This window comes from Mya arenaria, chromosome 15, assembly GCF_026914265.1.
Source record: "Mya arenaria isolate MELC-2E11 chromosome 15, ASM2691426v1".
NCBI lineage: Eukaryota > Metazoa > Mollusca > Bivalvia > Myida > Myidae > Mya > Mya arenaria.
This window is the reverse complement of record NC_069136.1, coordinates 38046896-38118984: the sequence shown is the minus strand read 5'-3', so window position 1 is coordinate 38118984 and position 72089 is coordinate 38046896. Positions and strand designations below refer to the sequence as shown.

Genomic DNA, 72089 nt, shown 5'->3' with positions numbered 1-72089 from the left:
TGTAATTTTATGTTTGTGGCGAAAATCTACATAAAAGACATAAGCATATTTCTCAACAAATGGTTTTCTTTAGTTCTCAACGACATGTTGATCCATTAGCACCTACTAGGATTACTTTTATTACATTTCTAACCAGCATTTAAATCAATGAAATATTCAGCCATCTATATTGCACTATCGGCAGTTAATCAGTTTTAACTATGTGCAAAGGGGGACATTTTTGCTAGTTCACATGTAGTTAACAAATGAAATGTATATTTGAACTGAGGTCGCTTATCCCTGAACTGAATTGCAAAACATTAAAGATGCACCCTTATTACCAATTAAGATTTACCACAACTAATAATATTGTTTGAAAGAAATGAGGATAAAACTCGGTATTTCTTTCTAATAAGACTATAGTAGACCAATGTTAAGCTTTAACCATTCACCAATCTTTTAATATTTTTGCGCTTTCTGTTATTCAATACACGGTTACAATCCTGTTATCAATCATTTATATTTTCCGTAAATGCATTATTTAGCAAGTAGTTAAAGCCTTATCAACCAATATTGATGTTTGTTATACATGTGTATGTATTGATTTGGAATAAGAGTGTCACTTTAAATCTTCACACTCTGATAAAACATTGCTGACAAGGATATTATGTGTGCTATTTTTATTATTAACTGCCCATATATGTCAATCCTTACATATGATGAATGATAATGACACATCGTTTATTAAAACAATCTAGACCAGGTTATCACTTTCCTCCAATTTAACTATTTTCATATCCGAACAATGATAAAGTTTGCATTGTGACGACGTTTAAAGAATATCTATCTAGAATACAATAATTACGGGGTTCACGGTTAGTATTTCAAAAGCTACACAAAAGAGTTTCAATAGAAACAATCGCTCGCTGTACAGAGCAATTCTTAAATAAGGCTGGATTGGCATTACATTACAAAAACTAGAAGCGCCGCAATGCGACGAAACCAGGTTTTTGTTATGGGCAATCAGAAATTATAGCCAATTAATTTGTTGTATGAGCAAGTTCAATCTGGAGCTTCATATAAGCTATATTCACACTAAGATTCATCACTATCCATCAATTCTTACTAAGTTGATGGGCAGAAAAACATTTTTTCTATTTTTAGGAACAGTGACCTTGACCCCACCTCCCAAGCTAGCTCTTTACATCAGCTACCTTCGCTCTAAGTTTCATCAATATCTATCAATGCTAACTAAAGTTATTGGACAGAAACCATTTTTCTATTTTTAGTAACAGTGACCTTGACCCCACCCCCTCAAAAGAAATTCCAAGCTTGCTCTTCACATAAGCTACTAGTACCTACACACAAAATTTCGTCAATATCTATCAATCCTAACTAAAGTTATTGGGCAGAAACCATTTTTAATTTTTTAGTAACAGTGACCAAGACCTTAGCCCCACCCCCCTCAAAAGCAATCCCAAGCGAGCTCTTTACATAAGCTACCCACACACCAAGTTTAATCAATATATATCAATACTATCAAAAGTTATTTAGCAAAAAACATTTTTCTATTTCAAGTAACAGTGACATTGACCGTAGCCCCTCCCCACTCAAAAACAATCCCAAGCTAGCTCTTCACATGCTACCTACACACCAAGTTTCATCAATATCTGTCAATCCTAACTAAAGTTATTGGGCGGAAACCATTTTTCTATTTTCAGCAAGGCCTAAAAAAAAATACATTTGGTTCGGGTTACCCGACCCTGTCTACAGAATAGGCGCCGACCCTACCGTTTTTAAAGTCAATTTGAAAAAAAAATGAAAAAGTAAAAAAAAAAAAAAAAAAATCTTTTTTTTTAATTGCTTTTCACTTTGTAGTTGAACACCTTAAATGCTAATACAGAAGATAACTTTAACACCATTATCCAATGATAAAAATTACATTCTTATATAAAGCCTAATAAATAAATAAAAAAGCCTACCTACCCTACCTGTTTTTGAAAAGGTTGACCCTAACCAAACAATTTTTTTAGGCCTAATTGTGACCTTGACCTTAGCCCCTCCCCACTCAAAAGCAATTCCAAGCTAGCTCTTCACATGAGCTACCTACACACCAAGTTTCATCAATATCTATCAATGCTAACTTACGTTATTGGGCAGAAACCATTTTTCTATTTTAAGTAATAGTGACCTTGACTTTAGCCCCTCCCCCCTCAAAAGCAATCCGAAGCTAGCTCTGTACATAAGCTACCTACACACCAAGTATTATCAATATATATCAATGCTAACTAAAGTTATTGGGCAGAAACCATTTTTCTATTTTAAGTAACAGTGACCTTGACCTTAGCCCTCCCCCCCCCCCTCAATAGCAATCCCAAGCTAGCTCTTCACATAAGCTACCTACAAACCAACTTTCGTCAATATCTATCAATCCTAACTAAAGTTATTGGGCAGAAACCATTTTTCTATTTTTAGTAACAGGCGACCTTGACCTTAGCCCCACCCCCTCAAAAGCAATCCCAAGCTAGATCTTCACATAAGCTACCTACACACCAAGTTTCATCAATATCTGTCAATGCTAACTAAAGTTATTGGGCAGAAACCATTTTTCTATTTTAAGTAACAGTGACCTTGACCATTTTTCTATTTTAAGTAATAGTGACCTTGACCTTAGCCCCTCCCCACTCAAAAGCAATCCCAAGCTAGCTCTTCACATAAGCAACTTACACACCAAGTTTCGTCAATATCTATCAATGCTAACTAAAGTTATTGGACAGAAACCATTTTTCTATTTTTAGTAACAGTGACTTTGACCTTAGCCCCACCCCCACAAAACTAATCCCAAGCTAGCTCTTCTCATAAGCTACCTACACACCAAGCTTCATCAATATCTATCAATGCTAAATAAAGTTAGTGAACAGAAACCAATGTTTGACGACCGCCCGCCCGCCCGCCAGCCCGCCCGCCCAACGACAACCTCATTCTAATAACCCGGTTTTCGTTGAAAACCTGGTTAACAATTATGTACGGGCTGCATTCACTAGCATTGCAAAACAAAGAGGTTTAACACTGAAGTCAATCATTGATACAGCATGTTTTACATTTATTAAGGATTGTTGGGATAAGAGTGAGGTTTGTGCACACAAACTGGTTTAAACACCCAGTAAATTTACATTTTACTGACCGTTCCAAGGCGGTACCTAACAATTATAATATAATATATATGTAGTATGTATGCATTGTGCTGTTTGTGGAATTTTGTGCTGTTCTTCTATGTTTCTTGTCTGTGATTTTGTGTTCTATGTCTTTGGCGTTTGCCCAGTGCCACTAAACTGGGTTTATGTTTAAACTTTTTGCTACTGAGCTTGTTTCTGTAGCTATTGAGTTCTGCCTCATCATTTGCACGGTTTCATAATGAACCGCTACAAAAAGTGATCATTCATATGCTGAAAAGTTGCTGCAATTATTTCAAAACAATTAGAATTTACAAGTGGAGAACAATACATTTTATGTGCTTTGTTGTCATTTCCATTGAATTGTGCCTTGCATGTTATGTAATCTAGAATAAAAGCCATATAGTGCTGTTTTGTTTTGTTTAGCATATACAGTAGAAACTCACTAAACCGGACAAGGTCCGGACTGGGCAAAATTTCCGGTTTAGTGAGGATTCCGGTTTAGTGAGGATTTGATGTACGGAGTACGTTTACTCAAAATATTAACTGAGTTAACCTTTAGACATGATTAAAGCACATGCAAAAGTGATAAACATAATTAAACATTTCTGCGTTTTTATAATCATCTTTTTTTCCAAGTCTTAGAATAAAACAACTCACGAAAATGACCTGTAGTACAATATTTTACACATTAACTACTCTAAACTTCTGTGTATTCCATCAAGGAGTTATACGGGAGACACAATTGAAGGGTTAAACGATGCTTATCGACAAAGAAATATGAAAACTTCTGGAAGAATATCATACCTCCCCACCCTTCTCTGTATATGGGGTGAGTTCATTCGCTTATATTAAATATGTTGGTGTGGACTTTAAAGTGGCACTCTTATTCAAAATCAATACATGCACATGTATAACAAACATCAATTTTGACTGATGACTCTTTAACTACTTACTAAAAATGCATAGATGGAAAATATTAATTACTGATAACAAGATTGTAACCGTATAAAAGCAGAAAACGCAAAAATATTAAATGTTTGGTGAACGCTAACAGATATTGTAGTCTACTTTAGTTTTATAATGTAGAAATACCGTGTTTTATGCTAATTTCTTTCAAATTCAACTCGGTATCCTTCATAAGAACCATTCTTTTCGACATTTATTAATCCTTTTTGGAATTTTAAAACAATATTATTAATTGAGGTAAATCTTATTTGTGAGTAAGAGTGCATCTTTAAATATTTGGTGTGAATTTTATAGATTGATTTGCCTTATCAGTATAGCTACGTGATCTCTGTGTAATCCCTCCAGTATCTTAACAGTAGCTTAGTTTAACCTTTCAAATTACCAGGAAAGAGATCATACAGTATAATACCATTGATTAAATACACGTACATACATTTATGATTTATGATTGACCACCAAACCAAAACAGCCCTTACCAAAACAGCACACACCCAATTCCAACAGCGATTCTCACGCCGTGGTTCCGTTCTATGTAGCTTCCAGTGATGGATCCTATTGGCGCGGAAATGGCGGCTGCGTTCATGATCCACGAGTTCTGGGTGTTTACTAGCCAAGTCTCTTGTGTCCGGTTTCGCAGGTAAGACATGATGTAAGGGCTGATATTGCCTTGCAAATCATGTTTAAAAAATTAGGACAAGGAATTAGACAAGCTCATCACAGCGATTTCTTGCTTTAAAGGCCTAGTTTAATCCTTCTATAAGTTACCCCACCCCTCTAACCGTGTATTGTACATAAACGCTGTGTATTGATCATAATCTAATTGCCTAATTGTCTTATCAGATCTCCGAACTGAATACCTTGCTCTGCAGTTTTGGAGGTTTTATTAAAGAAATGAACCCTAAATGGCCCTGAACCAATAAACAAATAAACAGGAAATTGGCCCTTACTGTGACATCAGTGCAATTAGCAGGAGATGCACAGCAGGGGATTGTCATGCCAAACATTCTTAAAACTAGGTCTTTAACTGTACAATAATCACTGCTGTCACGCATTTCACGTGACGATGGTCGATTTCACGTGACTTCCTTCAAACAATTTTTTGTTCTTTCATTTTATTAATATATATATATATTAATTCATTTTAACAACGTTAGTTAATGGAACTTGTTAAAATACTCTATAAAAACGTGTAAAATAAACAGTTAAGAAAACTTATTTTAATGAAATCCATGTATTGAAGGCAGACATCTTGGCTGCCCTTTTAGGGAAATAGCTGTATGGAATATTGGGGTGAACGAAGGGTGGGATCGTTGATAAGCATCGGGTGACTTGTGTTGATTGTCCGAACCCATCGGTCAAACATAACATTGTATGGAATGATATTGCCTGGAAATTACCTTTGGGTAGGGAAAGCGGGAGCGGTACGAATTCAAGGGTACATGTATTTGTTATTGATTACAAACTGATTTGTTCTTGTCAAAACATACATAGTTACATCGGGGCCTACGGCAGCACAATTTGACGAAAGTGCTCGATATTCCTTGTCTTATTCAGATCAGGTCTGTTATTGCCTGCAGATACAATTTTAAGTTTTTTTAACTGCTGTTAATGATAGACATGCTCTTTATGTTGATTTGTCTGGTTAATTGGCGTAACAAATTTGAAAGAAGCGCTGGGATATAGGGAAAAGGGGATATGGAAAGGGTTAACAATACACGAGTTCTTGTTGCACATGCGTAAACTTGGTAGAAAAGACTTACCGAATGCATAAAAACTTCCTAGACAAAGGTGTATAAGGAAGCCTCCGAAAATAACAATATTCCGTCGAGCCGTGTACGTCATACTTTCAAACATTTTAATTTAGCTCACGTTCGCCTTTATTTATTTCCCCACTTTTTATTTCATATAATGTTTATTTCTCAAAGTTTATTTTTACGTTATGGACAAATAATTGTGTGCGCTTTAATAACAAACGCATACGATTTCGCATGAACATTCAATGGTCAGGGGCGTAGCTTGACCTCTATTCATGTGGATTCATAATTGTGTTACGAGGTTTTGGGGTATGCCCCCCTCGGAAAAAAATGAAAACCATTGTGCAATTTGGTGCATTCTGGGCGTTCTGATGTGCTTTATTTAGTACTGAAAAATGAGCAGTTTTAGGATCATGTAGTACAGTACGCATACTGCAACTTTGGCTGTTTTTTTATGTTTGTTTGTTTTTTTGTCAGAATCATGTGGACTAAGCCACGTGCTCGCGTATATGCAGCTTCGCATACTGCAACTTTGGCTGTTTTTTTATGTTTGTTTGTTTTTTTGTCAGAATCATGTGGACTAAGCCACGTACTCGCGTATATGCAGCTTCGCATACTGCAACTTTGGCTGTTTTTTGTTTGTTCTTTTTTTGGCAGATTTATGTGGAATCAGCCGCGTACTCGCATATAGGCAGCTACGCATACTGCAACTTTGGCTGTTTTTTGTTTGTTCTTTTTTTGGCAGATTTATGTGGAATCAGCTGCGTACTCGCGTATAGGCAGCTACGCGCCTGCACTTGTTAAAGGTTTTGCAACCTTGCAGTTATCATCAACTATCTAATCAATACGTGTAGCGTATCAATGCAACAGGAAGTGGACAGTGTTTGTCAACACAAACTGCACGTACGAATAGTTTGTTTTTTTTCAATAGGAATGTAATAATTTAATGGATTTTTACTTAACTTTAATACTTTAGATTTTATTACAAGTTCAGAATTTATTTACAGAATATCCAGAAGGTCATAGACCCTGTGAAAAAAATAAATACACTATAATTTTAAAAATTCAGTTATCAAACAAAGTATGTAATTTTTGTTGTATGTATATGCTGCCTTTAACTACTGACACTAGTCTAGCAAGATAGCCTTGTTGTTAAATTTGACTGATATGCAACTATATATACTATATGCAACTACATGTATATATAGAGTATATGCAACTATATATACTATATGCAACTACATGTATATATAGAGTATATGCAACTATATATACTATATGCAACTACATGTATATATAGAGTATATGCAACTATATATACTATATGCAACTACACGTATATATAGAGTATATGTAACTATATATACTATATGCAACTACACGTATATATAGAGTATATGTAACTATATATACTATATGCAACTACACGTACATATAGAGTATATGTAACTATATATACTATATGCAACTACACGTATATATAGAGTATATGCAACTATATATACTATATGCAAGTACACGTAAATATAGACTATATGCAACTACACGTATATATAGAGTATATGCAACTATATATACTATATGCAACTACACGTATATATAGAGTATATGCAACTATATATACTATATGCAACTACATGTATATATAGAGTATATGCAACTATATATATTATATGCAACTACACGTATATATAGAGTATATGCAACTATATATACTATATGCAACTACACGTATATATAGAGTATATGCAACTATATATACTATATGCAACTACACGTATATATAGAGTATATGCAACTATATATATACTATATGCAACTACGTGTATATATAGAGTATATAAAACTATATATATATACTATATGCAACTACATGTATATTTAGAGTATATGCAACTATATATACTATATGCAACTTCACGTATATATAGAGTATATGCAACTATATATACTATATGCAACTACACGTATATATAGAGTATATGCAACTATATATTAAATATGCAACTACATGTATATATAGAGTATATGCAACTATATATACTATATGCAACTACATGTATATATAGAGTATATGCAACTATATATATACTATATGCAATTACATGTATATATAGAGTATGCAACTATATATACTATATGCAACTACACGTACATATAGAGTATATGCAACTATATATACTATATGCAACTACATGTATATATAGAGTATATGCAACTATATATACTATATGCAACTACATGTATATATAGAGTATATGCAACTATATATACTATATGCAACTACATGTATATATAGAGTATATGCAACTATATATACTATATGCAACTACACGTATATATAGAGTATAAGCAACTATATATACTATATGCAACTACACGTATATATATAGTATATGCAACTATATATATTATATGCAACTACACGTATATATAGAGTATATGCAACTATATATATTATATGCAACTACACGTATATATAGAGTATATGCAACTATATATAGTATATGCAACTACACGTATATATAGAGTATATGCAACTATATATACTATATGCAACTACATGTATATATAGAGTATATGCAACTATATATACTATATGCAACTACACGTATATATAGAGTAAATGCAACTATATATACTATATGCAACTACGTGTATATATAGAGTAAATGCAACTATATATATACTATATGCAACTACATGTATATTTAGAGTATATGCAACCATATATACTATATGCAACTACACGTATATATAGAGTATAAGCAACTATATATACTATATGCAACTACACGTATATATATAGTATATGCAACTATATATATTATATGCAACTACACGTATATATAGAGTATATGCAACTATATATATTATATGCAACTACACGTATATATAGAGTATATGCAACTATATATACTATATGCAACTACACGTATATATAGAGTATATGCAACTATATATACTATATGCAACTACATGTATATATAGAGTATATGCAACTATATATACTATATGCAACTACACGTATATATAGAGTAAATGCAACTATATATACTATATGCAACTACGTGTATATATAGAGTAAATGCAACTATATATATACTATATGCAACTACATGTATATTTAAAGTATATGCAACCATATATACTATATGCAACTACACGTATACATAGAGTATATGCAACTATATATACTATATGCAACTACACGTATACATAGAGTATATGCAACTCTATATATACTATATGCAACTACGTGTATATATAGAGTATATGTAACTATATATACTATATGCAACTACATGTATATATAGAGTATATGCAACTATATATATACTATATGCAACTACATGTATATATAGAGTATATGCAACTATATATACTATATGCAACTACACGTATATATAGAGTTTATGCAACTATATATACTATATGCAACTACATGTATATATAGAGTATATGCAAATATATATACTATATGCAACTACATGTATATATAGAGTATATAAAATATATATACTATATGCAACTACATGTATATATAGAGTATATAAAACTATATATACTATATGCAACTACATGTAAATATAGAGTATATAAAACTATATATACTATATGCAACTACATGAATATATAGAGTATATAAAACTATATATATACTATATGCAACTACATGTATATATAGAGTATATGCAACTAAATATACTATATGCAACTACACGTATATATAGAGTATATGCAACTAAATATACTATATGCAACTACACGTATATATAGAGTATATGCAACTATATATACCATATGCAAAAACTACACGTATATATAGAGTATATGCAACTAAATATACTATATGCAACTACACGTATATATAGAGTATATGCATCTATATATACCATATGCAACTACACGTATATATAGAGTATATGCAACTATATATACCATATGCAACTACACGTATATATAGAGTATATGAAACTATATATACTATATGCAACTACACGTATCTATAGAGTATATGAAACTATATATACTACATGCAACTACATGTATGTATAGAGTTTATACAACTATATACACCATATGTAACTACATGTATGTATAGAGTATATGCAACTATATACACCATATGCAACTACATGCATGTATAGAGTATATGCAACTATATATACTATATGCAACTACATGTATATATAGAGTATATGCAACTATATACACCATATGCAACTACACGTATATATAGAGTATATGCAACTATATATATACTATATACAACTACATGTATATATAGAGTATATGCAACTATATATATACTATATACAACTACATGTATGTAAAGAGTATATGCAACTATATACACCATATGCAACTACATGCTTGTATAGAGTATATGCAACTATATATACTATATGCAACTACATGTATATATAGAGTATATGCAACTATATACACCATATGCAAATACATGTATGTATAGAGTATATGCAACTATATACACCATATGCAACTACATGTATGTAAAGAGTATATGCAACTATATACACCATATGCAACTACATGCTTGTATAGAGTATATGCAACTATATATACTATATGCAACTACATGTATGTATAGAGTATATGCAACTATATACACCATATGCAACTACATGTATGTATAGAGTATATGCAACTATATACACCATATGCAAATACATGTATGTATAGAGTATATGCAACTATATACACCATATGCAACTACATGTATGTAAAGAGTATATGCAACTATATATACTATATGCAACTACATGTATATATAGAGTATATGCAACTATATACACCATATGCAACTACATGTATATATAGAGTATATGCAACTATATATACTATATGCAACTACATGTATGTATAGAGTATATGCAACTATATACACCATATGCAACTACATGTATGTATAGAGTATATGCAACTATATACACCATATGCAACTACATGTATCTATAGAGTAAATGCAACTATATATACTATATGCAACTACATGTATGTATAGAGTATATGCAACTATATACACCATATGCAACTACATGTATGTATAGAGTATATGCAACTATATATACTACATGCAACTACATGTATGTATAGAGTATATGCAACTATATATACTACATGCAACTACATGCATCTATAGAGTAAATGCAACTATATATACTATATGCAACTACATGTATGTATAGAGTAAATGCAACTATATATACTATATGCAACTACATGCATGTATAGAGTATATGCAACTATATACACTATATGCAACTACATGTATGTATAGAGTAAATGCAACTATATATACTATATGCAACTACATGTATATATAGAGTATATGCAACTATATACACCATATGCAACTACATGTATGTATAGAGTATATGCAACTATATACACCATATGCAACTACATGTATATATTGAGTATATGCAACTATATACCCCATATGCAACTACATGTATATATAGAGTATATGCAACTATATACACCATATGCAACTACATGTATATATAGAGTATATGCAACTATATACACCATATGCAACTACACGTATATATAGAGTATATGCAACTATATACCCCATATGCAACTACACGTATATATAGAGTATATGCAACTATATACACCATATGCAACTACACGTATATATAGAGTATATGCAACTATATACCCCATATGCAACTACACGTATATATAGAGTATATGCAACTATATACCCCATATGCAACTACACGTATATATAGAGTATATGCAACTATATACACCATATGCAACTACATGTATATATAGAGTATATGCAACTATATACCCCATATGCAACTACACGTATATATAGAGTATATGCAACTATATACACCATATGCAACTACACGTATATATAGAGTATATGCAACTATATATACTATATGCAAGTACATGTATATATAGAGTATATGCAACTATATACACCATATGCAACTACATGTATATATAGAGTATATGCAACTATATACACCATATGCAACTACACGTATATATAGAGTATATGCAACTATATATACTATATGCAAGTACATGTATATATAGAGTATATGCAACTATATATACTATATGCAACTACACGTATATATAGAGTATATGCAACTATATATACTATATGCAACTACATGTATATATAGAGTATATGCAACTATATATACTATATGCAACTACATGTATATATAGAGTATATGCAACTATATATACTATATGCAAGTACATGTATATATAGAGTATATGCAACTATATATACTATATGCAAGTACATGTATATATAGAGTATATGCAACTATATATACTATATGCAACTACACGTATATATAGAGTATATGCAACTATATACACCATATGCAACTACACGTATATATAGAGTATATGCAACTATATACCCCATATGCAACTACACGTATATATAGAGTATATGCAACTATATACACCATATGCAACTACACGTATATATAGAGTATATGCAACTATATACCCCATATGCAACTACACGTATATATAGAGTATATGCAACTATATACACCATATGCAACTACACGTTTGTATAGAGTATATGCAACTATATACACCATATGCAACTACATGTATGTATAGAGTATATGCAACTATATACCCCATATGCAACTACACGTATACATAGAGTATATGCAACTATATACACCATATGCAACTACACGTTTGTATAGAGTATATGCAACTATATACACCATATGCAACTACACGTATATATAGAGTATATGCAACTATATACCCCATATGCAACTACACGTATATATAGAGTAACTGCAACTATATACCCCATATGCAACTACATGTATATATAGAGTATATGCAACTATATACACCATATGCAACTACATGTATATATAGAGTATATGCAACTATATACACCATATGCAACTACATGTATGTATAGTGTATATGCAACTATATACACCATATGCAAATACATGTATATATAGAGTATATGCAACTATAAATACTATATGCAACAATATATATACATGTGTTGTTGCATATATATATGCAACTTTTTTTGGGGCGCATTTGTCAAAATCGCTCGACGTAACATTAACGAACAGGACATTTGAAAAATCCTCGATTGTCACTGGCCGTCACAAAAAATTCAACGCTATTATATTTTATAACATTATTTTTCTTGTTCAGTAGTCATTAATACCAAGTTTTTTGGTTTGTTTAATATTCCAACAGTTATCTCCCGTAGATGAATTTAACGTACAATAACATAATTATCTTGTCTTCCGATTAAAGGTCAATAACAAGACCACAATGTCTTATCAACTCACATTTAACAACTCGTGGTCCTGTTTTATCGGCTAAGTTTAACAATGAATAGAGCACACACATTGTTATTCTTACTATACGGATTCTTCTTGCAATGTGGCGCCCGAAAGAATGTATTGTTTATCATCGTGGATGACCTCCGCCCTGACCTCGGCTGCTTCCGGGGCGCCGATTTCCCGACCCATGACGATCCGCCGCCACACACGCCCCACATGGACGCTCTGGCCGGAAGTTCCCTTCTCGTGCGCCGCGCGTATGTGCAGCAGGCCGTATGTAGTCCCAGCAGGACATCCTTCCTAACAGGTTACATACTACTTATTGTTTATAGGTTTTCGTCTTTACTTTATAGAGTTTAAACTCGATCGGGGGAAATAACCAATAAAAACATTAACTTTTGCAAAATCTGTACGCCTAAAATAGGATTCAATCACCAGTCATTGAAATAAGAACTCCGTAACATACAATCAAAACTCGCTATGTCGATTTCTTGGGGACCTCGGGGAAAACTTCGAGATAACGAATATTTAATATAACATACAAATTACCAATCTCTAACTCATCCCAAACTATTCGAAAAAAGTTCGACATAACCACAACATCGAGATAACAGAGTTCGACATAACGGGTTTCGACTGTTACATAAACATATAGCAAAAAAGTGTTTTATCGGCTTCTTAATTTAATTTCTTTTTGTTCTTTTTTGTTCTGATGTTCAAAGTCAACAGATCAAGGTATTGTCAAAGCTTTGATTGTGTTCTAGGCTTCGTCAGCGGCGGTGTTCGAAACAAACTTTAACCTAAGCCATAGCTCAACGTATGTTCAAGATATTCATATCAAATATGGGTGGGATGTTATGAGAGACCCAATGTACATGTAGTATAGTATGTAGTCCCTTTAATCATCGTCAAGTTAGGCCCCTTGTTAGACTGAGAAATAACATCAACAGACGAACGGTGGAGTTCGCTCCGCAGCGTTCTTGTCGTAAATTCAGTGTGTTGTTATAAACATAAAGAAAAATTGTTACTGCTAGTGTATCACAATTAGAGAAACAAAGGATAAAACAAATCATACATACTTTAACACTAATCCAATGTCGTCCGTTTAGCGAAGTGATGAGCTCACTCGCTTTTAACTATGGCGTCCCGGGTTCGTTTTCCGGACTTGGCGTACGTATAGATATGTGTGGTTCGTGGTTACTAAGCCAGACAAGTGGGCTTTCTACAGGCACCCCCCCCCCCCCCCCCACAACACAAAAATTCTCACGCAAAATATCGGATAAGAGTCTTTTATATTAGCATAAATTAATATTACTTTCTCTACAATCATTGAACTTTTCGAAACTTTTCTCCAATGACACTTGCATTTATCCAGGCCGGCGACCGGACACCACGCGCGTGTACGACCTGGAGACGCATTTCCGGTCTGCGGGCGGAAACTTCACCACTCTGCCACAGTACTTTCGGAATCATGGCCGCAGGTCTATCGGCATCGGCAAGATCTTTCATCAGGTAGTCATAATATCGATGATCGATTATAATAAAACAATCTACCGATCTATAATCGATATCTGATGTGTCAAAGTCATCTTGATTTGTGATTGTTGAAAGTTATCCGCACAGTTTTTATAAAACTAATTGTGTGTTGCATTTGTGTTATTGGTTCTTTAAACACAAAAAAAAAAACATACAGTCGAAATTCGTTTTGTCGAACTCTGTTATTTCGATGTTCCGGTTATGTCGAACTATTTCAAATAATTTGGATTGAATGAGAGATTTGTGGTATTTTGTTTTTTAACGTGTGCGCGTTATCTCGAGGGTTTTTTCTTAGGTCACAACGAATTCGACATTGCAAGTTTTGACTGTATGTTCATATTCCTATGATTTGAAATATTCCATTGTATTTCATTTTTGAAAGGCATTTTTCGGAAATAAGCCCTTCAAGATAATATCTGACGTGAAAAGAGATTTGTATACATTATTTCTTACTTTTCATTGTTTCCACAGGGCATTAAAGACCCCCTGTCCTGGTCTGAGCCCGACATCTACCCCGGCTCTTCCAACTGGGACCGGCAGAATGCCTCCTGGCAGTTCGTGCCCGATAATCTTCTCCATGCCAATCCCCTTATCGACTACAAGATAGCCCAGAGCGCCACCAAGAAACTTGGCGAGTTCGCAACGGGCGGGAAATATGCGCACACCCCATTCTTCCTCGCCGTGGGGTTTATTCGCCCCCACTTGCCGTTTGTCTCGCCGGCATCCTTCGGTGACCTGTATCCCTTAAACACTTTGAAACTTCCCAGCAATAATAAAGCACCCGTGGGTATGCCAGAAGTCGCCTGGTTTAAGAGTAATGAGATTCGAACACAGTATGAAGATATTCATAGGTCAAGTTTTACTGGCGAAATCAACAATACGATACCAAACAATATTGCACTAGACTTAAGACGGGCTTACTACTCGGCGGTGAGTTGGGTAGACTCCCAGGTAGGTGTAGTTCTAGACGAGCTGAACAGACTGGGCCTCGCAGATAGCACAGTGATTTCACTAGTTGGCGACCACGGCTGGCAGCTGGGAGAACACGGCATCTGGGGGAAATCTACCAATTTCGAGCTGGCTACCCATGCTCCGATGATGCTGAAGATTCCCGGTTTAACTGACTCCGGCCTTAGCACCAGGCGTATTGTGGAGTTTGTGGACCTATTTCCAACGTTGGTAGAGGCTGTAGGCTTGCCCAAAGTTTCCATTTGCCCCGAAAATTCAGCCCATGTGAGCACATGTACGGAAGGGGAGAGTTTCATGCCCCTCGTTCACAACACGTCAGCAGACTGGAAGCATGTCGCGTTTTCTCAGTACCAGCGGCACCAACACCGAACGAACATTATGGGCTACTCGCTCCGCACGGAGCGCTACCGCTACACTGAGTGGCCCGAGTTTTCCTACCAGACTTTCAAACCCGACTGGACCAAGCTGCATGGTGTAGAACTGTACGATCACACCGTAGACCCTGACGAGAATCACAACAGGGCTGACGACACCGCGTATGCCACGCTGCGGGCAAACCTTAGTTGGCGGTTACATGCCGGCTGGAGGCACGCCAGTCCGTCCCTACATCAGGCCGGCCCGGCGTTAGTTGGGTGAAGTAACAAGACATACTTTTGTGTCCATCTTGACTTAAATGTCATTGTGACTAGGGCTTCATTATCACACAAATTATTAAATCAGTTTACCCCATAAGCTCCTTTTCTACACCACACAGCACGGCATGATTCAAAATTTAACATTTTAGTCTTTCTCAAAGTATATTCCCTTCTATTTCAATTTTTAATGGAAATATTCTATAGCAAAAATTGCACAACAGTTTTCAATATTGATCTTATCATCATCCTTAGACATGCCTCAGTGACTCCATTCAGCCTACTGGTCAGCTAAATATACAGACCAATCAAACCACTTTATTTCTAATCTTAATTTTTAATTGAATCTAAGTTGCTCATTAAATAGGGCGCTGGTTAATTTTCTTACAGAAACCATACAATACGTCTATAAATAATATGTTTTATTATTTGTTAATATGTTTTGTCTGTTTGCATTATATATACGATTAAAAAATGTTCTCATTTTAGACAATGCTTTAGTATTTCTGGAATTTCGAGGTATTGTATTTTAAAAGTCTATACTTTTGAGATGTTAATAAGTTGAAATTGAATTGGTATCTATACAATAAATGTATAAATCATACTGAAATGTTGCTATGGAAGGGATTGTCAACTACGTCACTAAATTCTGCCATGTGTACCACACATTATCTTGAGGGGTCGTACAAACATGTGTCATTGTTAGGAAGCTTAATGTAAAATATTAAATTACAAATTATATATCTCCTTATTACCAGTATCTAAATTCCATATACTAATAAATTATTATAATTGTGACTTTGTTGTTTGGTATCCGAGGGAAATGATAATTAACCAGTGTTTCCCTCATGATTTATTTAAGGGATGTCGGGTGTTTTTAGTATTTCATTCACCGATGGTTCAATTATACGTATTCTTCAGATCTTTTGGGTTCAAATAGTGGCTGTTTGTTTGTTTTGTTTATTTGAGTTTATCAAGGTCTGTCCGCGCCCATGGCTGCATTATGGCTTGAACCCGCCGTGACGCCATCACGACTTAAATTGTGTTTAAATGCCATAAGTGACATGAGATAGAAGTGACAGCAGTCAAATCCAGACATTCGAAGACTTGAAACAAAGTGAGATACAAGAGATCAGGGTGCGATACCTTAGCTCTTTGCGAAGAGACCTCATGGTTCTTTAACGTGCTCGGTGTAAAGCACCGATACACGGGATACACATTTCCTGGGTTGAACCAGTACTGAGTACACCACTTTTCCAAGCACTACCCTTTAAATGCCGAGCGCCCGGCAAGGGATCTACTTGTACCAACTTTTAACGTCTTTCGGTATGACGCGGCCCGGGTTCGAACCCACGAGCCCCGCTCCGTAGGCGGACGCCTTAACACTGGGCCTTTGAGACGGTATGTTCAAATAGTCAGTGCTCCAGCTAGGCCAAGATAGCAGGAAAGGGCACCTCACTTCTCTTTTCCGGTAGACTGCTATCATTTCACTACTGATCCCTGATGTGCCCTTTTGTTTGACAGAGACAACTTTTCAGAAATAAGTATAAAAAATAACAAATTATACATCATTTGGACACTAAAGTAGAGATAACAACTAAGGTGTTCATAACAAACTATAAGTATTGAGAACGGTTACAACACGTACATAATAAGAATTGAACATTGGCCCTTCCAAGTGCCCCATTAAGGATCATTGAATGTGCATCAGACGTGCCCTTTCTGACCTAGCAGCCTGTTTTGTTTACGTATCGTAAACCTCTCGTGTTGGATATCTCTGGTTTATCAGCAAATCATTGATTAAAGTAAATCAAACAAGTTCGTCGCTTAAGTAGACAAAGGAAGATATATGTATGAGTTACAATAAGTAAATTACAATCTAAGAGTGTTGATAATAAATCAGTTTTAAAAACAGTGTAGATATAGATATTAAATTCAAATCTGTTCAGCTGCCTTGATAGTCATTACAATAATGAAACCAATGTCTTGTTATACCGATCAGGCGCGTCTTAGCAGTAGCCGCAGGTGCCGCTGCCGCGTCCCCAATATTTGAAAAGAAGCGGCTCCGCGCTAAAACCTTTGGGGTGTTTAAAAAGTGCTATACCATGATATGCAATTCATATTGAACTTTATTCATTACAATTACACTCTTATTTAAAATCAATACATACATATCTGAAACAAATATAAATTTTGTGTAAAACACCCCCAACTACCTACTAAGTATTGCATTTATGAAAAATATCAATTACTATAAACAATATTATAACCGTGTATTTAAAGCTTAAAATGCAAACATATTAAATGATTGGTGAATGCTAAAAGATTAACTGCGATCTACTATGGTCTGATAAGGTAGCAATATTGTGTTTTCTGCTCATTTCTTTTAAATTAAACTCGGTATCCTTCATAAGAATCAATGTTTTCGACATTTGTTCATCCTCTTTGGTATATTAAAACTATTGTATTAAATGTGTTAAATCTTATTTGGGAGTAATTGTGCATCTTTAAATGTTTATTATGTGCTATCCGTATTGAGCTTTTTTAAAACAGTACATATTTAATAATTTAATGCATAAATGATGACGTTTTTTATTAATGTGATTAAATGAGGTGTCCTTTAATGAGATTGAAATCGCTTTAAACCTCTTTTAAAATAATGCTGCAAATTGAGTGTTAGAGAGGCGGCTTTTAAAAACAAATCGCGGCACGATGGAATACCAAATCCACACCCACCAAATCCGCGGCCCCAACGTTCCGTGCCTTCCGACTAACCTGAAATAATCAAGTTGAAATGCTGTAGATTTGTTATTCAATATATTTTCTATTATACTTCACCGAAACAACTTTGTATTCTTGAACATGCCAATCTTCCTTGTAGTTCCTTACTGAACTTTTTTCTCATCATGTTCTTTTCCTCGGCTTAGCAATATTAGCCACATTGTTTTATTGGCAAGATAGTCTGAAAGATGGATCAATATATCGATACATTAGCGCGGCAGTAAAGGCGGGCCCAGGATTTGTCTGTAGAGGTGGCAAAATTTGGGACGAGCGCCAAATACCCGAGAATGGAAACGAAAATAAAGAATAGACTCCTTCCCTATTATGGAAGAAAGGAAGTCCCTTACTAATAGAAATTTCACTAAATAAATTCGGCTAAATTTGTTTTACAATTGCGATATCGAGAGTTTTCTTAGTGCATATCTAATTCCATATTTGATAAATGTTTATTTGATAAAAACAGATCAGGTCGGTTCTCAACCATTCAGTAATCTTCATCATGACATGGGATTTCTGAAACCAGTTTGAACCTTGTTTTCCGATATAGATAAATCGTTGATGATAAAACACAATTGCATGACGCACACTGCGATAAGCCATATCATCGCCTGGCCGTCTGAAACATTCCCCTAGTTTGAAGTGAATATGGAATGTGTTACTTTTGTCCATATATAAATTAGTTAAGCTTTAATTTAATCTTGATTTTATATACATTTTTGCATAATCAATATATTTATGAATATGTGTTTATAGGAGACGAACACATTAAACTGAATATTAATAACGCTCGGGTCTGTTTTTTGGATAGATGTGGTGTGATCTTATTTCGGAAAATAATATTGTTGTTTTTTTAAAAAAAACCTAGTTTGTCGACGTTTTTCTAGTACGTGTGGAACCGATTCAGCACGTGCGCGTGACGTACGTTCCTACCAGTTGACTACTTTTAAAGCGGACGCGGAAAACATCTAGATATCTGACGGAAGCATCAAAGCTACATGACTGAAGCCTAGCGCAGCGGTTTAAAATGGTGAGCGTTCGTTTTAATTAAGCTTGTACTTAAGTTCTTAATGCGATTAGGGACTTACACAGCACAGTAGTTTGATTGAAAGGAATTCCTGCTTTAGTGTCATATGACGTGTAAAAAATAGTGACTTTTAACCGAAAACATTTTTATCAGATTTATCAAATGGGTCATTTCTTTTTACGGTCTTGCATAGAAAACTATGAATTACTGCAGTAACAATGTCAGAAAATCTCAGAATGCCTTAGTAAACTTACTTAAATCTCAACAAGCGATATGGTTCACTGACCAATACAACTACAATCATTCGAAGGGATTGTACTCCCGGTCAGAGAGACAGACGGACAAAGCGACAACTATCTTCTTTTAAATCGAAGAGCATAACAACCGAACGTTCGGTAGGGAATATTGGTCTTATCATTGAACAAATCACCGTGAACAGACTGTTTTCGCGTAATGTGGCTCATGTTTAGAAAATAATTCACGATTCGTTTGTTTAAAACGCCCTGATACTGTTTTTAGAAAATTGGAATCGATAAATTCAATGAAGTTATATAAGAAGCGCCTTCTATCTATGACGACATCGAGCCGTCGCGATGCGTTTAGTCAATCGTGCTGGATATGGCGCTTGAAATAAACAAGAAAGATTAGATTATGTCAAAATTGGTACGTATTGCTTTTATTCTAAATGTGTGATTACAAGAACAATGTTTTAAATAGCAAATTAAAGTTAATGTAATCTTCTAAGCCTTTTAAAAGAAAAACGATACAAATACAAACTTTGGATTCAATAATTAATTTGTATCGTTGACAATGTGAATATATAAGATAAATAGTTTCCATTAAATGCACTCGTTCGTGTACAAAGGGTTAGACATCGAATAAAATGATATCGTGTGAAACTTAAACGAAACGTTTGTATCAATAAATACACATTTTCACAAGTTCTAAAAGAGCTCTATTGTTAACATATATTGAACAGTGTAATATAGAATGCACTGTATTGTCGAAAGGCGTTCGTAACACTATTGAAAATTGAAATATTTAATGTTAAAATTACCAAAATCCGTTTAAATGATTGTCTGACAAATGCTTTTCTGTGTTTATAAATAAAAGAAGGTAAATTCAATACGCTTTATATAAAGGTTTGAAACAATGACAGCAATACAAAATGATTAATTGCGTAGGTCACTAGGTCAAATCTAGGAGAAAAAATAATCCCTTATATAAATTCAATAGTTTTAATCATTTGTTATGAAACTTGGTCAGAATATTTGTCTGCATTTGTCTTGAATAATTACGAATATGGGTCACATCCGGTCATAAATTATGTCCCTAGATTTTATCTTAACAAAACACCGTCATAAATCAGTAGTTTTTATCGAATCGTTATACAACTTTTTAAACATCTGTACTGCTCTGGACGTTTAATAGAGAGACTTGTTATCTGCAGCATTTCTAACAAGCTGTACTTATTTTTTTATGAATATGCGAGCACATCATCAAATATTTCACGATTAAAAGTTGACAACAATGCCGATAACAATGTTGTTACGTTTAACAAAGAGCTGAACAATCGGCCCAAATTATTTGTTGCTCAACCTTATAAACATCAAGTATCGCAAATTTACCGTTTGATTCCGGTTGCTTATATATATTTATCAATGAAATAAAATTGATACTTCACTGTTACTAACAGCAGAAATATCAATTTATTATTCTGTTTTGAAATTTCTTACTTCTAAATCAAACACAGGGCTGTTACACGTCATTTGACATTACGTGCGCATAAAGTATGTCGCGTATTATTTTAAAATAAAATTAAATTTCTTTTAATAACAGCAACAGGCTTGGTTTAACAGAAAGAAAAAAATGTTTGTTTCATGTAAGATCGCCATATTCTACCCCGTGAACTCCAAAAGTGAATATTTAACTTGTGACAACACCACTTAAAAATATAGCTTTTGACTCTCATTCGGTGAAATATACTTCGTTCGCACACTGAAACAAACAATAATGTTTTGTATATTTTATTCTTGTTAGTGGTTAACGACACTTTAAAATTAATGATCTGATTTAAGTCTCAGGTCAATTGATATGTTTTCAAAGGAAATCTAGATAGCCATGCATGATAAAGTGATAATGATTTAGCTTATCAAGCGAATGTATTGCTTATGTTTATGACATATATAGACCCTAAGAACATGCTGCGTAATACATGTTATTTGAAACTATGAATCTGTCTAATTAAACAAAAGAGTAATCGCTTTTTTAAATATTGCTCTTTAACAGACACACAGCGCATAATGAAAAGACAAACTGCAGAAAATAAAACGACATCTGAAAGTAAAAGTTCTTCAAATAATGACAAAACAAAACCTAAACATTATACTTCCGAAGCCGAGATTTTAAAAGACAATGAAAATAGCACAGAAAACGAAAATCTATCATCCAGTTTTTTCTTTGATAGAAGAAAAGAAAGAAATGTAAGTATACCTTATACTGCAAACGATTCAGTACCAACATCGAATGAATCAGTGAGCCAAAATGAGAACGGAAGACATTTTAAAAGAATGCCAGAAAAACAACCTTTTCGTGGCGCCAACAAAGTAAGAGATTCAAAAACTAGCAAATATCCAGCAAACGCGAAAGATAATTATCGATCGAGAAATCCACCGGATTCTTCCGATTTTCGGACTGAACAAATATATAAGAATTCGCAAAACCTGGACATAGGGGAAAAAAGAAAGACACGAGTAAAGCCTCCTAAAGAAGCGGATACAGTTCGGAAAACCCCAGATACACCAAAGAAGTCTGCAAAAATACGCTCTGAAAAAGCGCCTTTGGACACGTGTAGGGAAAGACAACACCAACCACCGTCTGATAAAACTAAACTTGTTTATGTCCATGGATGCAGACCAAAGACCTTTTACAATCAAAACCCTAAAAAGCAATGGGAGGACAAGGCAGCCCAAAACGTCGACAATGGAAATGGAGTCACATCAGTGATTCAACAGCTGCCCATACAGTCAGACATAGAAGAGAAAAGAAAACCCCACGCATGTGCACCAAAAGCACACACAATTCAAAGCAACACACGCCCCATAACGGTGCAATCAGACACGTATAGTAAAATACATCTCTTACAACCGTCAGATAAAACCGATTCTCGTTATGTCAATGAATGCAGACCAAAGACCACTTACAATCAAAATAGTAAAGGTCATTGGACGGACAAAGCTGCCAAACACATACCCAAAACGGTGCAATCAGACACGTATAGTAAAAGACATCTCTTACAACCGTCAGATAAAACCGATTCTCGTTATGTCAATGAATGCAGACCAAAGACCACTTATAACTTTGGTAAGCATGGTAAACAATCAGAAAAAGACCCTTTTAACCATCAAGATAAGGAAAGAGACAGCAATCCAAAAACAGCAAGGAGTATGAATTCTAAAGATTTAAGTATGCAAACGCTAAAGCGACTTCTTAAAGAACATCCACCACAGGTTAGCTTTAAATTAACCTCTTCCGAAGATAATCTCGTCGATGCAATTCAAAAAACTGCAGAGCAAACAGAATATCTTGAAGTGTTCTTAGAAGTAATTGCACATGCTTTCACAAGTCAGTCCAGCACACTAACAATGTTGTTTGAGGTACTTATGAAGGAACATTTCTTTACAACTCTACTGGACTACCTTCTAGATACACTTTCACACTTTCAAGATGAATCGGATTCAGTAAAACATGCGGTAAAACTTACAAGAGCTGCAATCAACACTTTCACGATCATCTGGGAGCAAACCGCCAGAAGCCTACTCTCATATCGCCAATTTTCCCGAGTGTTCACAGTAACTAAACAGATAATAGAAACACCTCAGCTATCGATGGAAATCCCAAAAAGGGTAAAAGATGATTGTGCAGAATATTCAGAACTAAAAAGGCAATTCGAAAGAGCTAACAAATGTAAGAACACAGCGCAATCGAATCGGCCAGCCGACGATTTCAGAATGATACCCGTTTTGCCAACGAACGATGAAATCAAGGGTTACGTTCTACCCTTTTTACGTAAGAATGTGACAGAAGGGGACTATATGGACTTAGACCATTACCTCGATGTTCAGTTTCGGCTTTTGCGCGAGGATTATGTTGGACCACTTCGGGAAGGTATTATTCAATATACTACGCAACTCCAAGATAAATCGTACGCTGAAAAAGGCAAACGGAATTCTGATTTGAAAATGTACGAACGCATACGAGTCCTCTCGCCTCACATTTCAGAACAAGGATTGTGTTACAACATGAACCTAGCGATGACAGATCGTTTACAAAATGTAAACTGGAAATTAGGAAAGCGATTAAAGTTTGGTTCTCTTGTTTGCTTGTCAGAAGATGATTTTGACACAATGTATTTAGCAACCATTATTGACAGCGACAAAATCGATGAAGGGCAGTTTGTTGTTCGGTTTGAAGATGACATCAAAACTGTCGACTTAATTCATAGGAACTTTAAAATGGCTGAAACGCCCGCCTACTTTGAATCGTACAAGCACGTCCTAGCTGGAATACAGACATTTCGAGATGGAGACCTTCCATTTGAAAGACATATTGTGTTTTGCGAGCAAAAAGTCAAACCACCGATTTACGTAAGTGATGAAACTACTTATGACTTTGGACCAATTGTAAGTAAAGAAACTAAAACTGATTCTCGTTCGAGGAATCGGAAAACAACAATTGAAAAGCCTGAACTGAGGGTGCCAATTTTGGACAAACAAAAATGGCCGTCTAGGCTATGTTTCGGTTTAGACGAGTCACAGATGAGAGCGCTTCAGAATGCGCTCACACGAGAATTTGCACTTATTCAAGGTCCTCCAGGAACAGGTAAAACATATATTGGCCTCAAAATAGCGAAGATACTTCTGCATAATAAGGCAAAGTGGGCTAGCTCCAATACAAATGCATCAACCACTTGCAGCCCAATGGTCATTGTATGTTACACAAATCACGCACTTGATCAATTTCTTGAGGGAATAAAACTGTTTTACAGGCACAACATCTTGCGAGTAGGAGGTCGTTCGTCTAGTGAACTGCTGAAAGAAGACACATTGAAAACACGAAAGAGAAATAAATGGTCAAATAATTCGCTTGTTGGCAAAATGCAAGACCTTCAAACTGACGCTAAATCTGCCATTAAAGATATTCAGTCAACAATACTTGAATTGACATTGTCAATTGATGTTTATTTGCGGAACATTATTCATGAAAATTCCCTACGCTCTGCAATAGCAGAGCCTCATTTCAGACAACTAAAGCAGTTCGATAACGGACGTTATCCGGCTATAGTTAGTTGGCTTGGCATAGAGACTTTGGAAACTCGATGTCGACAAACGGCAGCTGGTGCCGCACCTAAAGATGACGAAGTGACAGTCGATCTTGTGGATATTTCAAATGAAGGTATACAACGAAATCCGGCGTTGATGTTGAATGATATTCTCACAGACGATCCAATCACAATGCAGAAACGTGATGAGGTAATGCAGAAATTACAAAAAGAAAATGTTGCATACAGGGTAAGTAACAAGAAGGAGCAAGAGTTACATCAAGAATATACCACTTTGAGTAAAAAAATCGAAAGATTACAGAATGATCTTAAAGACAAAAAACGCATGCGGTTTCAAAATGAAGTTGAGGAAATTATTATGGATCTAAAGGACACACTCAAGCGGCTGCGACAGAAGGAGAAGATAATTGGACGAGAAATTAAGGTTGAAAAACGATTTCTATCAGAATTGAGGAAAGTTGTTCACAACCATATCCAGTCAGATGAAAAGATGAGACAAGATGAAGCTGCTTTCATACACGATATAAGTAAACTGAATTTAAACGACAAATGGAGTCTATATCGATTTTGGATACAATGTGCGATCGATCAAAATCTTGAACGCATTGATGGAAAGCGTGATGAATTCAATGCTGCCGCAGAGAGGCTTCGTGAAGCCACAATGTTGGTCGACATGGAGATAATGCGCAGTTCATCGGTTGTTGGTATGACAACAACGTGTGCAGCAAGGTATCTACCAGCATTGCGTGACATCAAACCAAAAATAGTCATTGTAGAAGAGGCAGCAGAGGTTCTGGAAGCACACATCATCACAACCTTAAGCAAAGGATGTGAACATTTAATACTCATTGGCGATCACAAACAACTGCGTCCAAACCCTACAGTGTACAAGTTGGCTGTAAAATACAATCTCGACGTATCTCTTTTCGAACGAATGATAAAAAATGGAGTTCAGTACGATTGCCTAGAACTGCAGCATAGAATGAGGCCAGACATTGCTGACATAGTTCGTCACATATACCCACAACTCCGCGATCATGCAAATGTGCAACGATACGAAGATGTGAAAGGTGTGGCAAAGAACATGCAATTCATCAACCACGGTCACCTTGAAGCGTTTGGAGATGAACTCAAATCTTACTCGAACGCCTTTGAGGCAGAATTTGCAACAAAATTGTGCAAACATTTTCTGCTTCAGGGGTACAGTCCGTTTCAGCTTACAGTTCTAACGACGTATAATGGCCAGCTTTTAGCTTTGCAAAAGCTTATGCCAAAAGACGTGTTTGAAGGGGTCAGGCTAACAGTAGTTGATAACTACCAAGGCGAGGAAAACGATATTATTATTCTTTCGCTTGTGAGAAGTAGTTCTGAAAACCGGATTGGATTTTTGAAAACGGAGAACCGAATATGTGTAGCACTTTCTCGAGCAAAAATTGGACTTTTTGTCATCGGAAATTTTGATTTACTTTCAAAATGTTCAAGGTTATGGCACAATATTTACACGGAAGTACAAAACAAAGGCGCTCTTGCCGATGGCATTCTGTTAAAGAGGGAAAACCACCCAGAAGAGCATGCAGTCCTGGCGAAAGACTCGAAATACTTTCTACAAGCCCCATTAGGGTGTTGCAATCGTGATTGTAATACAAGACTGGACTGTGGTCATCAATGTGCACAGAAGTGTCATGTTATTGATCCCAATCACGAACAATATAGATGCATGAAGATGTGCACTTTAGCATGTGAACAAAACCATCCGTGTAAGGCAAGATGCTATGAGAAATGCCCCAACTGCATGGTTCGAATTGAAAAGGTCATACCATTGTGCAATCATACACAAAAGGTACCATGTAGCCTTGACCCAGCGAAATTCTCGTGTGGTTACAAACCTTGCCCGGCAAAACTACGGTGTGGTCATCTCTGTCCAAATAAGTGTGGGGAAATTCACGAAGCAAAGTGTGTGGTAATAGTTAGAAAGTCATTTGAGTGTGGTCATTCGACAGAAGTGAAATGTTGCGATTATTCAACAGCTAAATGTCCATTTCCATGCCAGGCATTGCTCAAATGTGAGCATCGATGTAGTGGTACATGCGGCTCATGTCTGAGAGGAAGATTCCACAATCAGTGTAGTGTTGACTGCAAACGAATCCTCGTGTGTGGACACCAGTGCAAATCAGCTTGTGATGATTGTCCTCCATGCTCACGAAGGTGTGAAAACCGTTGTCCGCATAGCTATTGTGACAATCTTTGCGGCTTTCCATGTAAGCCTTGCATAGAACCATGTCTTTGGAAATGTAAACATTACAAATGCACGAACCTTTGCAGCGAACCATGCAACAGACCTCCGTGCAATGAACCTTGTCAGAAGCTACTGAAATGCAAACACCCGTGTATAGGTTTGTGTGGAGAGCCGTGTCCAAAACAGTGTAGAATATGCGACGAGCAGGAAGTAACTGAAATTCTGTTCGGAAGCGAAGATGAGCCCGATTCCCGATTCGTGTGCTTGAATGATTGCGGCCATATTATTGAACACAAAGCACTTGACAAGTATATGATGATGACAAATGATTCTAATATCATCAACTTTAAGGGATGCCCAAAATGCAAAACGCCCATTCGGAAGTGTGTCAGGTACGGAAGCGACATAAATGAATGCATCCGAAACATAGAATTGGTGAAACAACAGTATATAGGTGATAAAAAAAGAAAGAAAACATTGTCAACAGAACTGTTTCACAATTTAATGAAAGAGTATAAGACAAAGGATACGGCGGTGTACAAGAATGGAAAGCCATGCTTTCCTCCAACAACTAGGGGACGTGCCATGGAAACCTTAAACGATTGTTTGCTAGAACTTGAAATCGGTAGAAATATTGAGGCATGTGTACAACAACTGGAAACGTTAACAGAGCAATATAAACTCGCGGCATCAGTATTCAAGCAAGCTCAAAAATTTAAAAAGTTGAAATTGTCTGCAAATCAGGATGTAGAGATGAAGAAAGGTGTTAAAGTTTTGACTGACTTTCTGAATGAGACGCTCGAAAAGGTCATGATACCTAGATTGTTTCTCAGTGAACAGGAAAAAGAAGATTTTGAAAGAGAGCTTTATCGCTGTTCTTGGTATTGCAAAATACTTACAGTAGAACAGAAGCTAACAGCTAAACAAAGGGTTGAAGGAGAAAAGTACATCTTTGAGATGAAAGGTATCCTTAATAGCGAACAAATTCGCAGTGATTCGATGAGAGAAAAAATGGAGGAGACCAGTAAGCTTCTGAACGACGTGCTGAAGGTCGATGGTTTGGACATTACTGAAGAAGAAAGAATATCCATAGTGTCTGCCGTGGGTCTGTCCAAAGGTCATTGGTTCAAGTGTCCAAACGGTAGGGAATTCTAAATGAGTTTAGATAAACTGTAAATATGTAACCACTTACTGTCTAACAATTGGACTGCCGATAAGTATTTTCGTAATGATTTATCAACTTTGAAATACTATATAGCAAAATTATTGTCTTTGGGGTTTTCGATAATCGAATTTTGAACAATCGTCGCCTACAAAAGTAGTTAAATGGCCGAACGTTAAGAAATGCAATACACATATACACTATTGTGGTAATAATGCACATTATTACACGATGCCCTATATAATTGTTATTCACTATTTTCGACTGTTTTAAAAATAGTAATAAACATTACAACGTCAGAGGTACGTCATGGGTTTTACCCAGATTCTAAAAATAAATTGCATATCGTTTAAACTCGTGAATTTCTTGTATTGGTTTTGTAACTTTATTTGGTTCACGGAGAATACTAAAGAAATTTAAGCGCTCAATTGTCTATACGATCAAGATCATTACCAGACGTAAACAAATCATTATCATATTTGTTTGTTGTGAAATTTCAGTAAATTCGCTTTACAAAGGTATTTGGTTTTTTTCGCGTTTGAACAAATATATGATCAGGTTATAAAACAGTTGTTGCATGGGCATTTGTGTAATAGTCAAAACTGTTGTCCCGAGGTAGAGGGGATGGCATTCTGAGCTATCGGCCTCGGGACAACAGTTCAGAAGTCATCCCCTCCACCTCGGGACAACATTTTTGACTGTTACACAAATGCCCATGCAGCAGTTATATAATGTTGTTTTTAAACCAATAACATGTAGAACATAACTTTATGTTATCTTTAATTAAAGGCCACGTGTACTGTATTGGTGAGTGCGGTGGGGCGAATCAGAAGTCAAAATGTCCCGAATGCGGAGTTGAAATAGGCGGCGAGAGGAATCAACTGACGACCGGCAACACCATTGCACCCGAAATGGATGGAGCGCGTTTTGCTGCGTATTCTGACGAAGCTAACAACCTTGCCAATTTCAACTTTAATGACCTTTACTAAACGAAGTACGCGAGAGCAGAACATGCGTTTATAAGGTACATGAATAACCATATACTGTGCAAGTAAATAGTTCGTTCAATAATCAATGCATTGGATTAAACTTATATGTTAATGAATTCCTGCCTGAAAGAACCATTAGTTCATATATTATTTAATCTTATTACAAATCATGGCAAAACAGTCCGAATTGTAATTACCTTTTCAGATTGGTGAGAATTTAGGGTTCATGTTCCAGTCATCGTAGCTGTTCACAGTTGTTGACCAGACTGTCTCACAGTTTCAAATACGGATGTTGAGATTCAATGAACTCCACTAGACTTTTCCATATCCTCGTGTTTGTTGATGGAACAGTGTGGACAAGTGTTCTGTATTTTAAACCATTTGGCTGGATGAATATTCGTAGTCGTTTCATTTTGTATATATAATCGTTCGCTAAGATGATTTATCTTACTGTATGTTCAAAGCTATAATATTAAACAGAATTATTGTGGCTTTCTATGTGACCTTTGTGTCCCAAGTATTAAATTTTGTTAAACTTGAGCCTCTTAATGTCTGCTTGTGGTTTGACAATGTGCTTGTGCTTGTCCTTGTTGTTCCCAATGATTTATTATTATTATTATATTGTTTGTAAATTTGTTGATGAAACTTGAAGGTTGAACCTCTGCTAGTTATAAAAGATAATTAGTTTTATAATGGGTGTACTTCCAAATATAATCGAACAATATGGTCATATTTAATAATATTGAATGCTTATGAAAAGTAAATTGGTTTTGATTGTATGTTGAATAAAATTTTAGTTGTCACATAGTGGTTCTTTAATGTTTCAGTTTGTTATGATTACTTGCAATTTTGTCGAACGCGATATATCTGTTTTGTACATCTTGTTAAGAGTTGCACCATTTTTTAAAACAATTTGGTAGGTATGGATTTTAATAGTGTCATGTAAATGCGTGATGTTTGCCATTTTATCTTTTTGTCCGTTATATATTTTTTTTAATTTTAACAATTGTTTAGGTTTTGCTGTTGTTGTTGTTTTTTTGTGTGTTTTTGCATACGAATACGTTTGAATTTGTATTTATCTGAATGCTTACATAAGTGTTGTTAGCATGTGTTTATTTAGAATATTAGACTGTTGATGATTGCCTTGTCTTATATGGGGGTTGGGGACCTACCTATCATCTTTAGCTGCCATATTTTTTCATTATTGTGCGATGGGAGACTATAATAAATGTATAGAGGATAATTGTATACTTTAGAGTAAAATCATAACGTATTTCACCAAGTGAGCATGCAAAATCACGACTTGTGTTATATTCACTTTTTCACGGTGTTTTATATATAGAGATCTTATTCTGAAACATACATATGTTCATTTTTGTTATATGCCTCAATTTGTAATAAATAAATTGAATTACATTAGAGGAATGCACCAAAATGTATGTCCACGTAACGTCGTTTCGGAAATGACGTCCTTCATATTGTGTTACAGCCCTGTTTGATTTTGATAGCAAAACGAGCTTAAACTTCAAAAAGAGTATTAAATATATCAATTTGATATTTTCATTGTTTGAAACTGTGAAAATTGTTTATATTTCACTGATATATCTCTGTAAACAACCTGGATATTATGACGGTTTATGGCTTTATGAACGTCTATATGTTATTTCCATTATGTAATGTAAAAAATAGCCCTAACGCACCAGTATTGTTCGCCACCCCTATATGTAATAGTTAGATGACATGAACTACAATCTTTATGATTGGGAATGGGCGGATTGAGCGTAGCGAACGAGCCCTTCTTCATCATTAAAATTTAATTCAGGTCATCTTACTGATTAAGAATACAACCTCATTGGCTGATGCATTGTCAACGCAAAATCTGACGTAGGGATTGTGGGCCGAATGAGTGACAGTAGGCTGACCTTTAACACCCACGAAAGTTGAAATTCCTAATGATTAACCCTTGCAGTACTGAATGATTGCTTCTCTGCATTGCATTGGCTGGAAATGTAGGTTGTATTCTAACATTTGTTTGTAAAACATGTGACAATAATAACTAGATAAATGATATTTTTACTTGCATACTAGATTGATGATAATGATTTATGATCGTGTCTATCTGATTATTGTTGTTGTTAATGTATTAACCATTTCTATTTACATATATGTACCTTTGGCTTTGAAATTGATTTTTTAAAATCCTACAATCATACGCTACTTTTTCTCTTTCTTATGTTTGGAATAATCAAACTACTTTTAAGAATTCCTTGATTTGACAATTGATTTGACATACATGTGTATCATAACCACTGTGTACGTCTGTAGTTAAAATGAATAAACTAATGATGAATATTCTATCAATCGTTTGTCAACATTGTATCAAGACATGGTACTTTGGCCGAAGCCTAATTTAAATGTGAGAGTGGTCATGTAGTAACGTGTCAGCTTCTCACCCCACACCATCCGGTCGTCAGTTCGAGGCCAATACTGGTTTTCATTCAGATAGAAGACAGTTTTACTATGCGCTTGTTAGAAACACTAGGTCGGAGGAGCAACAGAGGAAGGAGGAGACGAAAGCCTTAAATGCTGAAAGACAAATTTTACATCAATATTAAAGCGACACTCGTATTTAAAATTAATACATACACATGTATTACAAGCATAATTGTTGAGCCTTTACTACTTACTAAATAATGCAATTATGGAAAGTTTTAATTATTGATAACAAGATTGTAAGCTGAAAACTAACAAATATTTAAGACTGGTGGGTCCTAAAAGGTTTACAGTAATCAACTGTCGCCTTAAAGGTAGAAAACCCGATTTTTCTGCAAGTTTCTTTCAAATTTAACACGGTATCCTTCATTAGAATTATTGTTTTCTATATGTTTTCATCCTTTTCGATAAAACTTATTTATGAGTACGAGTGCATCTTTGAAATATCACAAGCCATACATAATGGAGTAGCGACAACAGAACGGCCATTGCAGATTCAAATTACCTTACATAAAACAGCACAGACTCAACGTTACGTGCATTGAATACGTGTGTGCGAACAGAAATTGTTTAGGAATACTTTAGTTCTGATTACTTTGTATTGTAATTGAAATCATATTACAAAGAATATTCATATGAAAAACTACAGAAACAATCTCAGTAGTCGATAGTTTAAACTTAAACATAAACATAAACCCCGTTTAATGGCACAGGGTAAACGCCAAAGACATAGAACACAAAAACAAGCAATCAAAACTAGAAAGATAGAACAACAGCACAAAACTCCACAAACAACACAGTGCATACATACTACATGTATATAACAAATGCTTCGTCACACTTGGCCACATATGTTTCAACTACGTCCTCATAATTCTGGTAGGAGGCAGTCAGAACTTGATCAACGTAGAAGAAACAAAGTAGACATCTATAAGGACGTGGTAAGGTCTTTTTGGTCGTGAAGGACGTGAGCGGCCTTTGAACATGTTCAATAAAACGTAGTGACGACGTGGTCGAATCAGGACGTAGTAAGAACTTAATGAGAACGTATTAACGACGTAATGTTTGTAGTAAAAGCGTAAATAAAACCTAAAAGGAACTTTATTGACGTAGTACGAGCGTGGTACTGGTCGGAAAATATTGAATAGCGTTCTCATCGCGTTGTCTCTAGGTGGCATTGCGTTCTTGCTACGTCAATGGAGTTCTCACCACAACCTCTCCACGCTTTACTACGACTATGGTACGTTCGTGCCACGTTGAAGAAGACCTCATTCGGTTGTTTATACATTCTTTCGGTGCTTAACACGCCTAAGACACGTTTATATCAGGTTCTTACCACGTCCTGTAAGGTTCTGAACAGTGATCATGTATAAATACGGGATTCAACTCGCCTATAACTTCATTTTATACCAACACTAGATATGAATGAAAAATAGGCCAGTTATAGATAGAACACGATAATTCAATCTCGATCACATTTACAAATAAATTCAAGTCATAAGAACGTAGTGAGGACGTAATAAGAACTTGGTAAGCGCGTGGTGCAATCTTAATAGTCGTAGTAAAAACGTACAAAGAACGCATTGGACGTGGTGCGCGCATATTAAGAACGCATTGGACGTGGTGCGCGCATATTAAGAACGCATTGGACGTGGTGCGCGCATATTAAGAACGCATTGGACGTGGTGCGCGCATATTAAGAACGCATTGGACGTGGTGCGCGCATATTAAGAATGCATTGGACGTGGTGTGTGCGTGAATATGCGTGCAGTAAGAATGCATTTGGAACGTGTGAGCACAGTGAATGCCCGGCAGGGACTTAGTAAGGACGTAGTATGAACCTGATAATTTACCCGCTTTCTCGCTGCGTTCGTCGAATTTGACAGAAGGTAGTGCGGTCTTCATGGTCTTCGTCTAGTGTGATGGGGGTATTACTTTTAAAAGTACAGTTACAAGCCCAGAGGCAAACATTTAACAAAGATACTGTTTAAATGCACAAGCATTATGTCCAGACAGACTAAGGACAAAAGTCCAAATGAGAGACACACGACAAACTAGCAAAACACATGAAATATTGTGGGACATTTTCTTTATAAATCACTACAGTCAAACCTGGTTGAACGGTCACCTGCTTTAAATAGCCACCTGCCTTAACGGGCCACTCCATATTCCCCCCGTACATTTTTACTATATAATGTACGTGCATTAAGCGGTCAACTGTCTAGCGCGGCCACTAATTTTTGTCCCCATGAAGCCATATAATCACTAATTAGCGGCCACTAATCCCTTATCACTGACACTTCCGCTTATAAGCTTTTTCCAATACACAGCTTTAATTGCATATAGAAGTTTACGGAAAAGAACGACTGCCTCGGGTATCTCCGTCATCCAATGAAAATGAATATTGCATCACACGATTGCCATGCTTGTTTACTCATCGAGAAATCAGGTTTATAACACGTCGGCGAAAGTTTTGATCAGAATTGACACAATTAATACGATAATTAAATAATTAAGAAGTTAATTATTAAATACCGACAAAAACACCGGTTATTATGAATTCACAGTGTGCATTGTTATTCGACGGCGTGAAACGAGCTACGATTTTTATTCACTTCAATATTATTTTTCTAAGTGCACGGATTTATATTTCTACGAACGGATATTTACAATGCATTGTTCTTGATATTTTTTTAACTTTGATTATGGCTGAAAAAAAAGACTAATCGAAAGTGTTTGACTCTAAAAGAACGTGTCGAGTGTATTAAGTTATTAGAAAACGGCTGTAGTGCAAGAAGTGTTGCCAAGGATTTTAACTGTGGACGGACTCAAATTAATTTCTTACTTAAGCGTAAGCGTGAAATTGTGGAGGAATATAACAGCAATGGAAATCCAAACACAAAAGGACAGAGTAAAATTACAGGAAATGTGTATGCACATGTAGTTTTGTAAATGTGTAGACTGATCTGTGGTGTGTTTTGTTTATGCTATGCATTAACATTTTTTTAATATACGGACTACTTTAAAAAGTGAACTAAAATGTGTATGTACATGTAGTTGTGTAAATGTGTAGACTGATATGTGGTGTGTTTTGTTTATGCCTTGTATCAACATTTATCTAAAGTATTTTATTTATAAAATTGAAATAAAGTGTTTTATCTATACACATGTATTTGTATTCAACCTTTTTCAATAATATTGATACAGATGTTATTGATTGTGGTGTGAGGTGGTGGTTAAGATACATACTCCATCTCTGAATAAAGCTAAAGTGGCGGAAATGTCAAACCTGGATTAAGTGGCCACCTGTCTTAAGCAGCCACGTTGATCATTTCCCAAGGGTGGCCACTTAAGACAGGTTTGACTGTTATTAACAATGTGTTCACACCTATTTAGGCAATTATATCATATTAACCATGAGATATACTCTATAAAAGGTAAATAATAACGCAGCAAGTATGATGATGTTTATTTTGCAAGGATTTCATTACATAAATTGAAATTTATCTTCATTTACCATTTTTTAACAAAACTATTTGATCAAACCCATGTTTATTTACATTTCTTTACACATCAAACAGGAGTGGGAGCGTAATTTCGGTTTATTGCAAACATTAAGTGAGAGAAATGATTCAGTGCAAACATGGAAACGTGCCGATTCTGGTACCAACTTTTGCCTTGCTTTAGATATTGAATAATTTATGCCGATCAGCATCTTAGTTTGGTATCATAACTTTAAAGATAGAAAAGTTATTGAACAGATTGCAGATTACAGGTTACGAGACAATGTTTACAAATAAATGTGTTGTTTTTGTCCACGTATTTTTAGAATTTTTTTAGCGAATGTGGCATTTCATTGTATCAATATTTCATGATTACTGCGCATGCGTCGGCTTGTTTACATCGTTCGAAATTTGCTCCTCATAAATTTCGGTTTAAAAACATTGCAAACTTATCTGATGTGACGATTTTCCATGTCAATCAGTACATTTTGGAAATATAACATTAGTTTCATTCAAAACTTTGCATAATTTGCTATTTTAAGACCAAAAGATAACTTTTTTCTGTCAACTGTGGCTTTGGCCTTGACCTTTGTTTTGTATTCCCGCACTTCCGGCGGTGAAAAATCGTCATCTTTACAGGTATCTTGTTACAATTTGTGCTGTTATCAGCAGCTATGTCTGTATGTCATACTCCAAACATCTTTCAAAATGCAAAATCCATACACACCTTGTCTCGTGGAGCTTCATACTGCTTACCATCCAAAAACTCACTCTCTTGTCGAACAATTTTTGTTGGTTTGAGATCGAGATTTAAATTCCATAAGCCACTTCCAATTCATATAAATAATAACAGAACACTTTCCCACTTGGCAATACTGCTTCTCTCTATATCCTGTGTCGTTGAGTTGAACCCAGGTCCAGACTTCCCATGTGGATCCTGTGGAAACGAGGTCTTGGACTCAGATCATGCTGTTGAATGTGACAAGTGCAACACTTGGTTCCACATTACATGTCAAAATCTAGATACAAACTGGTACAGCCAACTAGTTGAGAATGATCTGTCCTTTGTATGGACATGTACCCTCTGTGAATGCCTAAACCTTTCAAATTCCTCTAGTATGTCCGTATCGACAAATAATAGCTTCAGCTCTCTTGTTGACGAAAACTTTCCCACACAAAATTCCTTACCCACATATCCACAACAAAATAATAAATCCATACCAAAACAACCCATATTTGTATCAAAACTTAAAATACTCGGAATTGTCAGTCAGTTGTTAACAAAAAACTCGACCTTCAGAATCTTATAATGAAAATCCAGACATAGTTGCAGGCACCGAGTCCTGGCTAAAAAAGGACCATTATACAAGTGAGTTTTTTCCTCCGTCCTTAGGTTATACTGCCTTGAGAAACGATAGATTGAAAGGTAAAGGCGGGGGTGTGTTTCTTATTGTTAAAAACAACTTGGTGGTCTCTGAGCAATCAAAATTACAAACAAATTGCGAAATTGTGTGGGTTAAACATGAAATAAAGGATTGTAAACCCATGTATATTTCATCCTACTATAGGCCACATGAGTCTGACCTTCAGAGCCTTCTTGAACTTGAAAAGTCACTGGACCTGGAGATTTTAACTTTCCAAAGCTTACCTGGGATTCAGAACATATGCCACACTTAAAACCAGGTTTCAGTACCACAACTGTCTATGGAAAATTCCTTGACATCATAAATGATCAAAACATGACACAGATGGTCAGTGAAAACACTAGAAATGATAACATCCTGGATCTTTTTCTAACAACCAACCTTACATTTGTAGACAAAGTAAATATCATACCTGGAATTAGTGACCATGACATCATTTCAACCATTGTTAATGCCCGTCCAAACATACTCAAACAAAAGCCAAGAATTGTACCCCTTTATCGAAAAGCAAACTGGGATGACTTCAAACAATTCATGAACACTACCAAGTCTGACATCCTACAAGGTTCAGTCAGTCTATCAGTTGAGGAGACCTGGCTTAGATTCACAGATGCTATCAAAAAAGGTATTACTCAATTTATACCTGTCAAGAAAATTGGTTGTAAAAGAGCACTGCCTTGGATTACAAAAAAATTTAAGAGACTTATTCATAAAAGAGATAAACTATATACAAAATTGAAAAAGAATCGCACTGATTCAAAGATTAGTGACAAATTCAAATCATTAAAGGCAACCATCAAAAGTAAAATAAAAACGTCTCATTTAACCTACATTGAAAACATCCTTGATATTGCTAATAATGAGCAATCGGTTGAAAAACCAAGCAAGTTCTGCAACAAAAAGTTATACTCATTACTAAAAATCTCTAAACAAGACTCTCAGAGTGTGTCATCGCTCAAAGATCCCGTTACAGATAGCCTGTAATCTGATAACACGGAAAAAGCAAACATTCTGAATAACCAATTTCAATCGGTATTTTCAAAAACACCCCCTCTATCTTTAAAACAAGCTTGTTTGCAGAAATTGAGATCCCTTGTACCACAAAATTATTGCAGTTACCCCCAGATGAGTGATATAACCATTCACAGAAATGGCATACTGAAACTTCTTGCCAATTTAAAACCCAACAAAGCTGCAGGGCCAGACCGTATAAGCCCTCTTGTCCTTAAAGAGTTAAAAAACGAGATTGCTGATATTATAACAGTCCTCTTTCAAAAGTCACTAACAACAAACTCTATCCCTGTTGCCTGGACGAAGGCTTTTGTATGCCCACTATTTAAAAAGGGTGATTCCAGCAACCCAGCAAACTATCGACCTATCTCACTTACATGTATTGGGGATGAACCTAGGTTCTAAAAATGTACAGAATAAACCAGCAAGAATTTTCGTAAATGAGCCGATTTAACTCCAAAAGTGGCTGTCTGCATTCGGAAAACAATAGCAATACTGTTATTGTCCAAAACAAAGCATCGGGTGGGGTTTATATGCAAGAGAACGGTATTAAATAGTTGTTTTGAAGCAAAAAATACATTGAGTGAGTCGGGAAGCCTAGTAAGAACGTGCATTGTTTTCACGAGATATTTTAATACAGACATTATTTTTATCTAAAACAAGCGTCTTCGTAAACGATCAATTGCTCTACATTCGGTGCACAGGGTCGTTTCTAAAAATTATCGTTGAAACATATACAAAACAGTGGTAATACTCACCGAATCGAGGACGTTTATCACTCAAAACAATGAACCGGTAAGCATGGACGCACCTGATATTACTGCCCTTGATGCAGCTTAAAGAGACCCGCCTTCGTTTTGATACTTGAATTTGCTTTGGTGATTAGTTTCCATAAACACGTTGACAAACCTCTTTCCGAAACAATGTTTGACAAAGTTTCATCAGGCGGCCGAAGTGTTTGAAGAAACTAAACTCTCAATCTAACTCTGGTAAACACAGAATGCGGGGCTCCGTAAGCGGCGTAGACTGTACTTAATTTCAATTAAAATGGTAAAGAAATAGTTAAGATTATTCTTTGTTTTAAGTCTTCAATCGAAGTAAAATGTTGCCTTCCGAAGAAGAATTTATGACGTAATTTATCACGTGGTATAAACACACTGAATAAGTTGGCCCCCATTTGATCAACACATGCTATCTTACGACGTTTTATTTCTTTTTCAAATTGATATTTCTGAAGAGTGTTAATATCCGTCTCGAAAATAAGAGCTTTTAATAAAGGTTTGGGCAAATATCGTTTGATTTTGTAAGTTAAAGTTTTAATTTGTTACATTTACTCAATATTTAACTGAAATTCTTCATTTTACTATATTTGGTCGTACGCCCGATGATAAAGTGGACCAAATAACCCCATCTTATCAATGATCGTATCTTACTATCCCTTTTTCAAATAAACATAACTGTATTGTGATAAGATATATTTTTGAAACAAACCTTTAGAATTGAAATGATAGACTGTTTTTTTCTTCTTAAAAATAAAATCTTTATTCGATTTCTCCCTCTTAGTCAATTAATTGAATTTCCTAAGAAAGTTCATATGATGACCCCATTCAGTGCATATAAAATCAAAGTCAACTCTGAATACATTCATTGAATTTCCTTAAATCGCGCTAAAAGTAAAATGTAATTGTTTTATGCCATGTAATCTGCTACATATTTAAACAAAATATTTGAAAATATAGATACCACGGCACGTATTTAGGTCTGAACAACAGAGAAATGTTAACACAACCATCGTATAGAATATTATTAATTACACTCCTTTTCATTTTGTTTTTGTTCTTGTCATTTCAAAGAAGTAACAACAACAACATCAAAGAACAACACCACCAACAACAGCAACAGCATCCTCTTGTATGCCAGTAAGGTCAATGTGGTGAACTCTGACGTTTCTGTGCCATTTAAATGTCATCGTCAGTATCAATGTTCTTGCCATTAAACCACAGTGTGCAGACGAACGCTGAAACAAAGGCATTGATGATTGAGCCACAAGGTGCAGACGAACATAAATTGAATTCTAAACGTCATTGTGCAGCAACACGCTGAAACAATACCAGGAATCATAAAATCACGGTGTGCAGACACACGCTGAAACAAAGTCATTGATCATTAAACCACATCGGCAGACGAACAATGAATCAAAATGAGTGATCATTAAACACTTGTGTGCAAACCAAAGCTGAAAGAAAGTCAGTTAGTGATAATTAAATACAGTGTATAGACGAACACTGAACAAAAATAAGCGACCATGTAAAACTTGTGTGCAGACGAAAGCTGAAGGAAAGTCAGTGTTCATTAAACACAGTGTGCAGACGCACGCTGAACCAAAACCAGGGTAATTAAACACCAGTGTGCACACGAACGCTGAAATAAAATCAGTGATAATTAAACACAGTGTGTAGACTAATACTGAAACAAAGTCATTACTCATTGGACCTCATTGTACAGACGAACGTTAAAGCAAAAGTCATTGTTCATTGGACTTCAGTGTACGGACAAGTAATTGTTCTTTGAACGACAATTAACAGACACACGCTTAAACAAAAGTAATCGTCCATTGGACAGCGTGCAGACGAAAGCAGACACAAATTCATTGTTAATTGGACCACAGTGTAAAGGCGAGCACTGAAACAAAGCTGACTGTTCATTGAACCACAATGTACAAGCGAACGTTGACACAAAATTAGTTGTTTATTGAACCACTGTGTACAGGAAAAGTCCGAAACAAAAGTCAGTGTTCATTGAACCACAATGTACAGGCGAACGTTGACACAAAATTAGTTGTTTATTGAACCACTGTGTACAGGAGAAGTCTGAAACAAAAATAAACGTCATTGTTCATTGAATCACAGTGTATTGGAGAGGTCTGAACCAAATGTCATTGTTCATTGAACCACAGTGTACTGGAGAAGCCTGAAACAAAAGTCATTGTTCATTGAGCCACAGTGTTTAGGAGAAGTCTTAAACAATAGTCAGTGTTCATTGAGCCACAGTGTATAGGAGAAGTATAAAACAAAAGTCAGTGTTCATTGAACCACAGTGTATAAGAGAAGTCTAAAACAAACGTCAGTGTTCATTGAACCACAGTGTATAGGAGAAGTCTAAAACAAACGTCAGTGTTCATTGAACCACAGTGTATATGAGAAGTCTAAAACAAACGTCAGTGTTCATTGAACCACAGTGTATATGAGAAGTCTAAAACAAACGTCAGTGTTCATTGAACCACAGTGTATAGGAGAAGTCTAAAACAAAAGTCAGTGTTCATTGAACTACAGTGTATATGAGAAGTCTAAAACAAACGTCAGTGTTCATTGAACCACAGTGCATATGAGAAGTCTAAAACAAACGTCAGTGTTCATTGAACCACAGTGCATATGAGAAGTCTAAAACAAACGTCAGTGTTCATTGAACCACAGTGTATAGGAGAAGTCTAAAACAAACGTCAGTGTTCATTGAACCACAGTGTATAGGAGAAGTCTAAAACAAACGTCAGTGTTCATTGAACCACAGTGTATATGAGAAGTCTAAAACAAACGTCAGTGTTCATTGAGCCACAGTGTACATGAGAAGTTCAAAACAAAAGACAGGGTTCATTGAGCCACAGTGTATATGAGAAGTCTAAAACAAACGTCAGTGTTCATTAAACCACAGTGTATATGAGAAGTCTAAAACAAAAGTAATTGTTCATTGAGCAACAGTGTATATGAGAAGTCTAAAACAAACGTCAGTGTTCATTGAACCACAGTGTATATGAGAAGTCTAAAACAAACGTCAGTGTTCATTGAACCACAGTGTACATGAGAAGTTTAAAACAAACGTCAGTGTTCATTGAACCACAGTGTATATGAGAAGTCTAAAACAAAAGTAATTGTTCATTGAGCCACAGTGTATATGAGAAGTCTAAAACAAACGTCAGTGTTCATTGAACCACAATGTATTGGAGAAGTCTAAAACAAACGTCAGTGTTCATTGAACCACAGTGTATAGGAGAAGTCTAAAAAAAAAGTGAGTGTTCATTGAACCACAATGTATTGGAGAAGTCTGAAACAAACGTCGTTGTTCATTCAACCACATTGTACTTGAGAAGTCTAAAACAAAAGTCAGTGTTCATTTAACCACAGTGTACTTGAGAAGTCTAAAACAAACGTCAGTGTTCATTGAACCAATGTGTACACGCAATCGCTATAAAACAATTTACTAAAACAATATTCAGACAAACGCTGAAACAAAATAAAATGATATCGTCCATTTCACAAATGTGTACAGACAATCGCCAAAGCAATGTCATTGCTTATTTTTTATATCCGGAACATTAAAATCGTTTTTCTGAACGAAAACATGACAGATACGATTTATATTTTAGACATTTATAAATGGTCACAAAGGTGTAGCACTTAATTATTATTTACATTCAGCAAGAACTTTGTTTGATAATGGCTAGAAACTGTAGCTATACTTAAAACAGCCGCGCACGTTCTTTTCGTTCAATACTGAAACCTAACAAATAAAGTATACATTATTCGCCTTTCGAGGTATTCATACAACACAAAATCCCTGAGAAGTTGTTGTGCTAGTGTTTTAATCTCACATGGGTGGTCACTGGACTAAATGTTCTGTTCTGCTTTGTCAGTCCGCTTGCCTTAGTTGCGTCCCTTTGAATAGGTAGGCTATTACTTGGTTATCAATGCGCTTTTATTAAAATATGATAAAAACAAAATTAGAAAATATAAACTTCGTGTTAGGCTAATCACACGTATAATTTTAGTATGGTATCGATGGTGTGATCTCGCTAGAGTCAATTCAAACTAAGTATGTTTCTATGGATGGGTCAAATATTCCAGATTTATTAATGGCACAAAAACGACCTATGGATAATGGCTGCAGTCTATAGATAGGAACAGTAAATCGATGGATTCGGCGTTGTTCTCTGACGGCAAGTGGTGTTATTTCCTTAACAGAGGCTGAAGTTCATGGATACAGGTCTGGAAGTAGCCAAAAAATGTCACGATACCCTGTGTACAACTTTGAGTTAGCTGTGTCCTTAAACGTTTCGTGTTTTCGTGAGGATATATTCCTGCTCGACGCTCATCTCAAGCCCGACCGATGCATCTGTTAAACTGAGGTGTGTCCTTTTGGACACTGTTGAAGGTAGGTGTTGCCAGCGTTAACTTTGGCCATTAAGAATATTCATTAGTTTCAAATATGGACTAACATCGAGACACTCAGTCCAATGATGCTGGATTGGAAGCTTGGTTTTGGAATGTACATACACATTTTGAGGAGAGGTCAACCTTATCCTTATGCGATGTATTGTCCTACGCAAGTTGATAACATATAAATTACTTATGGTTCACTTTGTATCGTCCTATGCTTCGGAGAGGATGACACATTATACATTATACTCTTAGGATGGTCATTTCATCTTGTTTCGTCATGTAGTTGGTTGGTTTGGGATGTACGTTTATACGATGACTTTTACAAGCTGTTCGCCTTGCATTTACCTTGGCTTCGAAGAGTACGAGGAAGAATACATTTCAGTCGTATAATGGTTATGTCACCTTTGTTTCGTTATATAGATGGTTTGTTTGGGATGAACGCTGATAAGATAGACATAACTAATAGTTCGCCTTGTATCGTCCTTTGCTTAGAGGAGGACGACATATTATACATCATTCTCGTAGGTTGATCTTAATGATGCACTCTTACTCCCAAATAAGATTTAACATAGTTAATACTATTGTTTTAATTTTCCAAAAAAGGGTGAACAAATGTCGAAAACAATGGTCCTTATGAAGGATATCGAGTTTAATTTGAAAGAAATGTGCAGAAATATTTCTACCTTATGTGACTATAATAGATCACAGTAAATCTTTTAGCATTCACCAATCATTTAATATTTTTGCGTTTTCTATTATTACATACAGGGTTACAAACTTGTTATCAGTTATACATATTTCCATAAATGCATTTATTTATTTAGTAAGTAGTTTAAGGTTTATCAGTCAAAATGTATGTTTGTTATACATGAGTATGTATTGAGTTTGAATAAGAATGCCACTTTAACACCTTTCTTCCTTCATGTAAATTGGTTTAAACATATTTTATTCAATATATCTATATATACATATAATACACGTGAAATATAATTTAAGTATTTGCATTAATATATTGAATCGGATTGAAACGAAAGCATAGCTTATAAAGTTTCTCTCCGTGAGAATTAAGTTACACGTTATGCAGAGTAATGAGAAGGTTAGACAATTTTAATTATATGTATATATGTTGTTAATGAAAACATGCAGAATATTAACTTAAGAACGAAAGAAAGCGTTTGAAATAGTGTATAAAAATGATGATTTCGGTAACAAAAAGAAGAAAAGAGAGCATGGATTAAAACAAAAGAAGACAGAGTGAGAATATATGCAAGTTTGATGGTAGTTAGATTGATGATAGTTGGGTACCTGTACCGTTTGGTAGAAATGGTCAAGTCTGGGAATAAAGCATAATCAGAAGCGTTTCGAGTTTTGTAAGAAGTTATGAACAAAACTGAAGATTTTTGAGTTGCTCTCGTTGTTAAGGGTGGGATCACCGTTGAGAATGATATCAATGTCAACACGTGTGATTCTAGACATATAACGAATTAAGGTTTGTCGAATATCCGTATACAAGGGACAATGCAGGAAGAAGTGAGTGCTACTTTCAACTTCACCACATTCGCATAGAGCAGAAATTATAATGTTTTTGCAAAAGAGGTGATAGTTAAGGGCACTACAACTAGTACGCAGTCGAGCGTGGAGTACCTGCAAGCGACGGCTACCGTTGTAATAGTATGGAGGGCAGAATGAAGATTGATTTGAAATAGATCTCTTGAAAGAAGCAATAGAAAGGCTGTCCCGCACATCCCGAGAAAGTACAATGCACGTACAAGAGAAGGCATGCAAATTGATGGTTTGGGTTGTACATTTTCTTAAGATGGCTATTACTTATCCTTCGACTTGTATCGTCCTTTGCTTCGAAGAGAAGGATACATTATACATTATACTCGCAGGATGGCGTTATCACCTTTGTTCCATTATGTAGTTGGTTGGTTTGGGATGCATATTAATGAAACTTCACCAGTGGCCTTTACATCAGCCCCATAACGATTTTCAGTCCTGGTAAGTGCCAAACTGGCCCCAATATCACGAAAATACTTAAGTCAAATCTCAAACTCATTCTCAACACATTTTATCACAAATCATGTATTTTTTTACAGTTTTCTAAGTGCATAATATCATAGAATATGCTGATAAAAGCCTTTGGTCGAATTCCAAGGTAAATATATTTTACAGCCAAACAATGTATTTGAGTACAATTCTGTACGCTTTATAAAGTACTCAAGTATACATTTTGCTCTAGAATTATTATTTTTTAAATATTGACACAATTTTTTTATCAACACATTTTATGAGAAAATACGTTTTTAAAAGTATAAAACATGCTAGATTTATTAAGAATATTATGCTTCTATATGGTGAAATGAGTTTATGGTGAGAGTGAGTTTGAAATTTGACTTAAGTATGTTCGTACTATTGGGGCCTGGTTCCCCAACGTGCGCAAGTGTATATAGCTCTGTCACACGCGATCCACGTTATTCCGTCAGTCTTGTTATGTTGTGTTCGGTGTGTTCTTTTCAATATCGGGTATAACTCGCAGCATTATTCTGGACATCAAAATATATCTGGTGACTCAGTGTTGTAGCTCTAAGTGGAGTTACTCATTCTGGAAAGTTATTCCCGAGTGCAAGCTATGACGAATTGTGTTCATCTTTTTCTCCCTGAGTTGACAGTGCAATCAATTTTTGTTCTTAATCGGTGGATGCTACCAACAGTACTTCTTTTCAAGCCAGGTGTTAATAATGTGTTACCCCACTCAATATGACCGAGATGGCAAATGACCTCTCCGTCAACCACGCTTGAAATCAACGACATTGGATTGCGGGAAGAAAATCGTCCTTGTTCTGAGGATAATCTCTTTCACTGAATAGTATTACCACAACTAATGCGCGTGAATATATAACAGTCATTTTTATATTCTATGTAGATAAGGCTCCGGAACTGAATTCTTTATTTTTTTCCAAATATATATATCATGTAATTTATTTTGACAAAATATGTTTGCCTGTTGTAGAACAAATTAATTATGACAGACACAGCTTTTTTGTTATCCTTTCTCATGTAATATCAATTATAATTTATAATAAAATAAAAATAAAATGCCCAAGTGTAAAACTCAAATTCAACACATTGTGAATATGGGTCCTCTGCCATCAGCATTAATAAAAATTGCATTTGAACACACAGATATGAATGTCCACGATAAAACCTACGAACATTTCTGATTGATATTTCTTCTTTACCATGTAGGCTTCTTATTGAATTGACCATTTGTCATGAGTTTCGGTTTCATCTTTGCTGGGACAAAAAAAAGATAGTTTTAAGTTTGTGGACAACTGGATTTGTCCCTACCCATACCGCAGAGGTAGAATGTTTCATCTCACTTTAGCCTTGCAATGGAGCCCATACCTATGTAGCTATTGGGTATACAGGTCTAGGAGGAAAGAGGCAAATGTATCCAACTATTATACTTAAGTTGAAATTATTTTCATTCGTATTGTGGAGCTGAGAAAAGTAAAGTTATATCTTGGGGAGCCCCGTTTTTTATGTTGTTTCTGATGTGGTATGTCACCAGTACGAAGTCAATGGACCTGTTTTTAATGCAACGTTCCCGGACAAGTTTATTATAAATGTATACTATCTTGTTAGAATTTAAATGCTTCTAAAAATAAGAATAGGTGCTCACCTGCAGCGTCCATGGTGCCAGCGAGGATGTACATCCAGTGCCAGCCTATTATATTCTTCAGCCATAACCCAGCGGAGTTCCCAAGCATTATACCGATCCCCTAAAAGCATATCGAAATGATCGAAGGAACGAAGATCTATTGGAATTAAAGGTCTCCAGCCCATTATACATGCTATATATCAAATATCAAAAGAAATACAAAAAGGTGCATATGTGCATACATAAGAGAACTGTGCTAATTTAAATTGTTTCTATACAACCAATTATTTTCGGCAAATGCCATCAAATCTGAGCCATTTGAAAAATACAGGGTACTCCTCTTCTGTAACAAGTATATCATTATTTGTAACAGGAAATACAACATCGATTATGTTTATATACCTTTTTCTATATTATGTTCTAAATTTTGCAAACGATTTCTGTAATGGGAATAGCAAACTCATTTAAAGGTGATTTTTTAATTTTCAATAAAGTCTCAAATCTTTTTATATGTATTCCAATGTGGTGACTTTAATCATCTTCATACCATTTTCTTCTACAACAATCAGATTATTTTGTTTTCAAATGAATCATAAATATAGTTATATCTCAAACTTCATTAGCAATCAATCTCATTGTTTATATTAATAAATGTAGTTATAGTTATATCTCAAATCTTAGCATAACCAAAACCAAATAAAAGGTTTTCTTCATGTAAGTTGCCCACGTGTGTCTACTACAATTATCAAGGTTTTCAAAAATGAAATATGATCTGTATTCAGGCATATGCTCTTATATAACACATTTTTAGACATAGACAGAACACAAGGCAACACAATGCATTCACCAAAGGCAACCCAATTATTTATTGAATTGAAGCTGCATCTTTTCACTTTCGTTACATTTATTGAACCCAATATGTCTAATCCAAATTCACTAATGGTGCAACCATTGTATCGATATGTTTGAAAACATCGTTGTAGGTAGGAAAACCAAATTATGGCTTAAACAAAGCTTTCATCGCTTGAACTGCTAGCTTACTTCAGATGAAGATTATATAGGGGTAACCAATAGATTTATAAATCGAAGTATTCCAATAGTGTTACCATTAAATGTTTAGTTTTCATATCCCCGTTTCTAAAAACTATAATTTAATTTAAATGTTTATGCGTACAACAGTCGACTTGGAAGTTTGAAATGATGTTTACTTTCAGCTTGATATTCATAGCGGTATCCGCACAATTCGCATCATTATTCGCGAGTAGCTTACACAATATATTAGGAATATCTTCTGAAATAAAAATGCCCTTATAACAATTAGATCTTGAAAGTATTGGTAAAGGTTTTTAAAGATAAAAAAATACATCGGCGTGTACAGATCTCCTTACCTGGATTTATTTGTTAATTACTTCATCATTAACATTGATGTCATTACCTGACCTACAATAGCTATCTAAGTTTACATTTTCTTTGTGTTTAATATACATCATATAATAAAACTAACAATAATTAAATGAAATCTATAGTGACAAGTCCAGTTGTCAACAATTCAAATGTAAACCATGGAGGCACAAGATAAGGACACTGAACGAGAGAAACAAACGTAAAATCATAACAAACAGACCATGCACCGTATCAAAATAGCTTTATCAAGAAATTATGAAACTGTCAGTGGAACACGAGGTAAAAGGGATACGAGTTCACTTGAGGTTAAAACTAGTTGAGAAAGACATAAATTTCAAATTTCCAACTAACTCCTTTCTTTATTACATTTGTTCAGAGTTTGTAATGGACAAATGAATCAAAGGCCCTTTGGAAATCAACGTATCACATGTATAATGTACCATGTACCGTGATAATAACTTTTCTTTTAGGTATTATCGAAAACGGAATCACCTGCTCTAAAGCAAGTTTGCGACTCACTTATGAATCAAATACAAGTATAGAGACAGGCAGTATTATATAACCTCAATCTCATACGCAGTGACCTCCCTTGACCAGCAGGCAGATCTCTGCCACCACATAGGTAAATATAGCTTTATTTCAGCAATACATGTATGTCTTTTTTGAAAAATGGATTTTTAAACGTATTTGTGCAATATTTTATGATTTTCCATTATTGCCGTTGTTTTTAAAGTAAACAATCAACTATCCTTTGTAAAGTTTAAGCAAATTGCAATTTTGTAATGATGACACGTGTCTTCGGTCATCATCACATGACATGTGGGATTACTGTATGGCAAAATAAATTTACCGATGTTTGAAGTTCGATATTACTTTTCAACAATTTAATTAATGGTACCAACTGTCATTTATAAAACATAAACGCTGAAATCATTCAAATATCATTATTTTATTTTTTATTGTGTAGCCAAGTGTTTTTCTGATTAAATAGATTGATCATAAATGGATTTCCTTGTGCTACACACGACAAGACATCACAGATCGAATGGAAGAGGCAACTAAAAAGGAAGAGGCGACTAAAAACATAATCTGCAAAGGTGCCACGTCTTTTAACAAAATCAATATCCATCAGTTGTTGTTGTTGACATAGTTATATCGATACTAGGTATTAATAATTTAAGTAAGTAGTAAAAATATTCACCATATCTGACTGATATTGACAACAAAGCACAAAATACGACAAAGTATCAGCATAAGTCACACAGTTGCAATACTTTGTAGGAAAAATAATTGCAATTCATTGTTGGCGTACAGTGCCAATACATTGCAGCCATGCAATTGCATTACCTTGTTGAAGTACAGTTACAAAACATTGCAGCTATGCAATTACATTACCTTGTTAAAGTGCATTACTTTGTTGATGTGCATTTACAATATATTGCAGCCATACAATGACAGTACTTTGTTGATGTGCAGTTACAATACATTGCAGCCGTGTAATTACATTACCTTGTTAAAGTGCATTACCTTGTTGATGTGCAGTTACAATACATTGCAGCCGTGCAATTACATTACCTTGTTAAAGTGCATTACCTTGTTGATGTGCAGTTACAATACATTGCAGCCATACAATGACAGTACTTTGTTGATGTGCAGTTACAATACATAGCAGCCATACAATTACATTATTTTGTTAATCTATGGCAACAATAGATGCAGCCATCCAATTACAACCCTTTTTCTAAAAAGGAAATCCATCTGTTTGAGACAATACAAACCAGCGCAAGGAACTGAAATCCCAGGCACACTGCCATGTTGTTCGGACCAAACAGTTTACTGTAGACAGTCGGGCATACGGACCACAGACCTGACAAACAGAAGAGCATGTGTCAGCTTACGTTTTTGTTTTTCTTTTGTTCTCGCAAGTTCAATTTCGAAAGATAGAAAGTGACACAAATACTCTGTGCTGTTGTTTAGCCTGATTTAAGGTGACAACTGTACTCTGTGTTATTTTTAGCCTGATATACAGTATCAAAAAATCTCTGTGCTGTTGTTTAGCCTGATTTAAAGTGACACAAAATACTCTGTGTTATATTTTAGCCTGATATAAAGTAACAAAATACTCTGTGTTGTAGTTTAAGTATGATTCATAAAGGCAATAAAATACTCTGTGTTGCGGTGTCTGACAGTTAGCCTGATATTTAGTGACAATAAAAGAATCTGAGGTGTAGTTTGAGTCTGATATTAAATGACAATATAAGATCCGTATTTTAGTTTAAGCCCGAAAAATAGTGACAATAACATTCCCTGTGTTGAAGTTTAAGCCAAATATATAGTAACTATATGACTCTGAGTATAATAAATCGTGACAATAAAATACTCTGTGTTATAGCTTTAGCCTGATATTTAGCATCTATTGAACAATATACTTAGAAATAACTTGAAACAACTTCGGTCATCGTATTGTATAATATGATTATGTTACATAACACATTCAAATAATATTTGTAACCACTGTCCCCTCACTATGATTAAGCTGTAGTCTATGTGAAATGTCTATGTACAATTTGTGTTTCCTTTTTAGCAGAAATACTTATACATATATTAATATATGTTATTACCAAGGATCGACAGAATTGCATATATAATTATATATTATGAATTACATTGATGTATGCTTATGGACATATAGCCTTTATGCATTTAAACAAACTATGAAACCATAAAGTGTATCCCTGTACCTGCAAACATGGCGTACATTCCACATATCCAGATCATGAAGCAGGCCTCCCCGAAGGCCTGGTTATGGGCAGTGATCTTTTCAGTATACATGATGGTGCAAGACAGCGTTACGTATATTGCCAAGATGATCGTCATGGTGAACTAAATGTGGATAGTAAGGGTGTTTTTTTGTTGGTTATATACTAGTTATGGTTATGTATTGTTTTTAATTCAAATAAATGATAACAAGTTTAATTGGTTGTTGTACAAAAACCGAAACTGGTTTTTGAAAGTATTGAAACCCCATTTGGAGGCGGTATCGTCTGTTCGTTCCATCCGGAAACTAATTCACTTTGAAACAACAACATGGCTTGACAGTGATCCAAGTGTTGAAACACCATTTAGCTAAAACAGGCAAACGATCATCGGCGGTTTCATTATTTTGAAGAAAATGAGAAATACTGGCTATATGCAAAAGCTCAATCATGTTGTTGAAGTTGTACACAGAACCATATGTGTTACTTCAAGCAAAAGTCTTGAAACTGGTTCCCAAACCGCCGAAACCCGCCGAAACCCAAACTTAAACTAATTCGGTATCAACAAAATCGCCATGAATGTCATAAGCACTTATTAAAACTGTTTGAATACTGCACTTTGTTGATGACAAATATTTTCTTGGTCAACATGTTTGAGCAGTTAGAGGTGTTCCATAGCTGAAATATTCCGATTTAAATTTATTTCCATTCACATGTACTGGGATGGTCAGTGGTGACGAAATGAAGTACATTTGCCCTTTTTTGAATTTATAACCGAATAATAATGCAGCGTGTTTGATTTTCTTTTTTCATTATCAATTATTAAAAAAAAACGATAAACGAAAAGAGGGTTATACAAGGACTTGGAAACCCGAAATGATTATGCAATCAGCTATACAGTAACGTTGATAATAATGGGTGCAACACAAGATGGTCCTACCTTAAAACCTTTCTTGTCAAACACGACTCCCCAGAGCGGTCTACAAAAACTGTTGAACACGGATGCTATGGAGCCGACTACACCCAAATACGTGTCGTTCTTGATAAACGTTTGTCCATAGATCTGCAATATATTGACGGAAAAGACGTGCCTTTAGTTTGGTTCAAACCGTTTTTAACTTACAAAGAAATGCAAATGTTGTATTTAAGTAGTAGATGGTACGTATTGTGGACGTTTGTTCGATGCCAAGACCAAGCAGTGCCAATAAAGTCCATGTATATTGTAGAGGACAGGGGTGCGGTGACATGATACTTAGTTGTACATTATAAACCGCTAATATGCCAATGCAGCGGGCTATACAAGATACAGGAATCTTTATTTAAATTCGGGTATGTGTTAACAAGAAACATTAGCCCAATGAACTATTTCCGACATGAATAACAAACATACATAAAACATCAACAATACAACAATAAGTTTGTGACCTGGAAATAAAAGCATATAGGTTGAAATAAACAAATATTGGAACAAATATTTACAAAGCCGTTCGTTATCTTTTTATGCATACAATAACAAATAGTAAATTGGCTATGGTACATTGGGAACTCCTCGCCAATTTTTATCGAAAACAACCTCGGATGTGTTTGGACGGTTTACATACTCAGAAATAGGTATATTTAAGCTCGCTGCAAGTAGATCGCGTTGTAATTTAATTTAAATTTAAAGTTTAGGGGAATGACTTAACTCTAGGTTATCTTAATTATGTTTGCAATAATACACTTCAATGGCAATCAATTTAAACTTAGATTAACAAAGATAAGCTTAACTACTACATTAGATTAATGATATAATTCAAAATTTTACGAACTACTTCTACTAATGTACCGGCATACATCCGAGGTTATTTTCGATAAATAAGGGCCGAGGAGTTCCGAATGGGCTATGGTACTGTTGCATATTATATTGCTTTCAATGAACAATCGCAATGGAACCGAGAACGCTGATCTCAGAAGCATACATACTTTATCGGCAGAATACTCTCATTATCTCGGAGTGCTCATAGTCCGCGTGAAATGCCTTAGGGCCAGTTTTCAACTTGGTTTTCAACGGGGTAAAATATTAATGTAACACCAGCCAAAAGCTTACAAAATTTACTCTCGGTCTTTTTAAATTCAATAGCTCCAAGGGTTTGTACCATTCTTAGTGTAATGTACTGTACTACCAATGCATATTCCATTAATTTTTCAATTTGAGTTCACACATTTGATACTTCCCATAATCCAAAATCATCTGGCGCTATCTGATACTGAAAACATACCTTGTAGTAGCTATGTACGACTTGCATTCCCGCATAAACAAATAGTATGATGAGATGGATCTTCCACGCGTCCTTGTTCACAAAGATCTCTTTCACGGTTCCCCAGACTGTCTGCGCCCTGCAACGAATACGTAGCAAACAATGAAGTAGACAGCGATATTATAAACAGTTTGGCTATCGAAAATATGCCCTCTGGCTGATATAACATATGTTGCGAGGTGAAGTACCGTCGCATGTTTGGTATATACATAATCGCACCGAATGAAAAAACAGTAAATGCCAAAATGGTAAAGAAAACATACACTAAAAAGTGAAAATCCCGAACCTGCACTTTTTGGCAGGTCGGAATAAACACAAGCTCGCAAGCATTAAATACATTCACCGTTAAAACAATTTGAGACCATCTCGCAAATATGTTGTTATTCACCAGTCAATTGTAACCACGGCCCCTACCCCAGGTACGGGTGTATACCAGGGATAGCCGGGATAATGGGTCGTGTTTTGCGTTCCAAGTGGCCCCAAAGTGCCGGGTAAATGCGGTGATTTGTCTTCGCGCCAAAAAAGCGGGGGGGGGGACTAACCTAGGGTTCCTGGGGTGCGGTGGCATTTGGCGGGGATTTTACCAGCAGTGTGTACCAGCCGGGCGGGGATTTTACCCGGGGTTGGCTGGACCGAAAGTCAAAGTCCCCGCTATTTCCCGGACCTGGAGGCCTAGGTTACAATTGACTGGTGCATTAATTTTCCAAAAACGCGTTACTGGTCATTGTTATGATGTTCATCGCCAAAGATATTAACAGACTCGTCAAAACCGGCTCTGTCTGACGAGGCCGCCCCATCGTCGACTGCACCTGACGGTTGATCTTCCCGCATCCGTGACACTCGTATCTGTGGGCAGACACATATGCACGTATTTTAGAATGGTATATTATGCCCTCGTATTCTCCGTAATAGAAAATATTTTCTTAAAAGGACTAGACACCAGATGGTCCCAAAATCGGCAAATACATTTTTTCCACAGACTTAGCCTAGAATTGACAATATAAGCATGGGACCGATAACACATAACTTTACTTGATTTATGGTTTCCCAGATAACAGTGTGTATATTTAGCATGTGTAAGCCACATAACTAGTACAGTTATATGTACCGACGATTTTTTCAATTAACTTGGCTTTAAGTGGTAGACAAAACCTGTAAATGTCGTTTTGGAAAAATACGCAAAAACTGCTAAAGACGCATGTGTCGTAACTGATGTGATTCATCAGTAAGAAAGATCAAATGAGTTGTACAGACCGATATCAATTTAATATTAGTTTTTGAAAAATGTCTCTGTTTTTCTTGCAATTGTATCAGCTGGTGTCTAGCCCCTTTAAAGTCGGTGTCCCATCAACGCTGTATATAACTTTCTGGGCCGATTTTTACCTAATTTCAGATTTTCAAAACTTAAACGCCTTTTTTATTGTATGATATAGTTTAGAAAACTTATGATGGTTACAATTTATGCGTTTATTATTATTCCAAAGTTTCGTAAGTAATCAACCGATTTCTGAAAAGATAAATGTAATATATAATGATTTGTTAATTTCCCGTCTTTCGCGTTAAGCGGGAACCACGTCAACAATATATGCGTTAGTTTGGATATTAATAACAATATATTTGGGGCGGTCGGAGAAGGGGCAACCGGCTAGTTCAGTCGGTAGGACCAATGTGGCTCACTTGTAGGCGCGTTTATTGCATGGGTTGTGGGTTCAAGTCCTGGTAGGCGCATTTCTAAGTACTAGTATATCAAAAAGGTTCTCCTGTTCCGGGCGGTTTAAAAAGCAAAGACTCTTCCACATTGAGAATTATCAGAATAAGACGTAATACAATCTTGCAAAACAATGTCCCGTCTTCTCATTCTAGACGTAGGACATCAACTTTATATGCTTTGGTAAAGCTATTTTAGGTGACTGTTCGGCTAAGTCAGTCGGACAGATCGTCGTCGTTTCATTGTAAAGCGAGTCCATTTCACGGGTTGTGGGTTTGAGTCCCGGTCAGGGCATTTGTAATATATTGTATTAAGAATGATTCTCCTAGGCTTGGTTTAAAGATTTTCGTAAACATGGATCCTGACATTTAATTACACGTCACCTAGTCTGAATGTTAAAGGTAATTTATACAAATACGAAAGGTGTTCTCTTCAATATGGCCTTCAATTGTTATCATATTTAGACATATCACCGTACATGGTCGTTTTCCGGCGGAACTGGTGACGTAAGAAACACTCCAATGACTTGCAGTGCGATGTAGATGCCGGCAAGCAGGAAGAACACGCGTGGTACCCGGTCCAGCAAAGCCTGGTCAGTGAAGTAGCTGTAGAAAGGCTCAGATGTCTTAATTCATTTAAAATTACACTCTTATTTAAAATCAATACATACACATGTAAAACAAACATAAATTTTGAGTGATACACCCTCAACTACTTACTAAATAATACATTCATGGGACACGTTAATTACTGTTAACAATATTATAACTGTGGATTTAATAGCTTAAAACGCAATCATATTAAATGATTGGTGAATGCTTAAAGATTTCCTGCGATTTACTATGGTCACATAAGGTAGCAATACCAGGTGTTCTGCACATTTCTTTTAAATTAAACTAGGTATCTTTCATAAGCATCATTATTTTCATTTGTTCATCCTTTTGGGTATATTAAAACAATTGTATTAAATATGTTAACTCTTAATGGGAGTAATAGTGCATCTATAAATACATGAAATACATTCTCAGAAAAATAATAAAAATCAAACTACTTTTCAGTACGATTTACAGTTCTATCTTTTTAATATAATAGACGAGGCCAACATTTTGCGATTATTTCTTGGCGTGCTAGGGGTTCTTTCTGCTGACTAGTGTATTGTTTCGGTATTTTGTAACTGAAGAATATCGCCCTGTCTGCATTGTCTTCTAATGCCAATAAGTGTGTTTCAGAAGAAAAAAGAACTATGTAGAAGTAACCAGATGTGAATTTCAAGTGTAATTGTTACTATTAAAAGAAAATGCTAGGGATTTTCAGGAAGTTGAAGGATTTCTTTTGATATTTATTTTTAACTTTATGAAGTATTTAGATCAAGCTTGGCTAGTACAATCACTGCCACGTCCGTTATCAGCTAGATTGAGCAAAATACTAAATTTGTCAGTCTGATGTGCTGCTGATTTCACGCTGCCAGGCTACCACGCTGCCAGTCTGCTAATGTACGCTGCCAGTCTGTTGGGCTGCCAACTTCACGGACATAATTTGCACTATGTTTTTGTAAGATGGGCATAAAACGCTGGGACGGCGTACGACACATAAGGATGTGATGATGTTAAATCATGCATGGATATTATTTATCAACCATATTTTGTCCATGTATTATGTATGTGATATATCAGTTTTATGCCAGGTCCCAATTTTTCGAAACATCTAATGTCTCCTATAAAAGGAAGCTAAGCTAACAATTTTTCTTTCAATATATATTTACGTTATATATACATTCTCAACAGCCAGAAGGAGATCCATTCCTGATAAAAAATCTCAGAGAAAGAAGTGATTGACCTAAGGTTCTGTGCTACAAAAGGAATCTCGTCAACACGTTTTGCACTTTTTAATGTTATTTCTGCATAATCACAGAATTGAATGCTTTAATATGCTAAGTATTATTCCATACTAGGAAACAACAATAGTAATTTATTTTCTTTAAACAATTTGAAGCTGTATTATCAACAAAGTGATACAACTTATTGAACAATCATTTTGACTTTCGCCACATTGAGGCATCAAAAATGGAGGTTGATTTACTAAAATGAAAAAATGTGTCTAAGTAGAATAATGCCTTGCTTAAAATCTACACAACAAAATAAATATGAAAAAAGTCAACGAACTTCTTGTACATGCATCGTAAAAATACTCACTCGTTGTCGTTGATCTGTATGTTGTCGGGGTTAATGTAGTATGTAATAATGAGATTAAACACAAACGCCCCGAGCCCAAACCCGCCCACAATCAATCCAACGGCGAGTGCTGGACGGGCGGGCATCCACTGCAAGAAATCAAGCAACAAAGGGATATACGAAGTTTAGGGCTTGGAAACAGCTTCTGCGAAATTTACAATTCATATTTTTTAAAGTCTCCAAACGAAATTATGAAAAATTGGATACTTCCTACAAATATGTTGAACGTTTGTTAAATTGCAGTTTTATTGTGATGAAGGCCACAAGCTGACATGTTTGAAATAAAATAAGTCATGATATGTAAAGAAAAGACAAAGGCTGTCGGTCAGATTTACAACATATATTTACCTACATATCTAAATAACAAATAACTCCCCAACATTTAAGCCACATTAGGTGTGGCAAACATACACACCAGCATCCTGAGGCCTGGTACTGTATCTGATATATAGCATGGGCAAGCGGAGCGAACGCCAAAGCTCGACCGTGTTTTGTTTCTATTAAAGCTTTAATTTTGGGTCTTACTGTACATGAACATTTAGTCATAGCCAACAATTTTCTACACAACCAAAATTGACGACGCTGAATACACTTGTACCGAACAAACCATGAGCGAAAACTCACAATTATTCACTGCAAGGACATTATTTGAAGGCTATGTGAATGAAGGTAATTTGAAGGTTCGAATGTTGGTTCCTACAGCCTAGTGGTTGAGCGTTCGTTTCAAGTGCTGATAGTTGGGCGTTCAACATTTGCCACACCCAGACCACGGTGTACCTCATTCCGCTTTATTCACTCCTCTACTTTCTGTACTTGACTAAGAATGGCAGTCACTCTTATATAATGCCACTAATGATATGTTTGCACAAATTTAGGTCATATGGCATCATGGCGAGGTCAAATGGAAAGTGGCAGATAATTACAAAGTTTAACAAACCCGAATGTTTACGAACCTTAGCAGCGTTCTGTACTGGAGGTCCATACGCCATAAAGGTTCCCAAGTTGGTAATGAACCCGTATGTGAGAGCCACTATGTACAGCGACCGCTGGATGGCGAAATATGTCAGCTGTACACCAGAGCTGAAGACACAAGACAGCGAAACTAATCGGTGGAATGACTTGATAAATGTTGAGACAAGTGTAAGATTATTGCCATACAAACATTTTTAAGCCACTAGTAGACTCGTTTTCCAATGAACTCGTGTTCAACTGACAGTTCAAAACGGTTATCCCATCATTAATCGGTCAAGCTATTTTTATATATGATTGGTCTTCTTCTCTTGTTTGTATTTGTGACTTGTTCGTGTACGTGGTATTTGTACGGTATTATGTACCATGTTCAGTGTAGTTCGGTCGCTAAAATTCTGCCTCTTAACAGGGCTTGATTTTTAACTTTGGCTACTAGGCTTGTCCCTGTAGTTTTTATTGTATTATTGTTAAACTAAGTCAGCCCTCATTTGTGTACAGCGAATTTTGAATGGCGAATTACGTCTTTGTCACACCAATGCAGTAATAAACAGAAGGGATAAACTAAACGGAATACATGCTTGTAAAACTCCGTCACCGCAACTTAAGTACAGCGACTTCTGAATGACGAAATACGCCAACACTGCCTAGCTGTGAAAATAAACGGCAGAGAAGAAAAATAAGCGGCAAAATAGCTTGGTATATTTGATAACCGCATTTTTGTTCGATAATGGCTATATATTTTGATATTTGTCACAGCGGGATTGGAAATTGACTTTATAATAATGCTTACGGTAAAACAGCAGGTTCAAGAACCCATGTAAAGCACTTATTTTATTTTAATTTTCAGGCATTTTCTTTTAATTTTCAGGACCATGGGATCGGAGCCATACCGATTGGTCCTTATACAAGTTACATTTATAAAATAAAATAGCATCAAGTAATCAGAAGTTTCCACTCATTCTTATGTGAATTCTTACAACACACGAAAAGCGCAGATGGAAGCATAATCTAGGTAATTTGATGGTATAGAATTTGATTAATAGTTTGACAAAGTAAAGAGCAGATAGTGCATGAAATACTTACGTGTGCACATTAATCAAGTGTTGTCTCCCGTATAAATCCTGGATGGGATACACAGAGATGACGGATCAGGGGTTTGTTTCCATTTATTATCAACCAAGCCTTAGTGTTTGAAAAAGTTGAAAAGTATCGTAGAATGCCATGCCAAACCTATTTTTATAATATATGTAAAATGTGAATCATTTAAATTTATGAAATAGTTTCTTAAATATGTGTATTTTATATTTACTTTAGGAGAGGGAACATGGAAAATGAAAAACAGAAGGGCCAGGTGCCCAATGAATAGTGGGAAGCTTTCGAAAGTTAAGAGGCCTTTAATCTGAACAAATTTATCCGAAAAGGGGAACTTTTGCAAACCTTTCAATTATCAATTTGAAGATTTGTAGCACAAACACTGCAATTTGAAAAACGATTTAAAAAAAGTTAATGAACGAAAAAGGAATTAAGGTGTAACAAGTTGTAATGAAACAACGACAAAAAGGAAGTGTGTGATGATCGATTGCGACAATAGTATACATGACATGTGGAACGTTGATGAGATCGATCAACAGATTGACATTCCAACCCGAGTAACCTAAGAGTCAACTGCTGGCTTTTAAAGCTGCACTCTCACAGATTGAACGTTTTGACAACTTTTTATTTTTTGTCTTGGAACGAGCCAATTTTTGCGAAAATCCATGGAAGGCAGTTATATAAGATTGATGACAAAAAATTAGAACGCAGATTTTTATATACATGTTCAAAAATTGATGTTTTATGCCTATTTCTTAAACCGTTAGTGACGTTAAAAATCTGCTATCTGATCTTTTGTCAGCAGCATTATATCATCGGTTTGCAGATATTTAAATTAAAAAAGTTGTAAAACTGGTAAATCTGTGAGAGTGCAGCTTTAACATAAAGTCGAACAATGCTTTACTGGGGATTCGAATACCGGTGAATAAGTCAGTGAAAAGGTTGCTAAAACTGTAAACAAAGCATTGAGATCGTCAAGGACAAATGAAAAATGTATTCGAAAAGAATAACAACTTACAGGAACCACTGGTTGAAATTATGATGTATGAGCAATTAAAAATACCACAAAAATTGAAGACGCCAAAAAGCAAAATCAGAATTTTATGATTAATCAAGCCATGTATGCAATCCAGAACGACAAACATATAGTTACTCAACAAGTGGCCGAGTATGAAGGGGTAAACTTTTAAGATAATGGTAAACGAAATAAACATTTGGAACGGCCAAATGAAATATATAATTGAAAAAGAACTGGTTTGAAATTTCAGAACGTTGTGCGACTCGGAAAATAACATCAGCGGAAAGAGACTGTTCGGGGAAGAATTTACTGAAAAATAAAGACACTGAATGCCACACAGGTCAGTTCAGTTTTCTAACTAAGCGACTCCTTTTTAGAGAAACGCCATGGCAATAAAGAGTTGCTCAACCTTAACCATTACAACAAGAAATCCCATGTATCAAAACAAACAACAATATCATGCCGCACATGCTTCGAAAATATCAGGAAATGCTGCCAACAGCTTTCGAAAGCAATATCCAAAACAGCAATTTCCTCGGAGTTAGCCAACACTGGACCAAGTGTTATAAGTACATTTCGATCAAAATAAAATTTTAAATTTTCAATATACATTGACAAAAACATTGACAATTTCAAAGCAAGAAAAACTAGGATATTAATTAACAACTGGAAAAAGACAACGAACAATAATTGGATTTTTAAAAAAGTTTATGGGAATTCATAAGAATTCAATCGATATCCATTACAATCCAGTGTTCACAAACGTTTAAAGTTTTCGGACACTGAACAGCAAAAAATTCAATCCAATATAAATAGATTGGCACTGATGTTATTGACATGGTTTAAAATCGTTCCGAACCAGGTTAATTTATAAGTAATATTTTTATTTGGGAAAATAGCTTATTGAGCTGATGTTTCTTGTAAGCATATACCCCACTTTAAGTAAAGATACTTGTATCGTGTATATTGTATTTTCTTCATTGCAAAGAACGATTACAAAATAGAGTAATACAAATACGTCTCAAGATATCCCGACGCTGATGCTTTGCAATTGATGCTCTCTCATTGAAATAGAAAGATCGTTGCTTCTACTGTTTTCCTACTTTCAGTCTCATTCTCAAAGAGCTCCAGAAACTGAAAATGTATGTCGGGGAAGCGGTTCTACTGGCTCCAATTGGGAAAACAAATAACTAGTGGCCAAAAAAGTTGGGAATTCTATTGAAAACGTATATGCAACTTTCGACATCACGGCGAATTCTTAGAATGACACAACAATCCAGATGCCCGGCATCCATTGAAAATTATGAAACTGGCAGCGTTTCTATAGTATCATGGATATTTAAGGAAACAAATTTAACTGCAGACACTAATGGTGTAATTTTATGTTTGTGGCGAAAATCTACATAAAAGACATAAGCATATTCCTCAACAAATGGTTTTCTTTAGTTCTCAACGACATGTTGATCCATTAGCACCTACTAGGATTACTTTTATTACATTTCTAACCAGCATTTAAATCAATGAAATATTCAGCCATCTATATTGCACTATCGGCAGTTAATCAGTTTTAACTATGTGCAAAGGGGGACATTTTTTTCTAGTTCACATGTAGTTAACAAATATTGAAATGTATATTTGAACTAAGGTCGCTTATCCCTGAACTGAATTGCAAAACATTAAAGATGCACCCTTATTACCAATTAAGATTTACCACAACTAATAATATTGTTTGAAAGAAATGAGGATAAAACTCGGTATTTCTTTCTAATAAGACTATAGTAGACCAATGTTAAGCTTTAACCATTCACCAATCTTTTAATATTTTTGCGCTTTCTGTTATTCAATACACGGTTACAATCCTGTTATCAATCATTTATATTTTCCGTAAATGCATTATTTAGCAAATAGTTAAAGCCTTATCAACCAATATTGATGTTTGTTATACATGTGTATGTATTGATTTGGAATAAGAGTGTCACTTTAAATCTTCACACTCTGATAAAACATTGCTGACAAGGATATTATGTGTGCTATTTTTATTATTAACTGCCCATATATGTCAATCCTTACATATGATAAGTGATAATGACACATCGTTTATTAAAACAATCTAGACCAGGTTATCATTTTCCTCCAATTTAACTAATTTCATATCCGAACAATGATAAAGTTTGCATTGTGACGACGTTTAAAGAATATCTATCTAGAATGCAATAATTACGGGGTTCACGGTTAGTATTTCAAAAGCTACACAAAAGAGTTTCAATAGACACAATCGCTCGCTGTACAGAGCAATTCTTAAATAAGGCTGGATTGGCATTACATTACAAAAACTAGAAGCGCCGCAATGCGACGAAACCAGGTTTTTGTTATGGGCAATCAGAAATTATAGCCAATTAATTTGTTGTATGAGCAAGTTCAATCTGCAGCTTCATATAAGCTATATTCACACTAAGATTCATCACTATCCATCAATTCTTACTAAGTTGATGGGCAGAAAAACATTTTTCTATTTTTAGGAACAGTGACCTTGACCCCACCTCCCAAGCTAGCTCTTTACATCAGCTACCTTCGCTCTAAGTTTCATCAATATCTATCAATGCTAACTAAAGTTATTGGACAGAAACCATTTTTCTATTTTTAGTAACAGTGACCTTGACCCCACCCCCTCAAAAGAAATTCCAAGCTTGCTCTTCACATAAGCTACTAGTACCTACACACAAAATTTCGTCAATATCTATCAATCCTAACTAAAGTCATTGGGCAGAAACCATTTTTAATTTTTTAGCAACAGTGACCAAGACCTTAGCCCCACCCCCCTCAAAAGCAATCCCAAGCGAGCTCTTTACATAAGCTACCCACACACCAAGTTTAATCAATATATATCAATACTATCAAAAGTTATTTAGCAAAAAACATTTTTCTATTTCAAGTAACAGTGACATTGACCGTAGCCCCTCCCCACTCAAAAACAATCCCAAGCTAGCTCTTCACATGCTACCTACACACCAAGTTTCATCAATATCTGTCAATCCTAACTAAAGTTATTGGGCGGAAACCATTTTTCTATTTTCAGCAAGGCCTAAAAAAAAAATACATTTGGTTCGGGTTACCCGACCCTGTCTACAGAATAGGCGCCGACCCTACCGTTTTAAAAGTCAATTTGAAAAAAAAATGAAAAAGTAAAAAAAAAAAAAAAAAAAAAAAAAATCTTTTTTTTTAATTGCTTTTCACTTTGTAGTTGAACACCTTAAATGCTTATACAGAAGATAACTTTAACACCATTATCCAATGATAAAAATTACATTCTTATATAAAGCCTAATAAATATATAAAAAAGCCTACCTACCCTACCTATTTTTGAAAAGGTTGACCTCAACCAAACAATTTTTAGGCCTAATTGTGACCTTGACCTTAGCCCCTCCCCACTCAAAAGCAATTCCAAGCTAGCTCTTCACATGAGCTACCTACACACAAATTTCATCAATATCTATCAATGCTAACTTACGTTATTGGGCAGAAACCATTTTTCTATTTTAAGTAATAGTGACCTTGACTTTAGCCCCTCCCCCCTCAAAAGCAATCCGAAGCTAGCTCTGTACATAAGCTACCTACACACCAAGTTTTATCAATATATATCAATGCTAACTAAAGTTATTGGGCAGAAACCATTTTTCTATTTTAAGTAACAGTGACCTTGACCTTAGCCCTCCCCCCCTCAATAGCAATCCCAAGCTAGCTCTTCACATAAGCTACCTACAGACCAACTTTCGTCAATATCTATCAATCCTAACTAAAGTTATTGGGCAGAAACCATTTTTCTATTTTTAGTAACAGGCGACCTTGACCTTAGCCCCACCCCCTCAAAAGCAATCCCAAGCTAGATCTTCACATAAGCTACCTACACACCAAGTTTTATTAATATCTGTCAATGCTAACTAAAGTTATTGGGCAGAAACCATTTTTCTATTTTAAGTAACAGTGACCTTGACCATTTTTCTATTTTAAGTAATAGTGACCTTGACCTTAGCCCCTCCCCACTCAAAGCAATCCCAAGCTAGCTCTTTACATAAGCAACTTACACACCAAGTTTCGTCAATATCTATCAATGCTAACTAAAGTTATTGGACAGAAACCATTTTTCTATTTTTAGTAACAGTGACCTTGACCTTAGCCCCACCCCCACAAAACCAATCCCAAGCTAGCTCTTCTCATAAGCTACCTACACACCAAGTTTCATCAATATCTATCAATGCTAAATAAAGTTAGTGAACAGAAACCAATGTTTGACGACCGCCAGGCCGCCCGCCAGCCCGCCCGCCCAACGACAACCTCATTCTAATAACCCGGTTTTCGTTGAAAACCTGGTTAACAATTATGTACGGGCTGCATTCACTAGCATTGCAAAACAAAGAGGTTTAACACTGAAGTCAATCATTGATACAGCATGTTTTACATTTATTAAGGATTGTTGGGATAAGAGTGAGGTTTGTGCACACAAACTGGTTTAAACACCCAGTAAATTTACATTTTACTGACCGTTCCAAGGCGGTACCTAACAATTATAATATAATATATATGTAGTATGTATGCATTGTGCTGTTTGTGGAGTTTTGTGCTGTTCTTCTATGTTTCTTGTCTGTGATTTTGTGTTCTATGTCTTTGGCGTTTGCCCAGTGCCACTAAACTGGGTTTATGTTTAAACTTTTTGCTACTGCGCTTGTTTCTGTAGCTTTTTGCATAACTATTGAGTTCTGCTTCATCATTTGCACGGTTTCATAATGAACCGCTACAAAAAGTGATCATTCATATGCTGAAAAGTTGCTGCAATTATTTCAAAACAATAAGAATTTACAAGTGGAGAACAATACATTTTATGTGCTTTGTTGTCATTTCCATTGTATTGTGCCTTGCATGTTATGTAATCTTGATAAACGCCATATAGTGTTGTTTTGTTTTGTTTGGCATATACAGTAGAAACTCATTAAACCGGACAAGGTCCGGACTTGGCAAAGTTTCCGGTTTAGTGAGGATTCCGGTTTAGTGAGGATTTGATGTACGGAGTACGTTTACTCAAAATATTAACTGAGTTAACCTTTAGACATGATTAAAGCACATGCAAAAGTGATAAACATAATTAAACATTTCTGCGTTTTTATAATCATCTTTTTTCCAAGTCTTAGAATAAAACAACTCGCGAAAATGACCTGTAGTACAATATTTTACACATTAACTACTCTAAACTTCTGTGTATTCCATCAAGGAGTTATACGGGAGACACAATTGAAGGGTTAAACGATGCTTATCGACAAAGAAATATGAAAACTTCTGGAAGAATATCATACCTCCCCACCCTTCTCTGTATATGGGGTGAGTTCATTCGCTTATATTAAATATGTTGATGTGGACTTTAAAGTGGCACTCTTATTCAACATCAATACATGCACATGTATAACAAACATCAATTTTGACTGATGACTCTTTAACTACTTACTAAAAATGCATAGATGGAAAATATTAATTACTGATAACAAGATTGTAACCGTATAAAAGCAGAAAACGCAAAAATATTAAATGATTGGTGAACGCTAACAGATATTGTAGTCTACTTTAGTTTTATAATGTAGAAATACCGTGTTTTATGCTAGTTTCTTTCAAATTCAACTCGGTATCCTTCATAAGAACCATTCTTTTCGACATTTATTCATCCTTTTTGGAATTTTAAAACAATATTATTAATTGAGGTAAATCTTATTTGTGAGTAAGAGTGCATCTTTAAATATTTGGTGTGAATTTTATAGATTGATTTGCCTTATCGGTATAGCTACGTGATCTCTGTGTAATCCCTCCAGTAGCTTAGTTTAACCTTTCAAATTACCAGGAAAGAGATCATACAGTATAATACCATTGATTAAATACACGTACATACATTTATGATTTATGATTGACCACCAAACCAAAACAGCCCTTACCAAAACAGCACACACCCAATTCCAACAGCGATTCTCACGCCGTGGTTCCGTTCTATGTAGCTTCCAGTGATGGATCCTATTGGCGCGGAAATGGCGGCTGCGTTCATGATCCACGAGTTCTGGGTGTTTACTAGCCAAGTCTCTTGTGTCCGGTTTCGCAGGTAAGACATGATGTAAGGGCTGATATTGCCTTGCAAATCATGTTTAAAAAAAATTAGGACAAGGAATTAGACAATCTCAACATAGCGATTACTTCCTTTAAAGGCCTAGTTTAATCCTTCTATAAGTGACCCCACCCCTCTAACCGTGTATTATACACAAACGCTGTGTATTGATCTTAATCTAATTGCCTAATTGTCTTATCAGATCTCCGATCTGAATACCTTCCTGTGCAGTTTTGGAGGTTTTATTAAAGAAATGAACCCTCAATGGCCCTGAACCAATAAACAAATAAACAGGAAATTGGCCCTTAATGTGACATCAGTGCAATTAGCATGAGATGCACAGCAGGGGATTGTCATGCCAAACATTCTTCAAACTAGGCCTTTAACTGTACAATAATCACTGCTGTCACGCATTTCACGTGACGATGGTCGATTTCACGTGACTTCCTTCAAACAATTTTTTGTTCTTTCATTTTATTAATATATATATATATATATATTAATTCATTTTAACAACGTTAGTTAATGGAACTTGTTAAAATACTCTATAAAACGTGTAAAATAAACAGTTAAGAAAACTTATTTTAATGAAATCCATGTATTGAAGGCAGACATCTTGGCTGCCCTTTTAGGGAAATAGCTGTATGAAATATTGGGGTGAACGAAGGGTGGGATCGTTGATAAGCATCGGGTGACTTGTGTTGATTGTCCGAACCCATCGGTCAAACATAACATTGTATGGAATGATATTGCCTGGAAATTACCTTTGGGTAGGGAAAGCGGGAGCGGTACGCATTCAAGGGTACATGTATTTGCTATTAATTACAAACTGATTTGTTCTTGTCAAAACATACATAGTTACATCGGGGCCTACGGCAGCACAATTTGACGAAAGTGCTCGATATTCCTTGTCTTATTCAGATCAGGTCTGTTATTGCCTGCAGATACAATTTTTAGTTTTTTTAACTGCTGTTAATGATAGACATGCTCTTTATGTTGATTTGTCTGGTTAATTGGCGTAACAAATTTGAAAGAAGCGCTGGGATATAGGGAAAAGGGGATATGGAAAGGGTTAACAATACACGAGTTCTTGTTGCACATGCGTAAACTTGGTAGAAAAGACTTACCGAATGCATAAAAACTTCCTAGACAAAGGTGTATAAGAAAGCCTCCGAAAATAACAATAATCCGTCGAGCCGTGTACGTCATACTTTCAAACATTTTAATTTAGCTCACGTTCGCCTTTATTTATTTCCCCACTTTTTATTTCATATAATGTTTATTTCTCAAAGTTTATTTTTACGTTATGGACAAATAATTGTGTGCGCTTTAATAACAAACGCATACGATTTCGCATGAACATTCAATGGTCAGGGGCGTAGCTAGACCCCTATTCATGTGGATTCATAATTGTGTTACGAGGTTTTGGGGTATGCCCCCCTCGGAAAAAAATGAAAACCATTGTGCAATTTGGTGCATTCTGGGCGTTCTGATGTGCTTTATTTAGTACTGAAAAATGAGCAGTTTTAGGATCATGTAGTACAGTACGCATACTGCAACTTTGGCTGTTTTTTTATGTTTGTTTGTTTTTTTGTCAGAATCATGTGGACTAAGCCACGTACTCGCGTATATGCAGCTTCGCATACTGCAACTTTAGCTGTTTTTGTTGTAATTCTTTTTGGGGGCAGAATTATGTGGATTCAGCCGCGTACTCGCATATAGGCAGCTACGCATACTGCAACTTTGGCTGTTTTTTGTTTGTTCTTTTTTTGGCAGATTTATGTGGAATCAGCTGCGTACTCGCGTAAAGGCAGCTACGCGCCTGCACTTGTTAAAGGTTTTGCAACCTTGCAGTTATCATCAACTATCTAATCAATACGTGTAGCGTATCAATGCAACAGGAAGTGGACAGTGTTTGTCAACACAAACTGCACGTACGAATAGTTTTTTTTTTTTTCAATAGGAATGTAATAATTTAATGGATTTTTACTTAACTTTAATACTTTAGATTTTATTACAAGTTCAGAATTTATTTACAGAATATCCAGAAGGTCATAGACCCTGTGAAAAAAATAAATACACTATAATTTTAAAAATTCAGTTATCAAACAAAGTATGTAATTTTTGTTGTATGTATATGCTGCCTTTAACTACTGACACTAGTCTAGCAAGATAGCCTTGTTGTTAAATTTGACTGATATGCAACTATATATACTATATGCAACTACATGTATATATAGAGTATATGCAACTATATATACTATATGCAACTACACGTATATATAGAGTATATGCAACTATATATACTATATGCAGCTACACGTATATATAGAGTATATGCAACTATATATACTATATGCAACTACACGTATATATAGAGTATATACAAGTATATGCAACTACACGTATATATAGAGTATATGCAACTATATATACTATATGCAACTACACGTATATATAGAGTATATGCAACAATATATACTATATGCAACTACACGTATATATAGAGTATATGCAACTATATATACTATATGCAACTACGTGTATATATAGAGTATATGCAACTATATATACTATATGCAACTACACGTATATATAGAGTATATGCAACTATATATATACTATATGCAACTACACGTATATATAGAGTATATGCAACTATATATATACTATATGCAACTACATGTATATATAGAGTATATGCAACTATATATACTATATGCAACTACACGTATATATAGAGTATATGCAACTATATATATACTATATGCAACTACACGTATATATAGAGTATATGCAACTATATATATACTATATGCAACTACATGTATATATAGAGTATATGCAACTATATATACTATATGCAACTACAAGTATATATAGAGTATATGCAACTATATATACTATATGCAACTACACGTATATATAGAGTATATGCAACTATATATATACTATATGCAACTACGTGTATATATAGAGTATATGCAACTATATATACTATATGCAACTACACGTATATATAGAGTATATGCAACTATATATATACTATATGCAACTACACGTATATATAGAGTATATGCAACTATATATATACTATATGCAACTACATGTATATATAGAGTATATGCAACTATATATACTATATGCAACTACAAGTATATATAGAGTATATGCAACTATATATATACTATATGCAACTACACGTATATATAGAGTATATGCAACTATATATATACTATATGCAACTACACGCATATATAGAGTATATGCAACTATATATATACTATATGCAACTACGTGTATATATAGAGTATATGCAACTATATATACTATATGCAACTACATGTATATATAGAGTATATGCAACTATATATATACTATATGCAACTACACGTATATATAGAGTATATGCAACTATAGATACTATATGCAACTACACGTATATATAGAGTATATGCAACTATAGATACTATATGCAACTACACGTATATATAGAGTATATGCAACTATATATACTATATGCAACTACACGTATATATAGAGTATATGCAACTATATATACTATATGCAACTACACGTATATATAGAGTATATAAAACTATATATATACTATATGCAACTACATGTATATATAGAGTATATAAAACTATATATACTATATGCAACTACACGTATATATAGAGTATATAAACTATATATACTATATGCAACTACACGTATATATAGAGTATATGCAATTTATATACTATATGCAACTACACGTATATATAGAGTATATGCAACTATATATACTATATGCAACTACGTGTATATATAGAGTATATGCAACTATATATACTATATGCAACTACACGTATATATAGAGTATATGCAACTATATATATACCATATGCAACTACACGTATATATAGAGTATATGCAACTATATATACCATATGCAACTACATGTATACACCATATGCAACTACATGTATATATAGAGTATATGCAACTATATACACCATATGCAAATACATGTATGTTTAGAGTATATGCAACTATATACACCATATGCAAATACATGTATGTTTAGAGTATATGCAACTATATACACCATATGCAACTACATGTATGTTTAGAGTATATGCAACTATATACACCATATGCAAATACATGTATGTTTAGAGTATATGCAACTATATACACCATATGCAACTACATGTATGTTTAGAGTATATGCAACAATATACACCATATGCAACTACATGTATGTTTAGAGTATATGCAACTATATACACCATATGCAACTACATGTATGTTTAGAGTATATGCAACTATATACACCATATGCAACTACATGTATATATAGAGTATATGCAACTATATATACCTTATGCAACTACATGTATATATAGAGTATATGCAACTATATACACCATATGCAACTACATGTATGTATAGAGTATATGCAACTATATACACCATATGCAACTACATGTATGTATAGAGTATATGCAACTATATACATCATATCCAACTACATGTATGTATAGAGTATATGCAACTATATACACCATATGCAACTACATGTATGTATAGAGTATATGCAACTCTATACACCATATCCAACTACATGTATGTATAGAGTATATGCAACTATATACACCATATGCAACTACATGTATGTTTAGAGTATATGCAACTATATACACCATATGCAACTACATGTATGTTTAGAGTATATGCAACTATATACACCATATGCAACTACATGTATGTTTAGAGTATATGCAACTATATACACCATATGCAACTACATGTATGTTTAGAGTATATGCAACTATATACACCATATGCAACTACATGTATGTTTAGAGTATATGCAACTATATACACCATATGCAACTACATGTATGTTTAGAGTATATGCAACTATATACACCATATGCAACTACATGTATGTTTAGAGTATATGCAACTATATACACCATATGCAACTACATGTATGTTTAGAGTATATGCAACTATATACACCATATGCAACTACATGTATGTTTAGAGTATATGCAACTATATACACCATATGCAACTACATGTATGTTTAGAGTATATGCAACTATATACACCATATGCAACTACATGTATCTATAGAGTATATGCAACTGTATACACCATATGCAACTACATGTATGTATAGAGTATATGCAACTATATACACCATATGCAACTACATGTATTGATAGGCCCAAGGCCAGCCCATAAATTTGAGTTCTTAAAATATCATTAACATTAACAATAAC

General features: G+C 35.1%; 4 protein-coding genes across 4 annotated transcripts in view; 2 read left to right on the top strand and 2 right to left on the bottom strand.

Annotated features, from left to right (window-relative positions):
- The window catches only part of LOC128220780 (monocarboxylate transporter 9-like), a gene marked incomplete at its 3' end in the record, with an annotated part of 10481 nt that extends 4396 nt beyond the window's left edge, over positions 1–6085 (bottom strand). The window contains exons 1-2 of the mRNA XM_052929306.1: positions 5882–6085; positions 4598–4787 (exon numbers count right to left, since the gene is read on the bottom strand). Coding sequence (XP_052785266.1) covers positions 4598–4787; positions 5882–5975 — 284 coding nt within the window. The remainder of the gene's footprint in view (positions 1–4597; positions 4788–5881) is intronic.
- Positions 6086–13269: 7184 nt separating this feature from the next.
- LOC128219353 (iduronate 2-sulfatase-like) lies at positions 13270–16821 on the top strand. Its single transcript, XM_052927160.1, has 3 exons — positions 13270–13528; positions 14597–14733; positions 15229–16821. Exons 1-3 carry the CDS (start codon positions 13270–13272, stop codon positions 16360–16362), a joined length of 1530 nt encoding a protein of 509 aa, XP_052783120.1. The 3' UTR covers positions 16363–16821.
- A 6424-nt stretch (positions 16822–23245) lies between these two features.
- Positions 23246–29899, top strand: LOC128219352 (NFX1-type zinc finger-containing protein 1-like). Its single transcript, XM_052927159.1, has 2 exons — positions 23246–28881; positions 29692–29899. The coding sequence occupies exons 1-2, from the start codon at positions 23610–23612 to the stop codon at positions 29889–29891; spliced, it is 5472 nt and encodes a 1823-aa protein (XP_052783119.1). The 5' UTR covers positions 23246–23609; the 3' UTR covers positions 29892–29899.
- Positions 29900–39514: 9615 nt separating this feature from the next.
- On the bottom strand, positions 39515–68141 carry LOC128219351 (L-lactate transporter-like). Its single transcript, XM_052927158.1, has 12 exons — positions 67938–68141; positions 66647–66836; positions 58549–58675; positions 57557–57684; positions 55843–55969; positions 54375–54502; positions 53618–53735; positions 52300–52422; positions 51345–51486; positions 50382–50470; positions 47221–47320; positions 39515–40339 (listed from the first exon to the last, which is right to left on the bottom strand). The coding sequence occupies exons 1-12, from the start codon at positions 68029–68031 to the stop codon at positions 40281–40283; spliced, it is 1425 nt and encodes a 474-aa protein (XP_052783118.1). The 5' UTR covers positions 68032–68141; the 3' UTR covers positions 39515–40280.
- Between the last annotated feature and the right edge of the window lie 3948 nt (positions 68142–72089).

Excerpts from the sequence above, each read along its gene's own strand:
- LOC128219353 (XM_052927160.1), top strand. The coding sequence starts at position 13,270 with ATGAATAGAGCACACACATTGTTATTCTTACTATACGGATTCTTCTTG. Across the intron at positions 13,529-14,596 it reads CAGGACATCCTTCCTAACAG|GCCGGCGACCGGACACCACG; the intron begins GTTACATACTAC and ends GCATTTATCCAG. Across the intron at positions 14,734-15,228 it reads TCGGCAAGATCTTTCATCAG|GGCATTAAAGACCCCCTGTC; the intron begins GTAGTCATAATA and ends TTGTTTCCACAG.
- LOC128219352 (XM_052927159.1), top strand. The coding sequence starts at position 23,610 with ATGAATTCTAAAGATTTAAGTATGCAAACGCTAAAGCGACTTCTTAAA. Across the intron at positions 28,882-29,691 it reads TTGGTTCAAGTGTCCAAACG|GCCACGTGTACTGTATTGGT; the intron begins GTAGGGAATTCT and ends CTTTAATTAAAG.
- LOC128219351 (XM_052927158.1), bottom strand. The coding sequence starts at position 68,031 with ATGTTTGAAAGTATGACGTACACGGCTCGACGGATTATTGTTATTTTC. Across the intron at positions 57,685-58,548 it reads CAGTACAGAACGCTGCTAAG|TGGATGCCCGCCCGTCCAGC; the intron begins GTTCGTAAACAT and ends GATTTCTTGCAG. Across the intron at positions 40,340-47,220 it reads TGGCACCATGGACGCTGCAG|CGTTCGTCTGCACACTGTGG; the intron begins GTGAGCACCTAT and ends CCTTTGTTTCAG.